General features: G+C 48.7%; 1 protein-coding gene and 1 long non-coding RNA gene across 2 annotated transcripts; one reads left to right on the forward strand and one right to left on the reverse strand.

Moving 5' to 3' along the window:
* Positions 1-18,007: 18,007 nt before the first annotated feature.
* LOC141166989 (uncharacterized) lies at positions 18,008-48,754 on the reverse strand. The gene is made up of 3 exons (XR_012251373.1): positions 48,713-48,754; positions 47,130-47,324; positions 18,008-18,444 (listed from the first exon to the last, which is right to left on the reverse strand). It is a non-coding gene; the product is annotated as an uncharacterized lncRNA (long non-coding RNA).
* ACP5 (acid phosphatase 5, tartrate resistant) lies at positions 45,765-56,874 on the forward strand. Its single transcript, XM_073654255.1, has 5 exons — positions 45,765-46,105; positions 51,335-51,614; positions 54,456-54,583; positions 55,282-55,627; positions 56,384-56,874. The coding sequence occupies exons 2-5, from the start codon at positions 51,342-51,344 to the stop codon at positions 56,621-56,623; spliced, it is 987 nt and encodes a 328-aa protein (XP_073510356.1). The 5' UTR covers positions 45,765-46,105; positions 51,335-51,341; the 3' UTR covers positions 56,624-56,874.
* Positions 56,875-57,362: the final 488 nt, after the last annotated feature.

The raw sequence follows: 57,362 nt of genomic DNA on the forward strand, positions 1-57,362 counted from the left end.
AATTGCAAAAAAAGTGCAACACCACAGTTGTTTTTTATTTTTATTTTTTACCACGTTCAATGAATGCTAAAACTGACCTGCCATTATTATTCTCCAGGTCATTCCGAGTTCATAGACACCAAACATGTATAGGTTCTTTTATATTTAAGTGGTGAAAAAAAAATCCAAAATTTGGTTAAAAAAAAAATAAAAATAGCGCCATTTTCCGAGACCTGTAGAGTCTCCATTTTTCGTGATCTGGGGCCAGGTGAAAGCTTATTTTTTGCGCGCCGGGCTGACGTTTTTATTGATAACATTTTGGGGTAGATCCGATGTTTTGATCGCCCGTTATTGCATTTTATTGCAATTTTGCGGCAACCAAAAAACGTAATTCTGGCGTTTAGAATTTTTTTCTCGTTACGCCGTTTACCGATCGGATTAATTCTTTTTTTATATTGATAGATCGGGCGATTATGAACGCGGCGATACCAAATATGTCTATGTAGGGTTTTTTTTTTATATTTTATTTTGAATGGGGCGAAAAGGGGGGTGATTTAAACTTTTATATTTTTTAATTTTTTTTAATATTTTTAAAAACTTTTTTTTTTCACTTTTTGCATGCTTCAATAGTCTCCATAGGAGACTAGAAGCAGCACTTGTTTGATCGGCTCTGCTACATACAGGGGACGATCAGATCCCCTGCATGCAGCAGAAATGGTCCTGTGTTATGAGCGCCGACCACTAGGTGGCGCTCATAGCGACCAGATCATGACAACCACAGGCATCTGCTGCAGATCCTGGGTTGTCATGCCCACCCATCGGTGACCCGCGGTCACGTGACGGGGTCGCCGATGGGCGGGGCTTATGACGCGCTACCCGGAAGCGCGCGTTAAATGCCGCTGCGGAGATTGACAGCGGCATTTAACATGTTAACAGCCGCGGGTGGATCGCGATTCCACCCGGGGCTGTTGCGGGCACATGTCAGCTGTAAGAATCAGCTGACATGTGCTCGGTTCAGTGCGGGCTCAGCGCCGGAGCCCTCACTGAACGGGGGGAACGCAAATGTGCGTACTAATACGGCATGGGTTGTAAATGGGTTAAAACTGTGGTTTCTCCATCACACGGATCACATATAAGTTCGCTCCAAATTCAGTCATTTGTAGGAAGCGTGGAAGATATTGTCCTCCATTTAAAATGAGCAAGGCACGTGGCAAGGGACAGGGAACTGGACGTGATGGTGATGGTGCATGCTTAGGACAAGGCCGTGGGCAAGCTAAAATTGTGCCACAACAAACACCCACATCTTCTCGCCCGACCTTCCTGTCCCAATTCCTAGGGGACCGCAGCACACCACTATTGAACCCAGAGCAGTGTCAAAAGGTTGTTGGTTGGATAGCGGATAATGCTTCCAGTCACTTAGCCACCACCACCACCACCACCCTGTCTTCCTCACAGTCAAGTCTCAGTAGCTGTGAGTCTGGATCGCATATTCATCACCCTGATCCTCCTTCCTCCCACCATGCCAAGTGCCCGGTGACAAATGATCCCACACTTATACACTCTGAAGAGCTGTTCACTCTTCCATTTATAGATTCGGGCGTCTCACCCGGTCCACTTGAAGCGAGGCAAGAGGAGATCGCATGTAGCGATGCCCAAATATTTGAGCAGCCACGGTCACACGAAGGCAATGGTGGGAAAGTGTCACAAGAGGTGGACGATGATGAGACACAATTGCCAGAAAGTCAGGAGGAGGACCAGGGTGCGGAAGTGGAAGACGAGGTGGTGGATGATATAGTAAATGACCCAACCTGGCAGGAGGACATGCAGAGCGAGGACAGCAGCACACAGGGGGAGGGAGGCAGAGCACCCCAAGAGGCAGGAAGAAGCAGTGTGGTGGCCGCAGACAGAAGGCAGGCAACCGTTCCCTGTAACACCAACGCAAAGGAAGTTGCCAGTACAACTGTTAGGTCTTCCCCAGTCTGGTTGTTTTTTAAAGACTCTGCCGATAACCCCAAAAAGTCCATTTGCACCACCTGCCAGACCAGCATCAGCAGGGGTGGCAAAACTAGCAGCCTGACCACCACCAGCATGATCAGGCACATGGCAGCGAAGCACCCGACTTTGTGGGCCGAACCCCAGGGTCCAGGAACAGTGTCTGTGGGTGGCACCATTGCTTCTTCCGCTGTTGTGCATGCAAGCCAATCCCCTGTCCATGGTGCATGCGAAGATGCCTCCTGCCCTGCACCAGTCTCCAGTAGCAGCATCAGGAAACACGTCCACGTCCTTGTCCCAGCGCAGTGTTCAGTTGTCCATACCCCAGTCCTTGGAACGCAAATATGCGGCCAACGCCCCACAGGCCACACTACTAAATTCTCACATTTCACGACTGCTTGCGCTCGAAATGTTGCCTTTTAGGATCGTGGAGACGGAAGCATTTCACAACCTGATTGCGGCGGCTGTCCCTCGGTACTCGGTCCCCAGCCGCCACTATTTCTCCCGGTGTGCCGTCCCCGTATTACACAACCACGTGTCCCAAAACATTAGCCGTGCCCTCAACAACGCAGTTACCGGGAAAATCCACCTAACCACGGACACGTGGACAAGTGCTTGAGGGCAGGGACGGTACATCTCGCTGACGGCACACTGGGTTAACATAGTGGAAGCCGGGACCCAGTTGGACCTTGGGACGGAACACGTCCTCTCGACGCCAAGGATTGCGGGCCCTAGGTCAATCAGGGTTGCCCCCACGGTCTACAGCTACTGCACCTCAGCCTCCTCCTCCTCCTCTTCAGCCTTCATCTCCGAAATGACCACATCAGTCACAAGCTGGAAGCACTGCAGCACTGCCTCAGCCAAGCGGCAACAGGCTGTGCTGACAAACCACACAATGCTGAAGAGTTGTGGATAGCTCTGAAAGAGCAGGCAGATCTGTGGCTCACACCGCTGAACCTACTGCCAGGAATGGCCGTGTGTGACAATGGCCGGAACCCGGTGGTGGCTCTGAGGCGAGGCGAGCTCACAAACGTACCATGCCTGGCCCATGTGCTTAACCTCGTGGTTCAGCGGTTTCTCAAATCTTACCCGGAGCTGCCGGATCTGCTTGTTAAAGTACGCTGCCTATGTGCCCATTTTAGAAAGTCACCTACAGCTTCATTGCCCTTGCCGTATTTCAGCAGCGTTTGCAGCTTCCGGCTCACAGACTGGTGTGTGATGTCCCCACACGTTGGAACTCTACACTGCAGATGTTGGGAAGGATTTGTGAGCAGAAGATGGCAGTTGTTGAGTACCAGCATCAACAAGGCCATCGGTATTCAGTTCAGACTCCACACATAAGACCTCAGGAGTGGACATGGATGTCAGACATATGTACCATCCTCCAAAACTTTGAGGACTCCACCAAGATGGTGAGCGGCGATGATGCCATAATTAACGTCACCATCCCGCTTCTCTTTCTTCTGAAATGCTCTCTGCTCACAATCAGAGAGGATGCATTGCAGGCGGAGCACGATGAGATGGAGCAAGGAACCATACAGGGTGATTACACACAGCTCAGCTTCATCTCGTCCCAACATGGGTTGGGGGACAATGAGGAAGAGGTAAAGGAGGAAGTGCAGGAGCTAGTTTCATGCGCTATAGATGGTACTACCTGCACAGCTGTCATACTGTCTGTTTAGCGTGGATGGCAAGAGGACAGAGAGGAGGAGGAGAGCATGGTCAGTCATCCTCTTGGTGAGGACACTGAAGTCTTGCCTGTTAGTAGTCTGTCACGCATGGCTGAGTTTATGTTACGCTGCCTTTCCCATGACCCTCGCGTTCTCAAAATTGTGGGTGACAGTCATTACTGGTTGGTGACACTTCTAGACTCACGCTACAAGGAGAACTTTATATCTCTTATTCCTGAGGCGGACAGGTCTGCAAAAATGGGGCTGTACCAGAAGGCCCTTGTTGCAGAACTATTAAAAAAATTCCAATCTGAAAACGCTGGCGGCAGAGGTCATACTTCGTTGGACAACCAAGGAGTACAGGCGAGAGAGACACAACTTCAATCCAGCAGAGGCAGGGGAACACTGTCAAATTTCTGGAAGAATTTTCTCAGCCCCTCCCATCGCACAAGCCCTGAGGCGCGGGGTACTCTCACAAGGAGTGCAAAGTTTGGGAAGATGCTGAGCGAGTACCTTGCCGACCGTACCAACGTCCTCCGTGATTCCTCTGTGCCTTATAATTATTGGGTATCCAAGCTGGATACGTGGAATGAACTGTCTCTCTATGCTTGGAGGTCCTCGCCTGTCCTGCCGCCAGCGTTTTATCAGAGCAGGTTTTTAGTGCCGCTGGTTGAATTATAACTGATAAGCGCATCCGCCTGTCAACTGAAAATGCTGACAGGCTGACTCTTATAAAAATGAACAAGAGCTGGATTGGGCCAGACTTCTCAATGCCACCGAATGATAGCAGCGTAACATAAACTTAAATCCAGTGTCTTTTCTTGGGAGGTGTATTCCCATGCACCTTTTCACACCCAGACATGGGTATACGCTTCCTGATTTTGGCTATTTGCTCTTGTCCTCCTCCTTCTCCTCATCCTCCACCACCATATCACCAGGGTGACCGTGGTCCGTGATGCAACACCCAAATTTTTTTAAAGGGTGTTTATGATGCCCGTAAAAAAAAAATGTATACAGTATGTTCATGTATACCCCCCAGGAGTAAATGTTTGTCAGCCCATACACTTAGTGCATGGGCATTACAAGTATAGGAGGCCAGCTCCTTTTTAATGGGAACATTTTTTTATGAGGCCCTCCTCCACGTCTCTTCCAAGGGGCATTGGAGTGCCTCCAAATTTTTGGCAGCCCTTGCTTAAACTGCATAGGCAAACACTATGGGAGACCCACTTCCTAATAATGGGAACATTTTTTTATGAGACCCTCCTCCACATCTCTTCCAAGGGGCATTCGAGTGCCTCACAATTTTTGGCAACCCTTGCATTCACTGCATAGGTAAATACAATGGAAGACCCACTTCCTAATAATGGGAACATTGTTTTCAGGAGGCCCTCTGACCTCCACGTCTCTTCCAAGGGGCATTGGAGTGCCTCCAAATTTTTGGCAACCCTTGCATTCACTACATAGGCAAACACAATGGGAGACCCACTTCCTAATAATGGGAACATTGTTTTCAGGAGGCCCTCCTCTAAGTCTCTTCAAAGTGGTATTGGAGTGCATCCAAATTTTCAAAGTGGTATTGGGGTGCGTCCAAATTTTGGGCAGCCCTGACGCTCACTGCATACGCAATAACAGTATAGGAGACCCACTCTTTAGTAATGGGAACAATAAAACATAGCCGGCTGATGGCTCTCTAAGAATAGTGAGGGCCGACTGCTGGCCCTTTAAGAATAGTAAAGGCCGCCTGATGGCCCTATAAAAATAGGCTTTGTGACTTTCAGAGTCCCTCCTTCATAAATGAAACACAATGTGTCTGATGATATCTCACACACCACATGGCCAGATAAGATTATAAAATGTTAAAATGACATTTCCTGGTGAATGCATTTGTCACGGTTGAAAGCAATGCAAAAATGGAAAAAACACATCAAAAACGCTACGTGTGAATATAGGCCAAGGTGTGGAGGAGCATTTTTGTTTTTTGTTATTTAATTTTGCTTTATATACAAGTCATTACCCTGGAAAGGATGTTCCTTAACATATTTCCCAGGAAAATCCATTTTGGTTTCGTTTTGGTATGTTTAATTGTGAGTTCGCAAAAGTGGCATAATACCTCTGACAACGTTGTTGACAGAAGTGACCTGGGAGTCAGAAATGCTTCCAGGGGTCTTCTCCATGCTGTCCCCATGTCATTTGAGCACTGTTCCCATCGATTTGGGCAATTTTTAGGCCCTCTGTAGACTGCCGGGGGAGTCGCCTGAAAAATGATCGAGTTTCCCATAGACTGATATTGGGCTCGTTGCTCTGGTCGAGCACCCGAGTATTCCAATGTGCTCAACCCGAGCATCGAGCACCTGAGCATTTTAGTGCTCGCTCATTGTAACATACCTGGCGGCGTACTTGCATAGTGCACCATCTCCCACTTATGCAAGATCGCAATCTTAACCTTCAGTCCAGTTTGTAAGCCGTGCTCCTGTTCATACTGTGTGCATGCTCTGGTCTGACTGCTTAGGGCGGTGGCCTGGTTACTTCCTGTTTCTTATAGCTGCTGTGGGCACACTCCTAATGCGTCCCCAGCCTATTGCTGTGAGTCACTGGATATTTAAACCCACTCCACCTGTAGGAGATGCCTGAGCAACACTAATTTCAGTGTGCTCTTACTCTGAAGTTGCCAGGTCTTGTTTCTGTTTCTTGCCTGTCCCGCCTTTCTGGGGGCTGTATTCCCAGACCTGTTATCTGTGTCTTCTAGCCTGTTTCCGCCTTTCTGGGGGTCGTATGCCCAGACTTGCTCCTGTATCTCATTCAAGTGTCAGCTCCTGTCTGAACACTCTCCTAGCCTGTTTGTCCGCCTCTCTGGGGGCCGTATACCCAGACTCGCTCCTGTATCTTGTTGCAGTGTTAGTTCCTGTCTGAACACTCTCCTAGCCTGTTTGTCTCTATGTCCGTACCTTCCCTTTTCCTGCAGTCTCTGAACCTGCACCTAACTCCTACTCGTTGTTTCTGTACTTCTGTTGTGAGTTTAGAGTCCACTCGCTACTTCATTGCAAGTACCTTGTGTCTATCTGGTTCTGCTTGTCCCTTCCAGTCTGTTCAGTGTGAACAGAGCCCTGTCCTCTCTGCTCTGCCTTGTTCACCGCTCCGGCGGTTTCGCTCTGCTCTGCCTTGCTCACCGCTCCGGCGGCTCCTTCCTGCTCTGTCTTGTTCACCGCTCCGGCGGTTTCCCTCTGCCTTGCTCACCGCTCCGGCGGCTCCTTCCTGGTCTGCCTTGTTCACCGCTCCGGTTGTTTCACTCTGCTCTGCCCTGCTCACCGCTCCAACGGTTCCTTCCTGCTCTGCTTTGCTCACCGCTCCGGCGGCCCATCTCTGCTCTGCCTTGCTCACCGCTCCGGCAGTTCCTCTCTGCTCTGCCTTGCTCACCGCTCCGGCGGTTCCTCTCTGCTCTGCCTTGCTCACCGCTCTGGCGGTTCCTCTCTGCTCTGCCTTGCACACCGCTCCGGCGGTTCCTCTCTGCTCTGCCTTGCTCACCGCTCCGGCGGTTCCTCTCTGCTCTGCCTTGCTCACCGCTTTGGCGTTTCCTCTCTGCTCTGCCTTGCTCACCGCTCCGGCGATTCCTCTCTGCTCTGCCTTGTCCACCGCTCCAGCAGTTTCGCCCTGCTCTGCCTTGCTCACCGCTCCGGCGGTTGCTCCTGCTCTGCCTTGCTCACCGCTCCGGCGGTTTCGCCCTGCTCTGCCTTGCTCACCGCTCCGGCGGTATCTCTCTGCTCTGCTTTACCCACCGCTCCGGCGGTTCCTCTCTGCTCTGCTTGTCTACCGAATCTGCGGTTCTGTTCCTGAATCTCAGTCTGTACTAGACCCTATCCAGCCTTTTCTCCAACCTGCTAGTGCCTCCCTGTCGGCACTCCAGCCTTGCTTGCCAGTACCCCCCTATCTACATACCAGCCGTGCTTGCCAGTATCCTCCTGTTTGCACTCCAGCCGTGCCTGCCAATACCCACCTGTCTGTGTGCGAGCCTAACCTGCCTGTTCCTGTATTCCCCGGTGTGGGTCAACAGCCGTGTCCGGGGTCTGACCTGGAGTAGCACCTGGTCCCTCTGCCCGGTTCCTCCTTGATGCACGGAGTCGATTGAGCCGCCGTGCGACCTTGGTTGATACTTAGTTACTCCCCTCCAGGCACTCCTCGGTTCATGGTACAGTGGGATCACTAATCACGCATACGCCAGCCAGTCCGGGCGTGTGCATAACACTCATCACTAGATGTTGGTACTAAATTATTCAGTTTTAAATAAATTTTACTTGTGAAATGTTATTATACACCCCCTTTGAAAAATAAGATTTTAATCAATGTTTCACGGAACACAAGAACAATATACAACATTCTGACAATTCTGAGTTTCATAGAAATTTTTTTTACCCATAACACGATGACAGTACGGTTATTAATATAGCTTTCATTACAAAATCATCAGTTTTACTCAAATTAGTTGATGCACAAATGAGTACACCCCACATCAAAAACTCCTACATCTAGTATTGTGTATGACCTCCATGATTTTTAAGGACAGCAGTCTTCTAGACTTGGGATGAACAAGTTGACATTTTGTAAGATCTATCTTTTTCCATTCTCTAAGAACAAGCTCTCTTAGAGCCTGGATGTTGGATGGAGAGTGATAACAAGTTATCTCTTCACAATTCCCCATAGGTGTTCAGTTGGGATCAGATCAGGAGACACTTGGCCACTGAGTCACTTACACCCTGTTCTTCATCAGAAATCCAACAGATGTGTGTGTGGATGATTGTCATGTTGCTCGTCTACCAAGGGCACGGAGTGATGGCGGCATCTTCTCTGTCACTATAGAGCAGTACATCTGTGAATTCATGATCCCATTAATGACATGTAGCTCCCGACACCAGCAGCTCATGTGCCCCACATGAGGACACTGACACTTCCATTTCTCCCTGTAAGCACCGGGCATTTAGATAAATTAATTTAGAAAAATGCACGATGCCTACAGTGAGACCTGGTGGTGGCTGTGTCCTTATGTGAGCCTGCATGAGCTCCTAGTGCCAGTGAACTTTCTGTCATTGATGATATCATGAATTTTCATTGTGGTTCTCCTGATGAAGAAGCTGGTTCAACTTCGAAATGCGTTGAGAATAAACCACATGATCTAATCTCTTATTATGTCCTCTGGATTTCTTGAATTTAGCACAGCATCGCAGACTAGTACTCCTATCCACCAATTATGAATTCACAGATGACATCTTCACTTTCTGTGCCGGCGCCGTCCATGGAGTGGCCTGCCAGAAGTCCGTTTTAGTGTTTGGAGTTCCAGGGGGGAAGTCCAGGAGGAGAGAGATAGACAGAGATTTTCCAGCTACAAGGTTTGGGTCCCCGTTTTCAATGGGGTTTGGGGTTCAGGTACAAATTCAGGTACAGTTATGGTACTAATGTTCGGTCGGGTACCAGAATCCAGAATACCACGGGTCTGCTCATCCCTACTTGAGATACAGCAAATCCATTTGCACTTTTTTGTGTGCCACAATGGACTTTTTTAACTTGATCTCACACTTTCATAAAAAATGGGGTGTAACGGGTCTGGGAGGCGGAACCTCTGAGCTACTATACAAGGGGGCGGTCCTTGTAAGGGAGCGGGTGGCGACCAGGGAAGACAGGCAGGCAGTCACAGCAGGTGACCGGGACAGTCTCTGAGTGAACGGGCTGGAGGTCAAGGCAGCTCCGAGGCAAGGGTACGGAACCGTATGGCATATTGGCCCATGGTGAGACCTCCCTGACGGAGGCGTAGCAGTGATGATACGGATGAGGTCTTCCGTCCGGGTTCGTCGAAGACTTTCCGGAAAGCCGTGAGAAAGGCAGGCAAGTCGGACACCAGGGGGTCTCCTCTCTCCCATAGAGGATTTAGCCAGGCCAGGGCCTCCCCGGTGAGATGGGACATGATGAAGGCAATTTTGGCCCGGTCGGAGTTAAACTGGTGAGACAGGAGTTCAAAGTGCAGGGTGCACTGATTTATGAAGCCCCGAGCCTGGGCGGAGTCGCCTCCGAAGCGAGGAGGTGCAGAAAGCCGGGGTCCGGGGTAGGATACCATGGTATTAGTGGGCAGCGGAGCTGCTGGATTGCGAGTCATGGCACTGGCGGAGGTTGCTGGCGGAGCAGTCAGAGTGTCCAGGCGAGAATTGACATTCCGCAGGTGACCCAGGATGGACTCCTGTTGGGACCTCTGACAGTTCATGACACAGGTCCGAGAGCGAGGGAGCTTGGGTGCCACCGGGTTCCATGGCCCGAGCAAACTGTAACGGGTCTGGGAGGCGGAACCTCTGAGCTACTATACAAGGGGGCGGTCCTTGTAAGGGAGCAGGTGGCGACCAGGGAAGACGGGCAGGCAGTCACAGCAGGTGACCGGGACAGTCTCTGAGTGAACGGGCTGGAGGTCACGGCAAGTGACCGGGGCAGTCTCTGGATGAACGGGCAGGAGATCACGGCAAGTGACCGGGGCAGTCTCTGGATGAACGGGCAGGAGGTCACGGCAAGTGACCGGGGCAGTCTCTGGATGAACGGGCAGGAGGTCACGGCAAGTGACCGGGGCAGTCTCTGGGTAAAGGGTTGGTACGACCTGTGGCGGCTGATGGTAGACGTGAGCTCCCAGGTGAGCAGGCGAGAGTCTCTGGATAAACGGGTGGTCACAGCATGTGACGGCGGAGCCTCCAGGAAGACCAACAGACAGGCGGCAGATGAGCGCTCCCAGGTGAGCGGGCAGAAGTCACTGGACAGGCAGGTGGTCACTGCACGTGACGGCGGAGCCTCCAGGTAGGCTAGCAGGCAGGTAGCAGATGTGCGCTCCCAGGTGAGCGGGCAAGCTGGTCCATAGACAGACTGTCAGGAGTTGGAAGGCAGACCGTCTGACCTCAGGCAAGCAGGCAGGTAGCTGATGTGCGCTCCCAGGTGAGCGGGCAAGCTGGTCCTTAGACAGACTGACAGGAGTTGTAAGGCAGACCGTCGGACCTCAGGCTAGCAGGCAGGTAGCAGAATATCAGGCAGGAATAAGACAGCAAGCTGGCAGGAATCTGGCAGGTATCTGGCAGGTAACTGGCAACGGGACCTGAGGGCTGAAGCAGAGTAGTGAACAGTGCAACAACATTGCTCGGGCACCTCCATTTTGGAGGAGGTGCCTTATATATGGTGAAGTCCTCCGGCCATTGGCCGGGGACTCCTTAGGATGGCGCGCGCGGCCCCTTTAAGAGGGAGGGAGAGCGCGCGCGCGCGCCCTAAGCACAGTGGCCGGGAAGGAGCGCGCGCTGCCAGCAGAGCGGGAGGAGGACGCCGGGCACGGAGCAGAGCGGTGAGGGGAACAGCGTCCCTGCCTAGCAGAGGGCAGGGACGCCGGTGCTACAGTACCCCCCCCTTTAGGCCCCCCCTTTTTTAGGCCAGACAGAAATTTAGCAAGGATAAGAGGGGCATGGATGTTCTCCCGGGGCTCCCACGTTCTCTCCTCAGGACCAAACCCCTTCCAATCTACTAGAAAAAAGGTCTTTCCTCTTACCCTTTTGGTGGCAAGAATGTTCTCTACCTCAAACTCATCCTCAGCAGAAACCGGAGCAGGAGGCGTACCTGTAGACTTGGAAAAAGAGTTAAGTACCACAGGTTTGAGGAGAGATACATGGAAGGAGTTAGGGATCCGTAAGTTGGCCGGGAGTTTCAATTTATAGGCCACCGGGTTGATCTGACTGATGACCTCCAGAGGACCGATGAACCGAGGCCCTAACTTGTAAGAAGGTATCTTGAGTCGGACATATTTAGATGAGAGCCAGACTTTATCTCCAGGACGAAATTGTGGAGGATCCAGGCGTTTTTTGTCAGCGTGTCTTTTCATCCGTTCGGACGACTGAAGGAGTGCGGATCGGGTACTCTCCCAAATGGAGGAAAATTTGCTAACGAGAGATTCCGCAGCCGGGTTGTCCACAGAGGTGGAGACAGGAAAAGGAATCCGAGGATGCTGACCGAAGACTACAAAAAACGGGGATTTGGAGGAGGATTCGCTCTCGTGATTGTTATAAGAGAACTCGGCCCATGGTAGGAGATCCACCCAGTCTGAATGATGGGCATTAACGAAGTGCCGGAGGTAACTGGTCAGGTTCTGATTGATCCGCTCCACTTGACCATTGGACTGTGGGTGGTAAGCGGAAGAGAAGTCCAGGGTGACGTCTAGCAGTTTACAAGTGGCTCTCCAGAAGCGTGAGGTGAACTGTACCCCACGATCCGACACGATGTGGAGGGGCAGGCCATGAAGACGAAAGATGTGACGAATAAAGTCTTTAGCTAGCTCGGGTGCAGACGGGAGGCCTGGCAGGGGAACGAAATGAGCCATCTTGGAGAAGCGGTCAGCGACCACCCAAATGACCGTACAACCGGCAGAGACTGGGAGGTCAGTTATAAAGTCCATTGCTATATGCTGCCAGGGGGCAGCAGGTACAGAAAGCGGAAGGAGGCGACCGGCTGGCAGATGTCTCGGAACCTTGTTGCGGGCGCAGGACACACAGGCAGAAACAAAGTCTATTACATCCTTGTGCAGGGTAGGCCACCAGTAGTGCCGGGTAATAAGCTGGAGGGTCTTTTTCTGACCGGCATGGCCAGCCAGTTTAGACGAGTGACCCCAGTGAAGGATCTTCTCCCGATCAGGTACTGATACGAACGTCTTTCCGGGAGGGAGACGATTTAGACTCACGGGAGCCACCTGCATTACTCTGGCGGGATCGATGATGTGTTTCGGATCTTCCTCGAGATCAGACACCAGAAAGGATCGAGACAAGGCGTCCGCCTTGACGTTTTTGTCAGCCGGGCGAAAATGAAGAACAAAATCAAAGCGAGCAAAAAACAAGGACCACCGGGCTTGGCGCGGGTTAAGTCTCTGGGCATGCTGGAGGTAAGCCAAGTTCTTGTGGTCAGTGTAAATTATTACCGGGTGAAGAGCCTCCTCGAGCAGGTAACGCCACTCCTCCAATGCCAGTTTGATGGCCAATAACTCTCGGTCTCCTATGGAATAATTGCGCTCTGAGGAGGAGAAGAGTTTAGAGAAGAAGCCACAAGTTACCATCCTCCCGGAAGATGATTTTTGAGTAAGTACCGCTCCGGCTCCAGAGGAGGAGGCGTCAACTTCCAGGAAGAACTGCTTGTTGCCGTCCGGGCGATGCAGCACCGGGGCGGAAGAGAAGGCCTGTTTTAAGGAAAGAAAGGCCTCCTCTGCTTCGGGCGGCCACCCTTTGGGATTAGTACCCTTACGGGTGAGCGCGGAAATTGGGGCAGTCCGGGAAGAGAAGTGTGGTATGAAGAGGCGGTAGTAGTTGGCGAAGCCCAGGAACCGCTGAATGGCCTTCAACCCCTCCGGTCGAGGCCATTTCTCGATGGCAGACAGTTTCTCTGGATCCATTCGTAGGCCGGTCTGAGAAATAATGTAGCCCAAAAACGGAAGCGAGGTCTGCTCAAAGAGGCACTTCTCGTATTTAGCGAAGAGGTGATTCTGCCTGAGCCTGAGCAGGACCTGACGAACGTCCCTCCGGTGAGTCTGGAGATCCGGAGAGAAGACCAAGATGTCGTCCAGGTACACCACTACGCAGGAGTAGAGAAGGTCCCGGAAGATGTCATTGACCAACTCTTGAAAGACGGCAGGAGCGTTACAGAGACCAAAGGGCATTACCAGATATTCATAGTGGCCGTCCCGGGTGTTGAATGCCGTCTTCCATTCATCCCCCTGACGGATACGAACCAGGTTGTACGCCCCACGGAGGTCCAGTTTGGTGAAGATTCTAGCCCCCCTCAGACGATCAAATAACTCCGGAATGAGCGGAAGGGGGTACTTATTCTTCACCGTGATCTGGTTAAGGCCTCTATAGTCTATACAGGGACGGAGAGAACCGTCCTTCTTTTTGACGAAAAAGAAGCCTGCTCCCACCGGGGAGGTAGATTTCCGGATGAATCCCCTGGCCAGATTCTCCTCAATATATTCGGACATCGACCGGGTCTCAGCAGCGGATAATGGATAAATACGCCCACGGGGAGGAGTAGTACCGGGTAACAGGTCGATAGGGCAGTCGTATGGTCTATGAGGGGGTAGTGTCTCTGCCTCCTTTTTATTAAAGACATCAGCATAAGACCAATAAGGAATCGGAAGTCCAGGTAGATTAGCTGGGGTAGGAGAAGGACGGACGGGATGGACGGGAACCAGACAGGTCTTATGGCAGTCCTGTCCCCAGCGAAGGACCTCTCCGGTCTGCCAGTCAAGCACGGGTGCATGTCTCTGGAGCCAAGGTAGACCTAGCAAGAGGGCGTGAGAGAGTCCAGGCAGAACATGAAAGGAGATACTCTCAGAATGCAGCATTCCCACCTGCAGAGTAATGGATTCGGTGATGAGTTGGATGGGGCGTGGTAAGAGACCCCCATCCACGGCAGCAACAGACAAGGGTACAGCCAGAGGTTTGGTGGGGATGCGGTATTTCTCTACCAGGGACTGTGAAATAAGATTCCCGGCTGCTCCAGAGTCAAGTTGGGCTAGTTCGAAATAACGGTTCTCCCCGCAGACGATTGAGACTGACAGCAGCAGAGATGGAGAGGATTTATTCTTGTCTAGGTCGACCTCTCTGAGCGAACCTAGACACAGGCGTTTCCCGACCTCTCCGGGCAGGCACGGATCCGGTGCTCCTTACTGCCACAGTAGAAGCAGCTCCCCTCGGCACGGCGTAAGTCCTGACGGGTTTTGACCATCTTGGTCTGGTCGACCTGCATAGGCTCAGGAGAGTGTACCTGGGGAGAGACGGAGGGAGTGACGGGTTTCTGAAAAGTAGGAGCTAGACGTGGAAACCTCCTCTCACGGGTGACCTCTTTGGCACGCTCCTGGAACCGTAGGTCAATCCGGGTGGCAAGAGTTATTAGGTCATCGAGAGTGGTAGGAATGTCCCGACCGGCAAGTTCATCTTTAATACGGCCTGACAGACCCTCCCAGAAGACGGATACCAGAGCGTCGTTATCCCAGGCCAGCTCCGAGGCAAGGGTACGGAACCGTATGGCATATTGGCCCATGGTGAGACCTCCCTGACGGAGGCGTAGCAGTGATGATGCGGATGAGGTCTTCCGTCCGGGTTCGTCGAAGACTTTCCGGAAAGCCGTGAGAAAGGCAGGCAAGTCGGACACCAGGGGGTCTCCTCTCTCCCATAGAGGATTTAGCCAGGCCAGGGCCTCCCCGGTGAGATGGGACATGATGAAGGCAATTTTGGCCCGGTCGGAGTTAAACTGGTGAGACAGGAGTTCAAAGTGCAGGGTGCACTGATTTATGAAGCCCCGAGCCTGGGCGGAGTCGCCTCCGAAGCGAGGAGGTGCAGAAAGCCGGGGTCCGGGGTAGGATACCATGGTATTAGTGGGCAGCGGAGCTGCTGGATTGCGAGTCATGGCACTGGCGGAGGTTGCTGGCGGAGCAGTCAGAGTGTCCAGGCGAGAATTGACATTCCGCAGGTGACCCAGGATGGACTCCTGTTGGGACCTCTGACAGTTCATGACACAGGTCCGAGAGCGAGGGAGCTTGGGTGCCACCGGGTTCCATGGCCCGAGCAAACTGTAACGGGTCTGGGAGGCGGAACCTCTGAGCTACTATACAAGGGGGCGGTCCTTGTAAGGGAGCGGGTGGCGACCAGGGAAGATGGGCAGGCAGTCACAGCAGGTGACCGGGACAGTCTCTGAGTGAATGGGCTGGAGGTCACGGCAAGTGACCGGGGCAGTCTCTGGATGAACGGGCAGGAGATCACGGCAAGTGACCGGGGCAGTCTCTGGATGAACGGGCAGGAGGTCACGGCAAGTGACCGGGGCAGTCTCTGGATGAACGGGCAGGAGGTCACGGCAAGTGACCGGGGCAGTCTCTGGGTAAAGGGTTGGTACGACCTGTGGCGGCTGATGGTAGACGTGAGCTCCCAGGTGAGCAGGCGAGAGTCTCTGGATAAACGGGTGGTCACAGCATGTGACGGCGGAGCCTCCAGGAAGACCAACAGACAGGCGGCAGATGAGCGCTCCCAGGTGAGCGGGCAGAAGTCACTGGACAGGCAGGTGGTCACTGCACGTGACGGCGGAGCCTCCAGGTAGGCTAGCAGGCAGGTAGCAGATGTGCGCTCCCAGGTGAGCGGGCAAGCTGGTCCATAGACAGACTGTCAGGAGTTGGAAGGCAGACCGTCTGACCTCAGGCAAGCAGGCAGGTAGCTGATGTGCGCTCCCAGGTGAGCGGGCAAGCTGGTCCTTAGACAGACTGACAGGAGTTGTAAGGCAGACCGTCGGACCTCAGGCTAGCAGGCAGGTAGCAGAATATCAGGCAGGAATAAGACAGCAAGCTGGCAGGAATCTGGCAGGTATCTGGCAGGTAACTGGCAACGGGACCTGAGGGCTGAAGCAGAGTAGTGAACAGTGCAACAACATTGCTCGGGCACCTCCATTTTGGAGGAGGTGCCTTATATATGGTGAAGTCCTCCGGCCATTGGCCGGGGACTCCTTAGGACGGCGCGCGCGGCCCCTTTAAGAGGGAGGGAGAGCGCCCTAAGCACAGTGGCCGGGAAGGAGCGCGCGCTGCCAGCAGAGCGGGAGGAGGACGCCGGGCACGGAGCAGAGCGGTGAGGGGAACAGCGTCCCTGCCTAGCAGAGGGCAGGGACGCCGGCGCTACATGGGGCAGATACTCAGACAGTCTTGAGTGTGCCCTTGCAGTGCGGCATAGGAGGACTGGAGTAGAGATCATCTCTACACTAGATTTGCAGCCGGGATGGACTGGTTCCACCACAGGATCCTCCAGTATGCCCCAGTTCAAGGACCGTGCCAAACAGGGCTTATGTTTTTCAACAGAGGACAATCCTATATTCTCATCATGAGTGATAAGTTATTTCCCCAGTGCAAGGTATCCTACTGCAGTACTGATCTGTAGTGATAACAGATCGGACATGTGTGAAAGGTGAAATGGTGAGTCAACACCCAAAGTCACTAGTCAATCTCGATATGCACCATGGAGTTAGGATTAGTGTCATCTGTTAGTCGTTTCTTCATAACATGACATATAGTTGTTTTCTAGCAAATCTTATCTGGTTTTCCATATTTCAGTTCCTCATAATACAGAACTCTTATAGGGTCTAGTCACAGTCTGCATCTACTTATTTATCCAGTGGTATTGTAGCACCCCGAGGGCTCGGCTGCTACAGGGGTATTGCACCTCAAACCAGAGGTGTGATATTCCACTCCCGGGTAAGGATGGAGTGTGGACCAGGACTCGGTAGGCTGCATGCACCACACACACCCCATTTCCGAGGGACAGCTCAACGGTGCTCCCACTAGACAGAAGTGCAGGCACGACAGCATCTGTCCCTGGCTGGAGTGGGGAGGGGAGGAAAACCCAGTGGTGTAGGAGCAGATAGGGGTGGGTCTCTGGGCATAGGTAGGAGCCCATTGGTTGCTAGTCACCTGGGCTCGGGTGTCAGAGGGAGGTATATAAGGTGGGCACCATCTTAGGACAGGGTCCATAGGCCCAGGAGATTGCGGGTGACGGGTTGGCAGAACAGGGTACCGGATCCCAAATTGGTGGAGGCGACTAATCCTCAGCCAAAGACCGGCGGTCATGACTATATCTTGGTGCGACCCCTCACTACACCTACCAGGAAGGCACACCATATAGGGTCAGGGACGCAGAGATCAGCGTGCCCAGAGAAGGCCCGAGGCAGCCGGACAAACGTAGAGTCACTGGTGGGGCACGGCCAGAGAAAGGAAGAGAAGGGAGCCCTGTGCCACGCTCTGGAATTGCCTGGGAGTTGACCGAGTCCCTCACCTGGTGGACGCAGCACGGCTTGGGCCGTCATCGCCTGCAGGATTGACCGAATAACAACTGTGAGTAAAGCATTGGAAACTTCAATTACAAGTCTCTGTGTTTCATCGCCGCACCAGCACCATTAGTACTGGGACGCTCACACCATCACTCCCACCATCTTCCACACTAGCTGCCCTGAGGCAATACTTCTCCCGTGGGGAGTTATTCCATACTCGGCTGCGCAAACTACACCAGCCTCAGCGGTCTGCAGCGCAGCGGCGGTCCCCACTGACCGCAATCCACTGGTGGCGTAGTCGGACACTTGTTACAACATTAAGACTGCCACTGAAGTGACCACCCTGGGCACGGACCGGGTCGCCGCCACACGGAGACTACAACCCCCAGCATCTTACAGAAGGCCCGGCTCCGGGTATCCCCTGCACAACACAGGCCCAGGGAGCGCGTCAGTATTAACTTATAATACATCAAATGTACACTAGATGGTGACAGGGAACAACTTGGTGCACAGGATCCGCATTATTTATTTATTTTACTCACTTATATAGCACCATTAATTGCACAGCGCTTTACAGACATTATCGGCACTGTTCCCATTGGGGCTCACAATCTAGATTCCCTATCAGTATGTCTTTGGAGTGTAGAAGGAAACCGGAGAACCCGGTGGAAACCCATGCAAACACGGGGAGAACATACAAACTCCTTGCAGATGTTGTCTGTGGGTTTTGAACCCAGGACTCCAGCACTGAAAAGCCACCGTGCTACCCCTTATTGCCCTATTCAGTTGATCGTCCTGGTCCCAATCACAGCAATGCTGGCAAACAAGTAATTTTTCTGGGGGTTGCTTTGTTCTGCCACATCAGGAGAAATGTAGTATGACATGGCAGTCGTTTTCTTGTCATACAAGGATGGCTCAAGTCTGACATAACGCCTCTTCACCCTAGTTCATAGAGGTGGCCCTGGGCATAAAAGAGAAAAGTTACTAAAAATGTAAAAATAAAAAAGCTAACATTTATGAATAATAAAAAAACATCAAAATAAAGATGCAAGGACACAAATGACAAAAGAAGCAAAAATGTATTGAGGGTCAGAACTCTAGGCCTGCACATAAGGGCATACATAGAAATCATGGGGCCCCATAGCAGAAGGTCTAATTGCCCCCCCCAACCCCACAAAAAATAAATATTTCTCTGTCACAGAAGAGCAGATCTCACAACTTTCCAGACTTTAGTAATTTTTCTCCTGCTGAAGTCCTAGATTCCTCTTTCATTGCCCCCATAAAGTATGATGCCAATAAAAGTGCCCCCAAACACAGTATGAACCCCCATGGTCCATTCCTCCACATTAGCATCCACATGCACAGCATAATGACCCTATTTTACCCCACTTCAACTCCCAAGGCAAAGTATGGTGACCCCAACACAGTATGATCCCCCCAACTGTGACCCCCACACAGCCCTCCATGCAGTATAATGGGCCTCCAAACAGTATAATGGCCCCCACATAGCCCTCAAAATATTATAATGGCCCCACATAGCCTTCCATATAGTATAATACGCCACCCATAATCCTCCATATAGTATAATACGCCACCCATAATCCTCCATATAGTATAATGCGCTCCCCATAATCCTCTATATAGTATAATGCGCCCCCCATAATCCTTCATATAGTATAATGAACTTCCCATGGTCCTCCATAGAATATAATGCACTCCGTATAGTCCTCCATACAGTATATTACACACCCCGTAGGGTAAAATGCAGCCCCCATATAGTATGATGCACCCCACAGTCCTGCAGTATTATGGGCACCACGCACTCACTGATTTTAAAATACCGTATATTTTAAATAAGCCGAGGCCCCTAATTTTACCTCAAAAAACTGGGAAAACGTATTGACTAGAGTATAAGCCTAGGGTAAGAAATGCAGCAGCTACTGGTAAATTTCCACATCCTGGTACGTATGGCATCCCTCATCCCCTAATCCTGGTATATATGGCACCCATCATCCTCCAATCCTGATACGTATGGCACCCCTCATACCCTAATCCTGGTACGTATGGCACCCCTCATCCCCCAATCCTGGTATGCATGGCCCCCCTCATCCCCCAATCCTGGTATGTGTGGCCCCCCTTATCCCCCAATCCTGGTATGCGTGGCCCCCCTCATCCCCCAATCCTGGTATGCGTGACCTTCTCATCACCCAATCCTGGTATGCGTGGCCTCCTCATCCCCCAATCCTGGTATGCGTGGCCTCCTCATCCCCCCATTCTGGTATGCGTGGCCTCTCATCCCCCAAGGTATGCGTGGCCCCCTCATCCCCCAATCCTGGTATGCGTGGCCCCCTCATCCCCCAATCCTGGTATGCGTGGCCCCCCTTATCCCCCAATCCTGGTATGCGTGGCCCCCCTCATCCCCCAATCCTGGTATGCGTGACCTTCTCATCACCCAATCCTGGTATGCGAGGCCTCCTCATCCTCCAATCCTGGTATGCGTGACCTCCTCATCCCCCAATCCTGGTATGTGTGGCCCTCTCATCCCCCCAATCCTGGTAAGTGTGGCTTCCTCACCCCCCAATCCTGGTATGTGTGGCCCCATCACTGCACACACAAAAAAATAAACACTTATACTCACCTTCCTTCCTCATCTCTGCTCCAGCGCTGCTGTGTCCTGTCTGCCAGGCAGCTCATGTCGGCATCTGAGCAGCGCGTGCTCTCAGACACTGATGTGAGCTGCTGCTGGCATATTCATTCCTCTCCACGCCGGACCATGTGCGTGGAAAAGAGAGAATATGCATTCTGTTTAATACTGAGCACTGTCAGCTAGAGCCGCGGCTCACCGCTCCTCCGTCCCCGCTGCTAAAGAGAATGAATATTCCCTCTTCTCCACGCCCGTGACTGTGTATAAAAAGAGCATGTTAGAGAGGCAGAGTCTCTCAGAAGCCAAGATGGTTGGAGGTTCACCAATCTGTAAACAACTGTGTCTAAAAATTGCGGAACAATTTCAGAAAAATGTTCCTTAACGTAAAATCGCAAAAACTTTGAATATCCCACAATCTACAGCACATAATATCCTCAAAAGATTTAGAGATTCTGGACAAATCTATGTGCACAAGGAACAAGATCGATGGGCAATGTTGGATGCTCGTGATCTACAACAGGTCCTCAAGTGGCACTAAATTAAAATCAGCCAGGATCCAATCATGCAAATCACTGCAAGGGCTCAGGAAAACTTCAGAATATCATTGTCTGTGATCACAGTGTGCCGTGCAATCCACAAATACAAGGTAAAGCTCTATCAATGTAAAGAAGAAGCCATATATCAACACAATCCAGAAATGCTGCCATATAAGCTCACTTATAATGGACTAAGACAAAATGGAAAACTGTTCTATGGTCGGATGAAATTAAATGTGAAATTGTTTATGGAAGCCACGGAGGCTGTGTCCTGTGGAGTCATGAGGAGAAGGACCATCCAGCTTGTTATCAGTGTACAGTCCTGCATCTCTGATGGTATGGGGAGGGGGGCATTAGTACCTATGGCAGGGGCAGATTACACATGAAAGGCGCCAGCACTGCTGAGCATTGTATAGTGGAGGGAGGAGGGGGGAGGAGAGAGAGAAGGAGGGAAGAGGGGAAAGGAGAGAGGGAGGGGAGGAGGGAGGAGAGAGAGAGAAGGGAGAAAAAATTTAAAGAAAAATTTTTTATTTTTTTTTTTATTATTATTTTTTTTTTTTTTTTTTTTTGGGGGGGGGATTTTTTTTTGGAATTTTTTTTTTTTTTTTTCTCTTTTTTTTCTCTTTCCTTTCTTCGTCTACTTTTCCTAATTATAATGATAGAAACTGATTGTAATTTTATACTTTATATTTATGCATTGTTTTATGTTGTATGTAAAAATTATTATTATTTTTTTATATAATCTAAAATATAGGGTGGTAGATGACAATATATCCTATGAAGTATTAAGATTATAGGATTCACAAGTTGTTTTTTTACAGCGAATCCTTTTTATAAGAACCCTATATGCTTCATTAGGCATTATTTTATAACAATCCTTTTTACTCTATTGAGCATATATGAACTCAAGGGGTTAATATAGAGGTATTACTCTGTATCTGGCCCCGCCCCTTTTAAGTAATTGTATACCTAGTCAAATGTATATAAGGATCAATTGTTTGCTGCTTGTCACACCTGATGAAGGTGGCTGTGTCCACCGAAACGCGTTGTGTGTATATTAATAAATCAGTCCTTTTAATATTTTTGCCCTGTTATTGGCGCTCTGGTACCGCTATTCATATCCATTTATTGTCCCTTTCCCCCTGTTGGGGTGCGGTAGAGCTGCCTTTAACTTATTGTTCTTTCACCTGTGGGAGGAATTTAATTAGAATCACTACCCTGGTTTTCCAAGCTGCGCTGCCCTAACCCCTCCGGAACGCTGCCGGGGGTGTTGGTGAAGCTGGGCGTCCATCTCGGCGTTACATGCAACTAACCTGACCACGTGATCCACCACCGAGAGATCAGGATCTGTGAACGCCGCTGGAAATAGATGACAGCCACCAACAGAGCGGAGCTTGTGGAGCTTTACACTGGGGTTGTGCAGAGGTGCACAACTTCATAAGGTTAGTAGCCATCCTCACACCCCTCTAACAATTGCAATACTGAGTCACCCATTGCGCCTTGTTCTCTCCTCTCTTTACATATTGAGTCTGCTATTGCTGGGGGCTTAGCCTCAAGACCAGGAGCTGCAAATTGGGCGACTCAGATTATTCAACACATCGAGAGACGGAAAAATCTTGCAGAATCGTCAACAGATAAGAACTGTGTTTAAGACTTTAAAATCTAAATTGCTGGATCATTATGGACTTTTATGTGACCAATAGAGAGAAATTTAGATTATCTCTGATCATTACAGCCCTTAGTAAAGACTCTAAAGATGGCGACAGATGCATATATACTAATCCAACTATGCTGAATGATACAGATCAAAAAAGGTTACGTGGACTGTTTTTGAACTTAGAAAATAATAGCAAAATAGAAATAACTAATCACGTAGACACGATGTTTTTAGAACATTACATTAAGGATAACATAATACCCAAGGGATTGAGAATGAATCTCAACTCATCCTTTCCTCAGGATATTGTTTTTACTGAAAGATGGGACAGGTGTATTTCTGATTGCTCAACAACACTGATCAGATTGTTGATTGATAAAAGGAATACTCTGGCTATGCATGCTTTAGAAACAATAGCTAAAATTAAAGGGGATTTGGAGTTCTTTTCTTCATCTGCGGAATATTTTGCCACAGATAATGAGGTAAAACTAAGACTGGCTAAGTTTGAAAATGATTTAATAAATAAAAAAGCCAAAAAATATGAAAGAGATATAAAAGACTCTAAAAAAGAAAAAATCCAATCACCACTTCAAATTTCACCTGTTCCCATCATCTCTATGCAGAGAACAACTAGGGATAATCCATCATCCCCTATTCTAAGCAATGATCCTGATAACCATACAAAACAAGTGAATAGTTTTCAAAAACAGTTTTTTATGAATAAAAAACAACAAGCAATATATGAGACTCATAAAAAGAAGTTATCCATTAACAATAATTACAAGAAAAATACTGCATTTAATTCTAATTTGGAAAAAAATAATGACCTTATAATAGAGGGAATGTGTATGGAAATTACTCCTCCCTCCATACTGATTACTGATCCACCTATTTTATCCACACAAGCAGCAGATGTAGAATTTATTGCTAATCCGTCTACTATTTCCACACAAGTAGCAGATATTGATGAACTGAACTTCACATTACATATTAACACACAGGAGATATCCCATAGTGGATCTAATATCTCAGAGCTTTCTAGTGCAATACAGACTCCTATTGCTGGGGAGTCATCTGGTCAGATCCCGATAGCGGATACACTGAATATTTTTAATCAAGGGAGACCTTCTGATAAAACAAATGGTATAAACCACATAAAACCCCTATAAACAGAATGACATCCTTGGAATTATCTCCGATTTTGAATGAAAATAGTATCTTGATAAATCCTCAAACACAGAATGCAGTTGCATCTCAAACTAATAAAACGAAAATTACACATTTTTTTCACGTGGTCCCCGGACGTTGTCCAAAACGAAAAAGAAATTTAGGGGATGTAGAGGGAGTGGAAAAACCCGAGGCCTCAATAACAAAAATAGTCCAAATGCCGAAACTGAGACACAATCCAAATATAAAGAAAATGAAATCTTGCCAATGAACCAGAATACAAATTCCCTGCAGATAGAAACCCCTATCGGTTGTGGGGGCATTTTTAATATTTCTAGCTATGTGCTATCTGAAGCTGAACGATCCTTGTTAGGTCGAGGATTATCTTTCTGTCCAGCTGTCCCATTTAATAATTTCACTTTGTTCTGTGATTTAAATGAATTTATAAGGAAATTGACACTAAAAAGACATTTTCTATTGGAAGATAAGAGAAAATCACATCCTATTAGTTCATGCTCAACAGTATCCCCCTCCATTCAAGAATCTAATATACCAGGCCCCCCATTACTGGACCCTTTCACTCATGTAAATGTGAAGGGGAAAAATAATTTTTATCCATTACATCACAAAGGTTCACACCTTGAAACTTTCCAACAATTAATTTTGAGGGACCTTAGGACATTCCCCCCAATTTCTAAAAAAGTGAATAACTTGAGCTACCAGGAGAAATGTGCATTAAAAACCCTTCAGGATAATAAAGAAATAATTATAAAGAGAGCAGATAAGGGAGGGGGGACTGTGATAATGAACAGGGGCTGGTACATCAAGGAGGGCCTCAGAATCTTAGACGACTCAAACTACTACGTGAAATTAGAAGCAGACCCATCTGTAACCATTTTTTTGGAGTACAAAGGACTTGTAGCAGGGGCCTCTACAGCTGGCTTCCTCAATAAAAAAGAAAAATCCTTTTTAGACATTAAAAAATTCAAAGTCCCTTATTTTTATTTTTTACCCAAAATTCATAAAGATAAATTTAATCCCCCTGGACGTCCTATTATTTCTGGTATTAATTCTATCACATCCAACTTATCCCACTATATTGATCTTTTTTTACAGAAGTACGTTTTATCCCTAGATTCTCATTTAAAGGATTCCACACATTTAATTAGACTATTGAGAGAATTACCCCCTCTTCCAGGCTGTCTTCTTATTACACTCGATATAAGCTCTCTTTATTCCAATATCACACATGTATTGGGTTTACAGGCAATTAAAAAATTCCTAGATGAGGACCCTAACTTACAAGATCCTCAAAAAAACTTTTTATTGAGGGGTATAACTTTCATTCTTGAGAACAATGTATTTTCTTTTGAGGGGGTGATGTATCGGCAGCTGAGGGGCTGCGCGATGGGGACGAGGTTTGCCCCCAGTTATGCAAATCTATATATGGGGGCATTCGAGTCTATCCACATCGCGCAATCCCTCGGCGCCGATAAATCCATCGTTATGTACCGCCGCTTTATAGACGATCTGTTTATTATATGGAGGGGAAATACTGTGGAGGCTGCCAAATTTATTGATGAATTAAACTCTAACGACTGGGGTCTTTCCTTTACCTCTACCATATCTGAGAGTAATATTCAATATCTTGACCTTCAGATAAATATAGACAATTCGGGTAAAATATCCACATCTACCCACTTTAAGGAAGTGGATGTAAATAGCTATCTTGAATTTGACAGTGGCCATCTACCCAGCTGGATTAGAAATATTCCATACGGTCAATATTGGCGTGTCAGAAAAAATTGTACACATGATTCGGATTTTTTTCTGGAATCTAAGGTTTTACAAAAACGTTTTAGAGCTAAGGGATACCCCCGGAAATTATTAGAGGATGCTTTCTCCAAAACTATATCCCTATCACAGAACCTGTGTATCAACAAATCCAAGAATACCAGCCAAGAGCCATACAGCGATTTCAGTTTAAATCTGATTACTACCTATGGTAAACCTACGCAAGTGTTATCCAGTTTATTAAAAAAATACTGGTTCATTTTAAGTAATGATCCAATATTAACTGGTCATTTACCGGAATTTCCTCATGTCATATATCGGAGGAGTAAAAATCTAGGAAACTATATAGCCCCTAGCAATACAACAATTGGTAGAAGACCGAACCATTCAGTTCCTATTAGCAATAATGGATGTTATAAATGTAATGTCCCTAAATGCTTATGCTGTCAATCCATTGATAACGGAGCCAAAACATTCGTCTCTGCGGTCACTGGAGAGATATATCCCATTCGCTTTAGACTTACATGTCAGTCCTCATATGTGATCTATCTGCTCCAGTGCACCTGCGGCCTGCAATACATTGGCCGCACTATCCAGGAAATGCACTCCAGATTAAATAAACATCGCCAAAATATTAGAAACGGCTTTCCCCTACATAGTGTTTCTAATCATTTCTTAAAAGAACATCAAAAAAATCCTAATAACCTAAAACTAACTATCATTGATCATATAGTTGATACACACCCTGATAGACTAAATCGTCTCATTACACGTGAAAATTATTGGATTTTCAAAATGGGAACCTTGTCTCCTGAAGGTTTGAACCTTAATATAGAGAAGACAACTTTTTAAATAATTGTTTTCATATTTTAGCAAATTTATTATATATATCTTTTATATGGAGGAGGAGGGGGGAGGAGAGAGAGAAGGAGGGAAGAGGGGAAAGGAGAGAGGGAGGGGAGGAGGGAGGAGAGAGAGAGAAGGGAGAAAAAATTTAAAGAAAAATTTTTTATTTTTTTTTTATTATTATTTTTTTTTTTTTTTTTTTTTTTGGGGGGGGGGATTTTTTTTTTGGAATTTTTTTTTTTTTTTTCTCTTTTTTTTCTCTTTCCTTTCTTCGTCTACTTTTCCTAATTATAATGATAGAAACTGATTGTAATTTTATACTTTATATTTATGCATTGTTTTATGTTGTATGTAAAAATTATTATTATTTTTTTATATAATCTAAAATATAGGGTGGTAGATGACAATATATCCTATGAAGTATTAAGATTATAGGATTCACAAGTTGTTGTTTTTTTACAGCGAATCCTTTTTATAAGAACCCTATATGCTTCATTAGGCATTATTTTATAACAATCCTTTTTACTCTATTGAGCATATATGAACTCAAGGGGTTAATATAGAGGTATTACTCTGTATCTGGCCCCACCCCTTTTAAGTAATTGTATACCTAGTCAAATGTATATAAGGATCAATTGTTTGCTGCTTGTCACACCTGATGAAGGTGGCTGTGTCCACCGAAACGCGTTGTGTGTATATTAATAAATCAGTCCTTTTAATATTTTTGCCCTGTTATTGGCGCTCTGGTACCGCTATTCATATCCATTTAAGGCAGCTCATGTCGGCATCTGAGCAGCGCGTGCTCTCAGACACTGATGTGAGCTGCTGCTGGCATATTCACTCCTCTCCACGCCGGACCATGTGCGTGGAAAAGAGAGAATATGCATTCTGTTTAATACTGAGCACTGTCAGCTAGAGCCGCGGCTCACCGCTCCTCCGTCCCCGCTGCTAAAGAGAATGAATATTCCCTCTTCTCCACGCCCGTGACTGTGTATAAAAAGAGCATGTTAGAGAGGCAGAGTCTCTCAGAAGCCAAGATGGTTGGAGGTTCACCAATCTGTAAACAACTGTGTCTAAAAATTGCGGAACAATTTCAGAAAAATGTTCCTTAATGTAAAATCGCAAAAACTTTGAATATCCCACAATCTACAGCACATAATATCCTCAAAAGATTTAGAGATTCTGGACAAATCTATGTGCACAAGGAACAAGATCGATGGGCAATGTTGGATGCTCGTGATCTACAACAGGTCCTCAAGTGGCACTAAATTAAAATCAGCCAGGATCCAATCATGCAAATCACTGCAAGGGCTCAGGAAAACTTCAGAATATCATTGTCTGTGATCACAGTGTGCCGTGCAATCCACAAATACAAGGTAAAGCTCTATCAATGTAAAGAAGAAGCCATATATCAACACAATCCAGAAATGCTGCCATATAAGCTCACTTATAATGGACTAAGACAAAATGGAAAACTGTTCTATGGTCGGATGAAATTAAATGTGAAATTGTTTATGGAAGCCACGGAGGCTGTGTCCTGTGGAGTCATGAGGAGAAGGACCATCCAGCTTGTTATCAGTGTACAGTCCTGCATCTCTGATGGTATGGGGAGGGGGGCATTAGTACCTATGGCAGGGGCAGATTACACATGAAAGGCGCCAGCACTGCTGAGCATTGTATAGTGGTGTTAGAACAACAGGAAGACAATGGTAAATCGCATACTGCATCCATCACAACAGCATGGCTCAGCAGAAGAAGTGTTTGAGTGATGGATGACCCCCTGCCTGCAGTCCTTTCACCAGTAGAAAACATTTGGCGCATTATGAAATGAAAAATCCGACAAAGACCCCCGAGGAGCAGCGAGAAACCGACAACATTCCTCTCCCAAAACGGCATCAATTGTCTCCTCACTGCTTAGACGTTTAGAGACTGTTGTAAAAAGAAGAGGGGACGGTATACAATGGTGGACACGGCCCTGGCACAACTTTTTTGAGCTGTGTCGCTGCCATCCATTTCTAAATAAGTTAATTTTTTAAAATAAAATGGAAAAATTTCCAAAGTTCAACTTTTGATGTTTTCTCTGTACTATGTGAATAAAATATGGTGATAAGAGATTTCCAAATTAGTCCAGTGGATTGAGTGGCAACGAACGACCCTGATAGCCAAAGGGCTGGCGGACTTGCGGTTTTAAGTGACCACTCATGGGCTACATTTGCTGATCATTGTTCTCGGTAGTACAACTCCTATTTACACTAGACTAAGTGCTGTCGAAAATGAGGTTTTAAATCAGCTTATTCACCCAAGAAACAATCAAAACGCTGATTTGTTGGGTGATTAGCATCCAGATTGCATTGCTCGATTATAAGGAAACAAGAGCTCTTAGGAATTGGCGAGTGTAAGTGCATCCTATAGCCTCTTATATACAATATATAGCTGCCGATCCAACAATGATTTCGGCTAATTGATCATCCGACGGTTAATTATTCCGTGTCCCCTCATACACAAGAACGCTCAATTGAGCACTCTTGTGTTCTATGAGAAAATTGCTACCAGATTCCTCTTGTGACGGGTTATCTCCTGAAATCGGACATGAGAGGAGAGTCGGGAGACCCCCATACACATTACACTGTTGGTCGATCCTGCCGGTAACAGTGGGTTTGGCCTGATGTTAGTCTAATGTGTATGGGGGTCTTCAAGCCTCATTCAGACATCAGAGATTTCATCATGTACACAGAAACAGTCCAAGTGTCATCAGTGTTTGGTCCATGTGTCAGTTTTGACCAAGAAGGATCCCAGCACTCACGTGTGAAATAATTAGCCGCTTATTATAGTTTCAACATACAAGTCATCAGACGTTTCTGCCCATCTAGGCTTTCTTCAATAATTATTGCTGGGATCCTTCTTGGTCTGTCCTGCATTTCCTCCACGTGCACCACGTAAACTATACGTACTGCCGACCAGCCTGCCTTCTCTTCGTGTCAGTTTTCACCATCAGTATTTCATCAGTGATTTTCTTGCAGGAATAAAAGAAATACACTGGCTTGCGAAAGTATTCACCACCCCCACCCCCTTGGATTTTTATCTATTGCGTTACATTACAACCTGTGTTTAAATATTTTTTAATCCAATTTGTGTGTGATGCATCAGCACTAAATAGTCTAAGTTGGTGAAGTGAAGTGAAAAAAATATAGGCATAAATTAAATTTATAGGATTAAATAACTAACAATTTGTATGTGCATAGGTATTCACCACATTTGCTATGAAGCCCCTAAAAATTTCTGGTGCAAGCAATTTTCCATAAGTCACATGCTTAGTGACAAGATGTCCCCTTGTGTGCAATCTAAGTGTCATATGGGCTGTCAGTATATACACTTTACCTTTTCTGAACGGCCACAGAGACTGCAACACCATTAAGCAAGAGGCTCCACTAACCAAACACCATGAAGACCAAGGAGATCTCCAAACAACACCATGAAAGTCAAGGAGATCTCCAAACAAGTAAGGGACAGAATTGTTGAGAAGTACAAGTCAGGGTTGGGTTATAAAAAAATATCCCAATCTCTGAAGATCCCCCGGAGCACTATCAAACCCATTATCATCAAATGGAAAGAACATGGTACCACAATAAACCTGCCAAGAGAGGGCCGCCTACCAAAACTCTCAACCTGGGCAAGGAGGGCATTAATTAGAGAGGCAGCACAGAGTCCAAATGTAACCCTTAAGGAGCTGTAGAGTTCCTAACCAGAGACTGGAGTTTCTGTCCACACGACCACAATAAGCTGTACATTCCATAGCCATTATGGAAGAGTGGGCAGAAAAAAAACTCTACTTACAGACAAAAATTGTAAGGCTCATTTAGAGTTTGCCAAAAGACATGTGGGAGACGCCCCAAATGTATGGAGGAAGGTGCTGTGGTCAAATCAGACCAAAATTTAACTTTTTGGCCACAAACGTAAACGCTATGTCTTGTGCCAAACCAACACAGTTCCTCAACCCCTAAGAACACCATCCCCAGAGTGAAATGTGGTGGCAGCATCATGCTGTGGGGTGTTTTTCGGTAGTAGGGACAGGGAAAATGTTCCAAGTCAAGGGGAAAATGGATGGTGTGAAATACAGGGATATTCTTGAACAAAACCTGTTTCAGTCTGTCAGTAATTTGAGACTGGGAAGGAGGTTCACCTTTTAACAAGACAATGAGCCAAAGCATACTGCTAAAGCAACACTCGAGTGGTTTAAGGTGAAACGTGTAAATGTTTTGGAGTGGCTTAGTCAAAGCCCAGACCTTAATCCAATTGAGAATCTGTGGTCAGACTTAAAGATTGCTGTTCACCAGAGTAAACCATCTAACTTGAAGGAGCTGGAGCAGTTTTGCCTTGAGGAATGGGCAAAAATCCCAGTGGCCAGATGTGGAAAGCTCATAGAGACTTATCCAAAGCGACTTGCAGCTGTAATTGCCACAAAAGGAGGCTCCATAAAGTACTGACTTTAGTGGGGTGAATAGTTATGCACACTGAAGTTTTCAGTTATTTTGTCCTATTTGTTGTTTGCTTCACAATAAAAAGAAAACCAAATGTTCACAGTTGTCGGCATGTTGTTTACATGAACTGATGGAAACCCTAAAAAAAAAACAGTGAAATTTGAGGTTGTGAGGTAGCAAAACACCAAAAAAAATGCGAAGGGGGGTTGAATACTTTCGCAAGCCACTGTAAATTGCAAAGCTTCTCCTACCCATTACAATAAATGGACATGTGCTGTCGGTCATTTTTCATGATCTCAGACGTGTATGGGTAATTTTGATCTGTGACTCAGATCAAAAATGGACATCTCTTCGTAATTTTTTGCGAACCCCTCAGTCCACATGAACATGTGAACAGCCACCTAGACTACAGTGGGTATGTGTTCTGTTTGTGAAAACCACGTATTGAACATGTACGTGACTCACATATGTCTGAATTTGGCCCTAGGATGGGAGCTTGTTTTGGTTCGGCTGTAGAGACACAGGTCAGAGGTCACTGCAGTATTGTGAAATTTCCCTTCATTAATTGGTGGGTGATATAAGCGCTGGTAAGATAGCTCCTACCTGTCCCTCCTCTCCTTATCTGTCACATACCATGTCAGCACAGACATATGTGCGAGTTCCCTCGTGCCTCATCCTGACCTTTTACCTGCAGACCTTACATCGGTCACGTTACACATATATCACACGTGTCCCATTATCACTTCTGCAGAGTTCAACGAGGACGTTTGCTGAACTGACATTTCACTATGAGATGATTACATTGTCGGGTCTTTAAGTACATCAGCTCAACACCGAAAAAATCCTAGAAATCCTCATAAAATAAGATAAAGGCTTAAATGGGAACCCGTCATATGATTCAGGCTCCCTGAACCGCAGTCAACGCGATTCAGAGACCGGCTCCCACATTACAGACATGTAATGAGACTTGTTTCTGCAATAACAGAACCAGCTGTGATTTATATTAATGAAATAATACTTACTCACCCTACTATTCTCCATCGTTTCATGTCCTTGATTGTCTCCGGTGGTCTTATGCCATAGGACCGCTGCAGGCGATCATTGACTTCAGTAGTATTTGTCATGAGACCGCTAAGACCATTGAACCACAAATTATATAACAGAGACAGTCAAGCAATGTACATGTCTGTCAATTGCTCCATTCAGTTGCAACTGTAGCTAATAGGAATCAGGGCTCAGACCCCCAAACGGTTATCACCTATCCTGTGAATGTCTGTGAAAACTTTGGTAGGTTCCAAAGCGCTTCGTTGTAGCAGTTGTCTTGGTGCCTCCACCAGTTAGGAGTCATTACTACCCAACATGGCCTAAATATTAGAGTTGAACAAGTAGATTGCTGCCTTAGTCCTGCGTCCAGTCCTCTGTGGCACCAGGACCAGGGAAGTCTTCACTTCTCTTTGGCCGGGCATCTTGTTACCTCTTACTGGGCCTCATACGACACCATGATATGCGTTGCGCCATGTCATCATGATGTCGAGGTGCCTAGTAAGCTGAAGAGGAGCCCAGAATACCGGGCTGAGTATGCTGTCCGCAGAAGTGAAGACATTGCCCTCCAGCTAACTGCGCTAACGTTCTGGGTCAGTCTTTCTACCCTGACCTGTATGTTTGTGAATCCATCTCACCAGGTGAGCCTAACTGTATAATTTCTTTAGCTTTTTGCCATGCTAACCCTTTTTGTAAAAAAATATCTGGACAACACTTTGGGCAAACTGCACACTACGTCTGTGGATACTGTCAGGTTCATACACCCAGGAGGTATGTGCCCAATAGTGTCCACAATCAGGTTGGATGCCGAGAGACCATAGAGACCCAATGTGATTAAACGTATACGACATGACACATGTATCTATACTGTGTCCCTCTGTATAGGAAAGCACAGTCTGCTGCTCTTTCCTATACCCATTGTTAAAAGGGTTGTCTGGCCTTAGGGTACAAGTCTGCAGTCACTCTTTGTGACTGCACAGTTGTGAATCTTAACAGTGCGCATATTGGTTTACCCGATGCTGGGTATTGGCGGTCATATGGCCACAATTATGCGATTTGCATACTTCTGGCTACATTCCTATTAAACGTGTCAATTCACTTGTATTGAGAGAGCCGCACACATCTAGTTGGCACTTAACCACACTTGCAGTCACGCGCCCAGACAGAGAATCTTCACAGTGTGCAATGTGCGTGCTGTGAAGATTCACAAGTCTGCAGTCATATAGAGTAATTGCAGACCTGTACCCCAAGGCCGGACAACCCTTTTAACAATGGGTATTCAGGCACATACTGGCCAGAAGAAGGCTGAAAGTGGGTGAATGATTATCTATGGCGATATTACCGTATACATCTGGGAAAACTCTCAGATGTATACTGTCGGCTAAGTCCACAGGTGCAGTATGTACCAAGCCAAAGAGGGGTTGTTCAGGATCAAAAAAACATGACTGCCTTCTTTCATATATGGTGCCATGCCCTGTCCATGGGATGTGCTTGGTTTTGCAGCTCGCCTGCATTTACTTCAATGGGCCTGGGTTTCAATATCAGACAACACACGGTCAGGGGAGATGCTGTTTCTGAAAGAAGGCAGTCATATTTTTGTAATCCTAGAAGACCCTTTTAGGATATTTCTTCCTTTCCACCACTATACAATATTACTATATGTATTACTCAGCGGGGGGCTCATCGAGCACAAAAGAATAAGGAAAAGAGCAAGGAGAGTGGAGTTTAGGTAGCGGGCGGATTCTTAAACTGCATTTAGATTGAAAGATAATCGTGAACGAGCATTCACAAGCTGGTTCATCGTGTGAAATTATCTTTTGTACAGTGCAAAATATCATTATTCTCGGCAGCACATGGTCCTGTGTAAACAAGACGAGAACTATGGCAGCCAATATGCACTGAGCGATCTACTACAGATGCACATCATTTACCGCTGTCAGCCTGTGTAAAAACAGGCCACTAAACAACCGCTGAACAGTGAAGGTTTACCGATCAGCGGTCGTGTTGTGCCGCCAGTCGGTCCATCTTAACCGACCTTTACTTCATGCCTGAATGGACCCAGAGACCCTTCTACTAATCAAGACCCCATTTTTATCAGTGGTACATGGCAGGTCTTGCCGTTACATATTTTACATTGAGGTCCAGAAGGTTCCAGTTGTGGCTATAGCCTTTAGCAAAAAACTATTTTTAAAAAGGGGTTTTATTCGTTTTAGAAATCTCATTGTCAAGTAGGACACTTCAGACCTTCCCATGTTTTGGAGAAGAGCTACAAAAAAGGTTCTCTCTCTGGTTGCAGTTGCCCTTTAACCATGTAAAAACAGACAGCCCTATCAGTATAGGGATGTGCTTCACTGGGTGGTCAAGGTTGGACCCTCATTGATCAAAAAGTTATGGAATGTCATATCATAATGCAGAACTCTGTAGTGGTGCTGTGACCACTAGGTGCATCTCAACCCTAAGAACCACATTACAGATCCTAAATATATCCAAGTGGCAAAACCCTAAACATAGTGCAACCCCACAGGAAAGTCCTGCTATTTAGAGCTCTTCGTGGTCACATATGTCGTTGGGGGGAGGGAGGCTCCATTGAATAACTGCAAACTTTTCTTGGGTCAAATGTTCCGAAATCATATGCAAAAGAAGTACGGGAACGTCCAGAAAGAAAAAAAGAAGACAAACTGTTCTTACTACTTTGCTGGGCTGGAAGCGTTGAAGTCCCAGCCACTTGACCCGGCAGCCGAAGGTCAGGTCACTGGTAGTCATGATGTGATTGACTCGCTCCCTGGGCCGTGAGGCACTCGGATCCGGGCAACAGGGCAATAATGGGAGTAGTAGTGGAAACCCGGTCCGTGGCTCAGGGTGGTCAGACCAGTGGCAGTCTTCTATATGCCTTGCAATGTCCGACTACGCCACCCGTGGATTGCGGTCAGAGAGAACCGCCGCTGCAGAACAGACCGCTGAGGCTGGTGTTGTGGGTGCAGCAGGGAATAGTACGACTCCCCACGGGAGGAGTATAGCCTCAGGGCAGCGAGGGGTAGATGGTGGGGGTGATGGTGCAGGGAGTCCCAGTACCGTTAGTGCTGGCGAAGTAAGAAGCACAAAGACAACATGTTGCAGTCCAGGGTCTTTTACTCACAGTTCGTATACTCCAAGCCACTTCTGTACAGGTAGTGACTGCCCAAGCCGTGCTACGTCCACCAGGTGAGGGGCTCGGTCAACTCCCAGGTTATTCAGGAGTATGGCACAGGACCCCCTTCTGTCCTTTCTCTGGCTTGTGCCCCACCAGTGACCAAACTTCTGTCCAGCTGCCGCGGATTTATGCGGGCAAACGTGGGCCCCGTTTCCCGCTATCCTATATGGTGCCTTCCTAGCAGGTTTAGCGAGGGGTCGCACCAATATATGATCACGACCTCCGGTTCTTGGCTGAGGATTATTTGCCTCCACCAACTTGGGATCCGGTACCCTTTCCTTGCCTGACCCGTCACCCGTAATTTCCTGGGTCCTTAGGGTCCCTTCTTCCTTCGTGTTCCTGGGCCTTTCTCTTCGGTTCCTTTCTCTTTCTGTTCTGTTCCTTTCCTTCTCTCCCTCTCGCCCGGCCCGTGTCCCTAGGCCTGGCTCTGGAGCAGAACTCCAGCGGAGCCTCTGCTCCCCTCCTCCTCCACTCTCACTTTCTCCTCACAAACTGAACTTCTCTACTCCTAGAACTAAGATGGTGCCCACCTTATATACCTCCTACTCTGTGTCTGAGCCCAGGTGACCTGCAACCAATGAGCTCCTTCCTATGCCCAGGAACCAGCCCCTATCTGCTCCCACATCACTAGGGTCCCCCCCTCCTCCCCACTCCAGCCAGGGACATAGTCAGTCGTGCCTGCATACTAATGGGAGCACCGTAGAGCTGTCCCCCGGAAATGAGGAGTGTATATGTGTGCAGCTAACTGAGCCCTGGTCCATACTCCATCCTTACCCGGGAGTGGAATACCACACCTCTGGTTGAGGTGCAATACCCCTGTAGCGGCCGATCCCTCGGGGCGCTACATTCCCCCCTGGTAAACCACAGCACGTCCTCGGGCTGGAAAAGAGTAAAGAAATTTGATTATAAGATATGCAAAACTTTTTCAACAACTTTTTACATTTAGAAAACGGAGAACATTGTTCAATTCCCTTTATGGGAAACACTTTTCATATAAAACATTCTCATTATCATATAGCAGCATATAAAACTCTTCATATAAAACATTTTTAAGTAAAACATATTCTTGGGTACTGGCCGCGGTGCAACTTGCGACCAGGTGTTCATTCTTCTTAAAGGTGCAACACTCTAGCAGACTTGTCTTGAGGTAGACATTGCAGTTCTTTTATAAAACCAATAGGGGGCGCTTTAGGAAGCGCAACTATTTACAGGGGCGGCCGTTCTCAGTCCTCTGCCAGTTTGGGAAGGGGATGGCTGCTCTCAGTCCTTGGCCAGGTTAAGGAAAAGTGATGGCTGTTCTCAGGTTAAGGAAAAAGGGATAACTTGGCACAATTAACAGTCCCATAACAGTCCCAACGGGGATCACACTCAAATCTGAAACAGTCCCACGTACTCTGTCGGGTAATTATATACAATGGTATGCTACTGTTCACTGGTAGCGATACCCTTCAGCCGCGCCTTGCTCCTCATGGTGACGATCTTCAGACCCATCCGGGTCCTCTTGGTACTCGGGGTCTGAGTAGTACTGCTCCGCCTCCTCTACTACTCTGTGAACGTGGAGGGCGTACCACCCCTTCACGCCCTGGTGTCGGGTGTAGGACACTACGTCTCTCGGATACAAATCCCGTCCATGATGACCCTCCGGCAGGTGGCTTTCCAAGTCCCTTCGGGTCACGAACACATCACTGATCGTGTCCGGGTCCCTGATGAAACCCCAGCCGTGTTCCATTTGGAATTTTACGACAGTCCCGGTGGCTCGGGGACCGCGGGCAGCTCGGGGGTCTCGCCGGGTTCGCATCTTTTGTTCTGCACTTCGGGCCTGTAGCTGCTCTTGCCGGACACGCCGTTCCCGCTGCTCCCTCTCGAACAACGCCAACTGCTGGCGGCGGGACTCCCGTCGGCGGACTGCGTCCGCCCATGTCTCCTGGGTGAACCCCATTAGATTTTCTCCGGTCGGGTCCCACTCAAACTGGGCGTCTTCAAGCGGGGGCTGGGAGACTTCCATGGGCTCCGGAGCAGGTATCAGGGGTTCAGGTGGGACTCCGGCCTCCGCGGACAGGCCTCTCAGTAGGCAGGGGTTAACATATCCGGGGGGCTAGATGAAAGGGAGCCCATCTGGACTGGTGTGCTGGGTGAACAGATCCGTGCCCAGGGGTGGTATGGCAGAGGCAGAGGGAGCTGACAGGGCAGCGGCGCCCGGGGGCACTAGGCCTTGCGACCAGGCCTGCGGTGGTCGGCTTCTGGTCGCGCCCGGGGTTAAAGGGCACGGCGCGGGGCGGGCCTCGACGGCGGCGTCTACAGCCTGGGGCCTAGTTGGTAGCGGGGGAGGTGTGGCGGCAGCTACGGCTCACGGGGCTTCAGGTGCCGTGACGGGAGACAGGGACAGGGTTGCGGCCTGTAACGGGTCCGGGAGGCGGAACCTCTGAGCTACTATACAAGGGGGCGGCCCTTGTAAGGGAGCGGGTGGCAGTCTCTGGGTGAACGGACAGGGAGTTACGGCAAGTGATCAGGGCAGTCTCTGGGTAAGGGGTAGGTACGACCTGTGATGGCAGAGCCTCCGGGTAGGCTAGCAGGCAGATGGTAGATGTGTGCTCCCAGGTGAGCAAGCGAGAGTCTCTGGAATAGCAGGTGGTCACGGCACGTGACGGCGGAACCTCCAGGCTGGCAGGCAGGTAGGTAACGGAGAAGCGCTCCCAGGTGAGCGGGAAAGAGTCTCTGGAATAGCTGGTGGTCACCGCACGTGACAACGGGACCTCCGGGCTGGCAAGCAGGCAGGTAACGGAGATGCGCTCCCAGGTGAGCGGGCAAGAGTCTCTGAGATAGCTGGTGGTCACAGCACGTGACAACGGAGCCTCCGGGCTGGCAAGCAGGCAGATAACGGAGAAGCGCTCCCAGGTGAGCGGGCAAGCTGGTCCATAGACAGACTGACCGGAGTAATAAGGCAGACCGTCGGACCTCAGGCAAGCAGGCAGGTAGCTGATATGCGCTCCCAGGTGAGCGGGCAGGCTGGTCCTTTAGACAGACTGACAGGAGTAGTAAGGCAGACCGTCGGACCTCAGACTGGCAGACAGGTAACAAGTATTCAGGCAGGAATCAGGCAGGTAACTGGCAGGTAACTAGCAGGAAACTGGCAGGAAACTGGCAGGTAACTGGCAGGTAACTGGCAACGGGACCTGAGGGCTGAAGCACAGGTGAGACACAGGTGCAAACAACATTGCTCGGGCACCTCCATTTTGGAGGAGGTGCCTTATATATGATGAAGTCCTCCGGCCATTGGCCGGGGACTCTTTAGGGCGGCGCGCGCGGCCCCTTTAAGAGGAGGGAAGCGCGCGCGCGTGCGCCCTAAGCACAGGGGCCGGGAAGGAGCGCGCGCTGAGAGCAGAGCAGGAGGAGGACGCCGGGACGGAGCGCGCGCTGACAGCAGAGCAGGAGGAGGACGCCGGGACGGAGCGCGCGCTGACAGCAGAGCGGTGAGGGGAGCAGCGTCCCTGCCTAGCAGAGGGCAGGGACGCCAGCGCTACAGTACCCCCCCCTTTAGGCCCCCCCTTTTTTAGGCCAGACAGAAATTTAGCTAGGATGAGAGGGGCATGGATATTCTCCCGGGGCTCCCACGTTCTCTCCTCAGGACCAAACCCCCTCCAATCTACCAAGAAAAAGGTCTTTCCTCTTACCCTTTTGGTGGCAAGAATGTTCTCTACCTCAAACTCGTCCTCAGCAGAAACTGGAGCAAGAGGCGTACCTGTAGACTTAGAAAAAGAGTTAAGTACCACAGGTTTGAGGAGAGATACATGGAAGGAGTTAGGGATCCGTAAGTTGGCCGGGAGTTTCAATTTATAGGCCACCGGGTTGATCTGACTGATAACCTCCAGTGGGCCGATGAACCGAGGCCCCAACTTATAGGAAGGGATCTTGAGCCGGACATATTTGGACGAGAGCCAGACTTTATCCCCAGGACGGAATTGAGGAGGATCCAGACGTCCTTTGTCAGCGTGCCTTTTCATACGCTCGGATGACAGAAGGAGTGCGGACCGGGTACTCTCCCATATGGAGGAAGACTCGCTCTTGTGATTGTTGTACGAGAATTCGGCCCATGGCAGGAGATCCACCCAGTCAGAATGGTGAGCATTAACGAAGTGCCGGAGGTAACTGGTCAGGTTCTGATTGATCCGCTCCACTTGACCATTAGACTGTGGGTGGTAAGCGGAGGAGAAGTCCAGAGTGACGTCTAGCAATTTACAAGTGGCTCTCCAGAAACGAGAAGTGAACTGTACTCCTCGATCCGACACGATGTGACGGGGCAGGCCATGAAGACGGAAGATGTGGCGGATAAAGACTCTAGCCAGCTCGGGTGCAGACGGAAGACCTGGCAGGGGAATGAAGTGAGCCATCTTGGAAAAGCGGTCAGCGACCACCCAAATGACCGTACAACCGGCAGAGACGGGCAGATCAGTTACGAAGTCCATCGCTATATGCTGCCAGGGGGCAGCAGGTGCTGGCAGAGGAAGAAGGCGGCCGGCCGACAGGTGTCTCGGAACCTTGTTGCGGGCGCAGGACACACAGGCAGAAACAAAGTCCATAACATCCTTGTGCAGGTTAGGCCACCAGTAGTGCCGGGTAATAAGCTGGAGGGTCTTTTTCTGACCGGCGTGGCCAGCTAGTTTAGACGAATGACCCCAGTGTAGGATCCTCTCCCGATCAGGTACCGATACGAACGTCTTACCAGGAGGGAGACAATTTAGACTCACGGGGGCCACCTGCATTACTCTGGCGGGATCGATGGGGCAGTCACATGGTCTATGAGGTGGTAATGTCTCTGCCTCCTCCATATCAAAGACATCAGCACAAGACCAATAAGGAATCGAAAGTCCAGGTAGATTAGCTGGGATAGGAGAGGGACGGACGGAATGGACGGGAACCAGACAGGTTTTATGACAGTCTTGTCCCCAGCGAAGGACTTCTCCGGTTTGCCAGTCAAGCACGGGTGCATGTCTCTGGAGCCAAGGCAGACCTAGCAAGAGGGCGTGAGAGAGTCCAGGCAGAACGTGAAGGGAGATACTCTCTGAATGCAGCATACCCACTTGCAGAGTAATGGATTCGGTGATGAATTGGATGGGGCGAGATAAGAGGCCCCCATCCACGGCAACAACAGACAAGGGTACAGCCAGAGGTTTGGTGGGGATGCGGTATTTCTCCACCAGGGACAGTGAAATAAGATTTCCGGCTGCTCCAGAGTCAAGTTGGGCTAGTTCGGAATAACGATTCTCCCCGCAGATGATTGAGACAGACAGCAGCAGGGATGGAGAGGATTTATTTTTGTCTAGATCAAGTCCTCTGAGCGAACCTAGACACAGGCGTTCTCCCGACCTCTCCGGGCAGGCACGGATCCGATGCTCCTTACTGCCACAGTAGAAGCAGCTCCCCTCGGCACGGCGAAAGTCCTGACGGGATTTGACCATCTTGGTCTGGTCGACCTGCATAGGCTCAGGAGAGTGTACCTGGGGAGAAACGGAAGGAGTGACGGGTTTCAGAAAAGTAGGAACCAGACGTGGAAGCCCCTTTTCACGGGTGACCTCTTTGGCACGTTCCTGGAACCGTAGGTCAATCCGGGTGGCAAGAGTTATTAGGTCATCGAGAGTGGTAGGAATGTCCTGACCAGCAAGTTCATCTTTAATACGGCCGGACAGACCCTCCCAGAAGACGGATACCAGAGCTTCGTTATCCCAGGCCAGCTCCGAGGCAAGGGTACGGAACCGTATGGCATATTGACCCACGGTGAGGCTTCCCTGACGGAGGCGTAGCAGAGATGATGCGGATGAGGTCCTCCGTCCGGGTTCGTCGAAGGCTTTCCGGAAAGCCGTGAGAAAGGCAGGCAAGTCGGACACCAGGGGGTCTCCTCTCTCCCATAGAGGATTTAGCCAGGCCAGAGCCTCCCCGGTGAGATGGGACATGATGAATGCAATTTTGGCTCGGTCGGAGTTAAACTGGTGGGACAATAGTTCAAAATGCAGGGTGCACTGATTTATGAAGCCCCGAGCCAGGACGGAGTCGCCTCCGAAGCGAGGAGGTGCAGAGAGCCGGGGTCCGGAAAAGGATACCATGGTACTGGCCGTAGTTGCAGGATCAGACAGGGTGTTCAGGCGAGTATTAACATTCCGCAGATGACCCAGGATGGCCTCCTGTTGGGACTTCTGACGGGACAGTTCAAGACAGAGGTCCGAGAGCGAGGGAGCTTGGGTGCCACCGGGTTCCATGGCCCGAGCAAACTGTAACGGGTCCGGGAGGCGGAACCTCTGAGCTACTATACAAGGGGGCGGCCCTTGTAAGGGAGCGGGTGGCAGTCTCTGGGTGAACGGACAGGGAGTTACGGCAAGTGATCAGGGCAGTCTCTGGGTAAGGGGTAGGTACGACCTGTGATGGCAGAGCCTCCGGGTAGGCTAGCAGGCAGATGGTAGATGTGTGCTCCCAGGTGAGCAAGCGAGAGTCTCTGGAATAGCAGGTGGTCACGGCACGTGACGGCGGAACCTCCAGGCTGGCAGGCAGGTAGGTAACGGAGAAGCGCTCCCAGGTGAGCGGGAAAGAGTCTCTGGAATAGCTGGTGGTCACCGCACGTGACAACGGGACCTCCGGGCTGGCAAGCAGGCAGGTAACGGAGATGCGCTCCCAGGTGAGCGGGCAAGAGTCTCTGAGATAGCTGGTGGTCACAGCACGTGACAACGGAGCCTCCGGGCTGGCAAGCAGGCAGATAACGGAGAAGCGCTCCCAGGTGAGCGGGCAAGCTGGTCCATAGACAGACTGACCGGAGTAATAAGGCAGACCGTCGGACCTCAGGCAAGCAGGCAGGTAGCTGATATGCGCTCCCAGGTGAGCGGGCAGGCTGGTCCTTTAGACAGACTGACAGGAGTAGTAAGGCAGACCGTCGGACCTCAGACTGGCAGACAGGTAACAAGTATTCAGGCAGGAATCAGGCAGGTAACTGGCAGGTAACTAGCAGGAAACTGGCAGGAAACTGGCAGGTAACTGGCAGGTAACTGGCAACGGGACCTGAGGGCTGAAGCACAGGTGAGACACAGGTGCAAACAACATTGCTCGGGCACCTCCATTTTGGAGGAGGTGCCTTATATATGATGAAGTCCTCCGGCCATTGGCCGGGGACTCTTTAGGGCGGCGCGCGCGGCCCCTTTAAGAGGAGGGAAGCGCGCGCGCGCCCTAAGCACAGGGGCCGGGAAGGAGCGCGCGCTGAGAGCAGAGCAGGAGGAGGACGCCGGGACGGAGCGCGCGCTGACAGCAGAGCAGGAGGAGGACGCCGGGACGGAGCGCGCGCTGACAGCAGAGCGGTGAGGGGAGCAGCGTCCCTGCCTAGCAGAGGGCAGGGACGCCAGCGCTACACGGCCCCTGGACTCGGGGTAAGGACTTCCCGGTTACCTGCCTCCGCGGCTATGGCCTCCTCCGCGGCGTCGTCCTCAGCCTCCAATCCACTCTCACCGCCCTCGGAGGCAGGCGTGCTGCTGGGTGGTGGCGGTGCCTCCTGCTGCTGGGTCACGGTCCGCTGGGCCATCTCTTCCTTCCACCCAGCAATCACGTTCCTCTGCGCCCGGACCATCCTCCGGTCCAACTCCTCCAGCGCAGCCCGCACATACTCCGGGTCTTCCTTGGGGAGCTGTGCTAGCAGCTCCGTGAAGCTGCATGGTGGTTCGGCCTGTAGCAGGCCCCTCGCCAAAGTGCTGGAGCTGGCTCCTCTCTCCATCTCCGGGTGTGGTCCGGTGAGACTGATCCAAACCACACCCGGCCCCGCAGTTTTCTTCTCTTTCCGTCCCCATTGGGGGTGGTCTTGGGGCAATCTGCTGACAATCACTTTCAGGGGCAGCCCCCCCACCTTGATGGACATCTCTACAGCCGCACTCATGGCTGTTGGGGGTGGGCTCCTTCTTTGGCGCCATTCTGGGACCTGGCCCACGATGGGAGGTGGCTTCCTGTTGTCTTTTGGTGCGCACATTATGGCGTCCGTTCTTCTGGGGTGGGCGCCATTTTTAATACAGTGAATCAGTCTCTTTTCAGGCACGCAATACCCGTTTGTGGCGGGTTGGTCACGATCCTGCCGACTACGCCAAAGCTGACTCGCCCCCTGGGCCGTGGGGCACTCGGATCCGGGCAACAGGGCAATAATGGGGGTAGTAATGGCAACCCAGTCCGTGGCTCAGGGTGGTCAGACCAGTGGCAGTCTTCTATATGCCTTGCAATGTCCGACTACGCCACCCGTGGATTGCGGTCAGAGAGAACCGCCGCTGCAGAACAGACCGCTGAGGCTGGTGTTGTGGGTGCAGCAGGGAATAGTACGACTCCCCACGGGAGGAGTGTAGCCTCAGGGCAGCGAGGGGTAGATGGTGGGGGTGATGGTGCAGGGAGTCCCAGTACCGTTAGTGCTGGTGAAGTAAGAAGCACAAAGACAACGTGTTGCAGTCCAGGGTCTTTTACTCACAGTTCGTATACTCCAAGCCACTTCTGTACAGGTAGTGACTGCCCAAGCCGTGCTACGTCCACCAGGTGAGGGGCTCGGTCAACTCCCAGGCAATTCAGGAGTATGGCACAGGACCCCCTTCTGTCCTTTCTCTGGCTCGTGCCCCACCAGTGACCAAACTTCTGTCCAGCTGCCGCGGATTTATGCGGGCAAACGTGGGCCCCGTTTCCCGCTATCCTATATGGTGCCTTCCTAGCAGGTTTAGCGAGGGGTCGCACCAATATATGATCACGACCTCCGGTTCTTGGCTGAGGATTATTTGCCTCCACCAACTTGGGATCCGGTACCCTTTCCTTGCCTGACCCGTCATCCGTAATTTCCTGGGTCCTTAGGGTCCCTTCTTCCTTCGTGTTCCTGGGCCTTTCTCTTCGGTTCCTTTCTCTTTCTGTTCTGTTCCTTTCCTTCTCTCCCTCTCGCCCGGCCCGTGTCCCTAGGCCTGGCTCTGGAGCAGAACTCCAGCGGAGCCTCTGCTCCCCTCCTCCTCCACTCTCACTTTCTCCTCACAAACTGAACTTCTCTACTCCTAGAACTAAGATGGTGCCCACCTTATATACCTCCTCCTCTGTGTCTGAGCCCAGGTGACCTGCAACCAATGAGCTCCTTCCCAGGAACCAGCCCCTATCTGCTCCCACATCACTAGGGTTCCCCCCCCTCCCCACTCCAGTCAGGGACATAGTCAGTCGTGCCTGCATACTAATGGGAGCACCGTAGAGCTGTCCCCCGGAAATGAGGAGTGTATATGTGTGCAGCTAACTGAGCCCTGGTCCATACTCCATCCTTACCCGGGAGTGGAATACCACACCTCTGGTTGAGGTGCAATACCCCTGTAGCGGCCGATCCCTCGGGGCGCTACATGATCATTTCCAAACCAGTACTGGAGCCGGGATTGAATTCGGGTGACAAGAGTGTCTTTTTTTTTTTTTTTTTTTTTTAAATCTCCTTCCAGGCTAAATCCCCCCTTGTGAAATGTATAAACAGTGGAGAACCCCCTTAAGCCTGTGCAAAGGTGCCCATACACCATATGCTGCATTCAGACGACAGTATTTTCGGGCAGTGTGCCGCCACAGATCGCTCACTGACCAATGTTCGTCAACATGAGCGATACCACATGCACTGGTCTAGTGTGTTTTACTGACAAGACAGCGCCTGTTTTAATGGCCGGAGCAGCTCCTTCACTCATCCACAATAAGGTTGAGCGCATAAAGCCGCACACGGGACTCAGTCATCTGAACGCAGCCCTAAATATCTGTCAGCTGAATACTAATTTGGCCACAGCCATTTTCAATTGTAAGAGTGGAGTAAGCTGCCACCAGATACTACGGGCCATTGCTTATCTCCTGAGAGAACAATAGGATCAGGCGCTGAAATAAGGCTGAGGCAACAGGACAATTTTGGCCACGACACAGGTCAAACAACCAAAAATCACTCTGTGCCGATGATAAATCACAGCTTAATTGGTGACTGGGGTCAAGAGACAAGCAAGACTGAGACAACCAAGTCGCAAATCCAACTAGTCCAACTTTCTGTGACGTGTTTGTCGCAGTACCGTTCGAATCACAATGACCCCATTCATCGGCATCAGATTTTTGGGGGCTTTTCTTAATAGACGGCAATAGTATGTTAGAAAAGGCATGCGGTGCATTTAGTAGACTGTATAAAAAAAGTCTGGAACAAGTATCTGAAGAAAAGCACTAAGGTCAGCGTGCACAAGGTCATCGTATTTTCCATTTGTCTTTATGGGTCCAGGACATGGGTTCTCTACCACCACCGTGTCCGACTCGAGTGCTTCTATCGTCGCTGCCTCTGTACAATTCTGCAAATCGACTGGAAGGATTTCTTCACCAACGCCGCAGTTCTTCAAGAAGCTGAAGTTACCAACATCAAGGTCATGCTACTTAAGCAGTTATACTGGGTAGGACACATCTCCAGAATGGAAGATGATCGTCTACCCAAAATGACATTTTATGGTGAACTTGATATAAGGACATCACAAAGAAATCCCTTGATGCCATCCATGTTGACCTTAGTCAGTTGCTTGCCCTAGCTTTTAACCGCTGATGTTGGAGTCATACTATCCACAAGGAGGTCTCCTCCTTTGAGAGGGCATGTCGGGCTAGCCTCAAAACAAAAGAAAACGGTGCAAGAACCAGGGCAGCAACATGCCGAAGTCAATTCTTTCCCTGTAGGCAACTGCTTATCCCACGTTGGCCTCATCAGCCACCAACGAGCATGTAATTGACGTGGACACCGCCCATCCCTTCACAAATCTTCATTCACGAAGCTACGCCATGAATATTAGATGGCATTAATCTATGCAGGCCATGGTGCCGTTCCCTCTACGTAATCTGGGTGCCATCAACGGTGCTGGTTTACTTAAACTTCCTATCTAGTTTCCTGCCATTTCATGTATGTAATGTGCTCCTCACAGCTCATTAGTGAGGAGCTATTTCCTTCATTGTGGTCAGGCGGAGCCCCAAGCCTCGGCACTAAGTGAACAGCCGTGAACTCCGCGTCGCCCTGTGCTGACACCCATAAAAATAACTATGAACTTTTTGTAATCAGCAATTTTTTGTCTTTTTTTTGCTTTTGTGTAGGAATTTAAGAAGCTTGTACTCTAGAGGAAGCTGTGGTGTCCCCGTCCTGATTAAGCTGAGTAATTTGAGACAGAAGGGGTGTGGGGTAAAGGTATTGTGTGAAGTTTTTAAACAGTGCAAAGTGCTTCCTTGTGAGGACAGCAGAGGAGAGAGGAGCAAGGTAAGGAGCGCTGCAGCCATTACACTGTGTACTTAGTATATGTCTATATGTTGTGTTTAGTTACTGTTGTGGCTGTAATATATATATATATATATTATAAATAATAGGCTGGGATACGAGTTATAATGGGACTACAAGTGCTAGCAACCCGCCTTATGTTTTCCTGGTACTTGTAGTCACTGTATACATAGCTTGTTGACTGTAGCACTTCCTACTACAAATATATACAGTCCGTACTGTACTTTTTATATATCTTTTGTGACAACCACAGCTATAAAGGGGGATCTCTGGGGCGTAAGTGTATGATTATAGGGCTCATCCGCACATCAGGGAGCACTTGTCCATAGTGACCAATCAGGTTACAGCTCTTATCATTTAGAAGTCCTCCGGAGAATGAAAGCTGAAACCTGATTGGTTGCTATGGGTAACTACCTGTCTTTATAAGTTCAGGCCTTGTGTTTACATGGAGTTTGGCCTATGAATTTGACGTTAATGATTAATTTAATCCTGACTAATGATATCCATTGTAGATTGTAAGCTCTTATGAGCAGGGTCATCATTATTTTTGATTTAATTATTGTATTATCTACAATGAGCTCTTAATTTTAAAGCGCTGTGGAATATGTTGGCGCTATACAAAGATTATCTACTCCAAACGTCACTCGTGTGTGTGTGTGTGTGTGTGTGTGTGTGTGTGTGTGTGTGTGTGTGTGTGTATATATATATTTATATTACACACACAATGTGTATTTTCTGTGTGCGGGTCCACAGGGCGTCTCGTGTTTATCTTTTGGCTCCTCACATGACGATATGTGTACAGCGCCCCGTCCCCCTCCCCCCACACACACGTCTCTTCCCCTTTAATAATAACCATTCTTTACATAACAGTAGCGTGTTCTGCAAAGCTTCACAATTGGGAAGATGGAGGAAATGTGAAAATATTAACAGTATAAAATACACTTGTACATTGCAGGTGAATGTGGTCACCTTGTCAAACGCGAGGGACTTCTTGTTCTATACTTACGTTTTGCAGTGTGACCCCCATTCACCTGCATCATGTAGCAGCACAGAGCGACCTTCGGTCCCACGACCTGAGTTGTGGCCAAAGTTGTCGTGTAGCCCCAGCCTGAATGCGGCATGATATTCTAGATAATCCATTTGCATAGAAAAGATGTCGGGCCCTATTCATCATTTACGCTTTCAGCCATACTTAGAATCACTGGTACATTTGTGCAAAAAAAAAAAAAAAAAATTACGCCTTTTTAAAAAGTCACAATTGATGAATCAACCAAAAACATCAGAGAACTCTAAACCCCGCCGACAATGACTAACATAAAAAAAAGCTAAAGAAACACAGATGGACGGAAAATATTTTTAAAAGGGGTAAATAAAAATCAGATACAAATGCAATAATGAGTGGACCACCGTCATTCACTGGGATACCTGCTGTCCTGTACATTTGTATGGGATCTCTATAGGCCGGGGCGGGGGTATAATGCGCATTTGTTGATTTGTTTTGGGTGCTTGTAAAATTACAAAGAAATGCAAAAATGTGCACCTCCCACCCCACCTTTGTGTTTTGGGTCTAGTTTTGCAGGTATTTCAGCCCCATCTCATACAGGATTCCTCTCTGATGAGCTGGTTTTGGTTTGATCATTTGTCTGTGAACCTTCCCTGATCAGGTTCTGGAGGTGACTGTCCTCAGCGCCTGGTTATAGCCTTCAAGATCTAAGGGTAAGGCCAAATGGAGCGGCCAAGTTGCTAGTAAAACAATCTCTTGAATTTGCAGCTATCTCCCCCCCCCCCCTTAAAAACTATGTGGCCTCTTGGTTTTGGGGGGGTGGTGTTCTCTTGCAAAATCAATTGATTGATTAACAAGCAATTACAAAGCCGTTAGTGGCTGCGGTTTTCTGTTGCACTAGTTGGCCTTACCCTAAAAGCCCCCATACACATTAGATTAATTTCAGAGGAACTGACCAATTTCATCAGGACAGGTCAACCATCTAATGTGTATGGTGGTGTCCTAACTTACCCCAACAACAGATTTTGGGAGAAAGATGGATGGGGCATAATGAATTTCAACATGCCTGATCCTTTTTTTATCTAGGGAAATAATTCTCCACCAAAACTGTCTGGTAGAGCTTTGGCCAAACTTGTGGTTCATGCTTAGGTGGAGTTGGAAGCTATCTAATATATATGGGCCCCATACACATTACATAGGTCTCTCGGCCAAGCGCTCCGCTGCCGGACTCCTCTGCTCCCTGCAAACCCCTACAGTCTCTGGCAGCGGTTTACTTCCCAGAGGCCAAAAAGATCCATGGTTGGCAATCCACAATGCCGGATACTTATCTCCCCTGACATCCTCTGTGGACGGAGAGTTGGAGGCGGTAGGCCCCCATACACATTAGACTGTTGGAGAATATCTGTGGGAGTTGCGGACTTTACTATGATATGTATGGGGGGGCTTTAGGAGTTGTTGTGGATTTTGCAAATGGAGTGGTGTGACAAAAGACCCCGGGCCCCTCCTCCATTAGTTAAAAAACTCTCCTAAATAGGTATTTAAGAAGGGTTTGTTAAAAAGCAGGCAAACCTAGAGTCACCACTCACCAGTATTTGTAAAGCAATCCTCCCCCATAGTCATGTGATGGGCGGAGGTGAGGACTAGCAGGGGGCTGAGTGCTCCAAATAGAGCTTGTAGGCTTAGCAGACAGTATCACACATAATGGGCTTGGATACACCATCTCAGCAAACAGTATCACATATAATGGGGCTTAGATACACTGTCTCAGCACACAGTATCACACGTAATGGGCTTGGATATACCAGCTCAGGAGACAGTATCACATATAATGGCCTTGGATACATCGGCTCAGCAGACAGTATCACACGTAATGGGCTTGGATACATGGGCTCAGCAGACAGTATCACACATAATGGGCTTAGATACACTGCTCAGCAGACAGTATCACATATAATGGGCTTGGATACACCGGCTCAGCAGACAGTATCACACATAATGGGCTTGGATACACCGGCTTATCAGACAGTATCACACATAATGGGCTTAGATACACTGTTCAGCAGACAGTATCACACATAATGGGCTTGGATACACCGGCTTATCAGACAGTATCACACATAATGGGCTTGGATACATTGACTCAGCAGACAGTATCACACATAATGGGCTTGGATACACCGGCTTATCAGACAGTATCACACATAATGGGCTTAGATACACTGTTCAGCAGACAGTATCACACATAATGGGCTTGGATACACCGGCTTATCAGACAGTATCACACATAATGGGCTTGGATACATTGACTCAGCAGACAGTATCACACAGAATGGGTTTGGATACACCGGCTCAGCAGACAGTGTCACATATAATGGGATTTGGATACACCGGCTCAGAAGACAGTATCACACATAATGGGCTTGGATACATTGACTCAGCAGACAGTATCACACAGAATGGGTTTGGATACACCGGCTCAGCAGACAGTGTCACATATAATGGGATTTGGATACATCGGCTCAGCAGACAGTATCACATATAATGGGCTTGGATACACCGGCTCAGCAGATAGTATCACATATAATGGGCTTGGATACTCCGGCTTATCAGACAGTATCACACATAATGGGCTTGGATACACCGGCTTATCAGACAGTATCACACATAATGGGCATATACACTGGCTTATCAGACAGTATCACACACAATGGGCTTGGATACACCGGCTCAGCAGACAGTGTCACACATAATGGGCTTGGATACACCGGCTTATCAGACAGTATCACACATAATGGGCATATACACTGGCTTATCAGACAGTATCACACACAATGGGCTTGGATACACCGGCTCAGCAGACAGTATCACATATAATGGGCTTGGATACACCGGCTCAGCAGACAGTATCACATATAATGGGCTTGGATACTCCGGCTTATCAGACAGTATCACACACAATGGGCTTGGATACACCGGCTCAGCAGACAGTATCACACATAATGGGCTTGGATACACCGGCTTATCAGACAGTATCACACATAATGGGCATATACACTGGCTTATCAGACAGTATCACACACAATGGGCTTGGATACACCGGCTCAGCAGACAGTATCACACATAATGGGCTTGGATACTCCGGCTTATCAGACAGTATCACACATAATGGGCTTGGATACACCGGTTTATCAGACAGTATAACACATAATGGGCTTGGATACACCGTCTCAGCAGACAGTATAACACATAATGGGCTTGGATACACCGTCTCAGCAGACAGTATCACACATAATGGGCTTGGATACAGCGGCTCAGGAGACAGTATCACACATGGTGGGCTTGGATACACCGCCTCAGCAGACAGTATCACACATAATGGCCTTGGATACACCGGCTTATCAGACAGTATCACACATAATGGGCTTGCCTTGGATACACTGGCTTATCAGACAGTATCACATATAATGGGCTTGAATACACCGGCTCAGCAGACAGTATCACACATAATGGGCTTGGATACACCAGCTCAGAAGACAGTATAAGTCATGATGAGCTTGGATACACTGACTCAGCAGACAATATCACACATAATGGGCTTGGATACACCAGCTCAGCAGACAATATCACACATAATGGGCTTGGATACACCGGTTCAGCAGGCAGTATAACACATAATGGGCTTGGATACACTGGCTCAGCAGACAGTATCACACATAATGGGCTTGGATACACCGGTTCAGCAGGCAGTATAACACATAATGGGCTTGGATACACCGGCTCAGCAGACAGTATCACAAATAATGGGCTTGGATACACCGGTTCAGCAGACAGTATCTCACATAATGGGCTTGGATACACTGGCTCAGCAGACAGTATCACACATAATGGGCTTGGATACACCGGCTCAGCAGACAGTATCACAAATAATGGGCTTGGATACACCGGTTCAGCAGACAGTATCTCACATAATGGGCTTGGATACACTGCTCAGCAGACAGTATCACACATAATGGGCTTGGATACACCGGCTCAGCAGACAGTATCACACATAATGGGCTTGGATACACCGGCTCAGCAGACAGTATCACACGGAGATTCTGGTGTGTGGTCCCTCTGTGGTGGGATGTGTTGGATGAGCTCTGGTGGGACCTCTGTGGATTCTGTGACTTTATGTTCAGCCTCTTACAATCTATGTGTTTCCCGCACAGACACAACATGGAGCAGCTCGTTGTCCTCCTGGCCTTTCTGCCATGTGTATCTATGAAGACCCTGTGGAGCCCCCCGCAGGACGGCGATCCCTCTCTTCGCTTTGCTGTGATTGGTGACTGGGGCGGACTGCCCCTCCCCCCTTATACCACCAAACAAGAACTACTTGTTGCAGACGAGCTTGCCAATATCGTATCCAAGTGGGGGGCCGACTTCATCTTGTCTGTGGGCGACAACTTCTATTATGACGGCGTGAAGAACGTGACAGACATCAGATTTAAGGTAAAGAAATAAATGTACTATTGGCGGTAGCCTGTCCTCGCCAGAAAAGCAGAACTCCCTCTAGCTCTCAGCTACATGGATGAAGGGAAGTGAAAGCCCCTTTGATAACAATTCATGCTCAAATCAGCAGTTGTCACTGGATGATAGGCCAAACCACTACCAGACATTAGAGAACATTGTCTGTTATAGTGGAGCTCCACCTATTTATCTCCAGGTCAATATTAAGTCCGGCACAACGCGCACATTCGTTTCATCACCTGCAGAGACCTGGAGACAAATAATACAATTATGCCAGAAGCCACCACCAGGGGGAGCTCACTGTATACAATTCCATCTGCAGCCACCACCAGAGGGAGCGAACTGCATACAGGATTATTGACGACAATGTAGGAGACTCCCTCTAGTGGTGGCAGCAGGTAGGCAGAATTTTATTATTTAGCTCAATGTTTGTTGGAGATTTGTTGCTCTTTATCTGAAAATCTGAGTGTGAATATTTGAAGAGATTAATCAATACAGAATTTGTACCTAAAGATTATAAAGAGGAAACCCTGGGATAGTCCCAATTATTACCAACACACTGAATGTTGGTTAAAGAGGTTGTCTGGGATTAGAAAAAAATGTTTGCTTTCTTTTAGAAATGGCGCCACTCCTGATCATGGGTTGTATATGGTATTGCATCTCAGCTCTATTCATTTCAATTCACCTGAAATGTAATATCAGAAACCACCCACGCTCAGAGGTGGCGCTGTTTCTAAAAGAAAGAAGTCATTTTTTTTTCTAATTACATGACAACTCCTTTAATTACCAGCAATATATAAATATATTTTCATAGTTGCAAATATATCATGATTTAAAGGGATATTGGCATCCCATAAATTAATGACAGATCACTAGGATATGCCATCACTTTATGATGCGACCCCACAGTGCTGGTGTAATTCTGCGTCCCCTTGTACAGTGGCCGCCCGGCCACCCGGGTTCGCAGCCATATATTTCAATGCTGTAGTTCCCTGTTCTGCTGGGTGGCCAGAGGCAACTGTGCAGGGAATGGCAGGAAATCATATGCAGGGATTTCCAGGATCTCTGGGAGCTCTGGGGTCAGACCTCCACTAGTCACAAAATGGTGTCATCGCTTTTTGAGATGAGAGGCTCTCTTGAAATCTTTTTGTTTCCTGTATATAGTCTGACTCCCATATAAAAATAATAGAGCTTTGCCATTTTTGTATATAGGCAATGGATAACATGAGCATTTCCAGGTGCATTTAGAGTAAAAAAAAAACTGCCCTCCCCCCTACGTGTTTCGCCGTGATGACTTGTTCTAGGAAGATGGCATTGTGCCGAAACGCGCATCAGGGAGGGTCCACCTCAGTGGGAGGAGACTTTTTGCTGATTTTATCTATAAATGTACATAAAACATAACATCCCCATAAATGCTCTTCCTGCTGAGGCGACGCTCATTTTGGCACAATGATATCTTTCCGCGTGACTCCCTCTCCCCAGAAGAAGCGGTTGCGCCGAAACGGGCATCCGGTTGGGCACCACCTTAGTGGGAGGAGGATTTATGGGGATGGTATGTTACATGTATATGTATATCCTCATACACCCTCCATAGACATTTGCCACTTTACTCTCTTTTTGCCTGCAATTTTTGTGTCCACAATTATCACAACTGTAACATGTGAGCAGCGTCCGATAGACGACTCTGTGACTGGGAATAAGATGTAGATGAATAAGATGAGAACTGATTCTATCTTCTCAGAGCAAACGGACAAATCCGACTGATTTCATCATCTGTAAGATCGGACTGATTGATTGGCAGGAACTGAATGTGTGTAAACCAGGCTTTAAGGGAATCTGTCAGTAGGTTTTTGCTATTCTGAGAGCAGCATGATATAGTGGAAGAGACCCTGATTCCGGCGATGTCACTTACTAGGCTGTGTGTTACTGTTTCAATACAATCAGTGTTTTATCAGCAGGAGATTATCACTGAAGAACTAGGTATCTGGTGCCCCCTAGTCCTGCTGCTCTGTAACCCCACCCCCACAGCTGATTGGTAGCTGTCACTGCACATTGTACACAGAAAGCAGCCAATCAGTGGTGTGGGCGGGGCAGGTCTGCTGGATGTACAGCAGAGAAATCTGCGATTATATCAAAATGACAGCAAGTAGCCCAGCAAGTGGCACATCACTGGAATCAGGGTCACAGCCCCTATATCATGGTACTGTCAGGTTACATAGAAAAAACCTGCCGATAAATTCCCTTTAAAGCCAACAATATTCATCACCTAAACACTAGATAGTTGATAAATATATGATCGCAGTAGAGAACAGGGGTCTCATAGTCCCTGGTGTGAATAGAGCGGTAGTGAGCATGTGTGGCCACATCTATAGGAGAATGGCCATTACTCTTGTGACCTCCAAGGTCTCAGCAGCCGAGACTTTGGCAATGACACATTAGATCTGGTCATTGGACAACCCCTTTAAGCTGATTTCTTAAGAGCGGAAGTTCCCGTCACGGGTATAAAGTTTTATCTTGTAGCTTCAGATAAGTACGAGATAAGTTATTTCTAATACATTTTATGCCTCTGTTCCTCATCATTCCCATTTACTGACAGCAAGCAGAGGCGGGAGCGGCTCATGGTGGAGCCGAGACCGGTATCAGTCTGGTCAGAGATCTCTCCTGTCCTGACCCTAGTGATTACTACTATCTACACTGACACACTGTAACAAATGCTCAGCCTGAATACACTCACTGACAGCAAGCGCCGTATTATAAAACTGCAGATCTTTTCATTAAAACCCCATTTATCTAACCCCGGGTGTAATTCCTTCTCCCTTACAGGCAACATTTGAGAACGTGTTTGATGGGGAGTCGCTGCGCGATGTCCCGTGGTACGTCCTCGCCGGCAATCACGACCACAATGGAAACGTCACAGCTCAGATCGCCTACAGCAACGTGTCTTCTCGCTGGTAAGGCTAACTGTACCGCCTGAGTGTATTTTTTTATTATTCTGGCCTCCTGCGGTCACCACTAGGTGGAGCTCACTGTATTAAACGGGTTGCACAGCTTTAACACAAAAAAAAAAAACACATAAAAAGTTATATAGGTCAATAATATAGCCCCCTTCTGTGTCTGTGATAAAAGGGAGCGGGTTTAGATAGGAAAATGAGCTGTCAGCCAGCCCCGTCACGTGCTGAGACATGAAACGCTCTCCTATGCCGAACACAAGCCAGGAGTGTGGCTGCCGATCCCGGGACTGGAGCACATACCTGACGATCGATCGAGGCATCTGTGATCCTTTTCTAGCTGGACAACTTCTCTAACCCCATTGGGAACTGTGTAAATCTGCACAGTGAGCTCCCTCTAGTGGCAGCTGTGAGTGGTGACTTTCTGAAGGGGAGCAATAGGAGCTGTTCAGTGCCTGCCGACCTCACCGTACCGTAATAAGGTCGTTCTATTAAAGATTTATGGAGGGAAGGAAACTTGATGAAACGGCGCCACACCTGTTTACAGGATGTGCGAGGTATTACAGCTCAGCCCCATTCACTTCATTCAAGATGGACACGACCCAATGGACGGCGGCGGTGCTGATTTTTGGAAGAGAGCGGCCATGTTTCTCCATGGTCTATTTCATCCATGACGCCCCTTTTTTCTTCCCTCCGTACAGGAAATATCCCGATCTCTACTATGACTTGTCCTTCAAGATCCCCGCCACTAATGTGTCTGTGAGACTCCTGATGCTGGACACGGTAGTCCTGTGTGGGAACTCTGACGACTTCCTCGGGGGGCAGCCGCTCGGGGCAGCAAACGTGAGGCTGGCGGAGAAACAACTAGAGTGGCTGACGGAGAAACTGGAGGCATCCAAGGACGAATACTTACTGGTGGCTGGACATTACCCCGTGTGGTCGATAGCAGAGCACGGGCCTACCAGCTGCCTCGTCCACCATGTCGAGCCACTGCTGAAGAAGTACAGAGTCACCGCTTACCTCTGTGGGCACGATCACAATATGCAGGTAGGTGTCTTCTCCGCATGGGCAGCACGGTGGCTCAGTGGTTAGCACCAGGGTGACAGTCCTTAACTATCCCCATACACAGTGGTTGTAGCCAGTGTCACATTGAAGAACATTGGGCCCACCAGAGGATTTGACTCTGGGAGACCACCTTTCTCCCCCTTTCAAGAGCCCCATAGCAGTTGCAAGGTTTGCACTATGAACTCTCCTGAAGGAGAAGCCAGGGCAACCCACCCACTGGAGGATTTTCCGGTTCTCTGATGGGCCAGTCTAACCCTGGTTGTAGCGGTCGGACCCCTCTGATCAACAAGTTGTGGATCAGGTGGGGATACCTAGAGATGAGCAAAGCAATTTGCAGGACCCTGATCAGTGGTCCGTGGGAGCCCCACGAATCTCCCTCTATCTTCAGCGCCTCTTCCCGCAACCTTACATGTGCAATGATTATGTTGCGCCAGGAGAGGCGCAGTTCGGCCACGGTATTCTGACTGCAGGACCACGGCTGTGCAAATCAATTTCCTATCTACATACAACCGACTTCTGTAGCTCTCCAGTATTTAATGGTTGGCTATGGGACGCTAGTGATCCTCTCCGTCATTGGCTGCGAGCCTCAGTAGTAAAGAGTTGTGCATGCAAAGCCACAGATTGGCTGCAGCGGTCAGGTGGACGAGACCTATTCCCTCTCCTAGGAACACTATTCTGTTATGCCAGCGAGCCCCTGTCTTGTATCCTCACCACAATGTCACTCTGTTACTCTTCCAGTACCTGCAGGATGACAGCGGCATCGGATACGTGTTGAGCGGAGCAGGAAACTTTATGGAAAACTCCCGCAAACATGAAGGAAAGGTTCCCGAAGGCTACTTGCGTTTTTTCCAGGGTGAGCAGGAGACTATGGGGAGCTTCGTGTACACGCAGATCACACCTACAGAAATGAAGATAACGTATATAACGTCGGGAGGCAAAAGTCTGTTCCAGACCACCCTGTACCCACGTGGCCTCTAAGCTCCTCTGCCGCGTCTCCTCTCCACACCGGGCATTATTAGGCTATCTTCACACGTTGCGTTTTTGCTGCGTTTTTTTTTCTGCAGGCGAAACCTGCTCTCTTGGCAGTAAAGAAGCTGCTTAAAAAAAAAAACAGGTTTTGCTGCATTTTTTTGCTGCGTTTTTCATGCTGATACAGTTTCGTGCTTGTTGTTCCTGAGTTTTCTGCACCAAAAATACAGCAAAAAAAAAAAACAAACGCAACGTGTGAACATAGCCTAAATGCAGCTCCACGGTCCGGCACATGGACGAGCTGCTGTGCAATTAACAAATCGCTGCTGTTTTTACATTTCATCTTTTGGTTTTATCATTTTAATCTGTTGTACAGTTAGTTCGTCCCCAGACTCTTTAAAGGACCCAACCTGTTGTGACATTACAACCCCTGGCATTTATTTCCTGATGGCCTGGCGCACTCAGAGCACAGCGGGGATTGTAATTTCACATCAGCCTAGGACCCCCAGATTGGAGACCACTGGGTTGCAGCTAGAAACATCGCTAACACACGTTGGCCGTAGGCGACTGATGCAATTATAAATTTGAAACCTCTAAAATTTGTTGAAACCGCGTCGTCCTGCTGGATTTGAAGAAGCGTTTGATGGACAGATCAGTCTTATTTATTTGGGCGCCGTCTGATCGGGTCGCTTCTCGTGGACACATCCAATTTATCGAGCAATAGATACGGGTGCGTGTCCGGAGGGGG

This window comes from Phyllobates terribilis, unplaced genomic scaffold, assembly GCF_046119375.1.
Source record: "Phyllobates terribilis strain yellow unplaced genomic scaffold, ASM4611937v1 Scaffold_11__3_contigs__length_659146591, whole genome shotgun sequence".
Lineage (NCBI taxonomy): Eukaryota > Metazoa > Chordata > Amphibia > Anura > Dendrobatidae > Phyllobates > Phyllobates terribilis.

What these genes read in the sequence shown, in the direction of transcription:
- ACP5 (XM_073654255.1), top strand. Translation starts at nt 51,342, where the DNA reads ATGGAGCAGCTCGTTGTCCTCCTGGCCTTTCTGCCATGTGTATCTATG. An exon ending in AGCAACGTGTCTTCTCGCTG is followed by an intron (nt 54,584 to 55,281) that starts GTAAGGCTAACT and finishes CCCTCCGTACAG; the next exon opens with GAAATATCCCGATCTCTACT. An exon ending in GGCACGATCACAATATGCAG is followed by an intron (nt 55,628 to 56,383) that starts GTAGGTGTCTTC and finishes TTACTCTTCCAG; the next exon opens with TACCTGCAGGATGACAGCGG.